Source organism: Poeciliopsis prolifica, unplaced genomic scaffold (genome assembly GCF_027474105.1).
Source record: "Poeciliopsis prolifica strain line A6 unplaced genomic scaffold, Auburn_PproV2 SCAFFOLD049, whole genome shotgun sequence".
Taxonomy (NCBI): Eukaryota; Metazoa; Chordata; class Actinopteri; order Cyprinodontiformes; family Poeciliidae; genus Poeciliopsis; species Poeciliopsis prolifica.
This window is the reverse complement of record NW_026562424.1, coordinates 544,524-600,592: the sequence shown is the minus strand read 5'-3', so window position 1 is coordinate 600,592 and position 56,069 is coordinate 544,524. Positions and strand designations below refer to the sequence as shown.

General features: G+C 42.7%; 7 protein-coding genes across 10 annotated transcripts in view; 4 read left to right on the top strand and 3 right to left on the bottom strand.

The window, feature by feature from the left end:
• Nucleotides 1-1,983: 1,983 nt before the first annotated feature.
• meiob (meiosis specific with OB-fold) lies at nucleotides 1,984-6,512 on the top strand. Its single transcript, XM_055057851.1, has 14 exons — nucleotides 1,984-2,063; nucleotides 2,317-2,383; nucleotides 2,852-2,909; nucleotides 3,054-3,185; nucleotides 3,710-3,782; nucleotides 3,889-4,084; nucleotides 4,736-4,836; nucleotides 4,906-4,958; nucleotides 5,031-5,126; nucleotides 5,219-5,311; nucleotides 5,684-5,828; nucleotides 5,908-6,094; nucleotides 6,167-6,253; nucleotides 6,324-6,512. The coding sequence occupies exons 2-14, from the start codon at nucleotides 2,327-2,329 to the stop codon at nucleotides 6,435-6,437; spliced, it is 1,392 nt and encodes a 463-aa protein (XP_054913826.1). The 5' UTR covers nucleotides 1,984-2,063; nucleotides 2,317-2,326; the 3' UTR covers nucleotides 6,438-6,512.
• Nucleotides 6,513-8,510: 1,998 nt separating this feature from the next.
• mlst8 (MTOR associated protein, LST8 homolog (S. cerevisiae)) lies at nucleotides 8,511-16,987 on the top strand. 2 transcript variants are annotated; one of them, XM_055057856.1, is made up of 9 exons: nucleotides 8,511-8,609; nucleotides 8,784-8,936; nucleotides 12,022-12,073; nucleotides 12,358-12,520; nucleotides 12,589-12,664; nucleotides 13,228-13,380; nucleotides 14,369-14,493; nucleotides 14,577-14,740; nucleotides 16,262-16,987. In XM_055057856.1, exons 2-9 carry the CDS (start codon nucleotides 8,808-8,810, stop codon nucleotides 16,378-16,380), a joined length of 981 nt encoding a protein of 326 aa, XP_054913831.1. In that variant the 5' UTR covers nucleotides 8,511-8,609; nucleotides 8,784-8,807; the 3' UTR covers nucleotides 16,381-16,987. The 2 variants fall into 2 exon arrangements, with proteins under 2 accessions (XP_054913831.1, XP_054913830.1); XM_055057855.1 differs by having other exon boundaries at nucleotides 8,569-8,936.
• A 60-nt stretch (nucleotides 16,988-17,047) lies between these two features.
• On the bottom strand, nucleotides 17,048-25,218 carry bricd5 (BRICHOS domain containing 5). 3 transcript variants are annotated; one of them, XM_055057868.1, is made up of 6 exons: nucleotides 25,120-25,218; nucleotides 24,404-24,526; nucleotides 24,182-24,331; nucleotides 20,717-20,824; nucleotides 20,005-20,183; nucleotides 17,048-17,347 (listed from the first exon to the last, which is right to left on the bottom strand). In XM_055057868.1, exons 1-6 carry the CDS (start codon nucleotides 25,156-25,158, stop codon nucleotides 17,311-17,313), a joined length of 636 nt encoding a protein of 211 aa, XP_054913843.1. In that variant the 5' UTR covers nucleotides 25,159-25,218; the 3' UTR covers nucleotides 17,048-17,310. The 3 variants fall into 3 exon arrangements, with proteins under 3 accessions (XP_054913843.1, XP_054913842.1, XP_054913844.1); XM_055057867.1 differs by having other exon boundaries at nucleotides 20,033-20,183; XM_055057869.1 differs by lacking the exon at nucleotides 17,048-17,347 and adding an exon at nucleotides 19,306-19,855.
• Nucleotides 25,219-26,135: 917 nt separating this feature from the next.
• LOC129377734 (uncharacterized) lies at nucleotides 26,136-28,675 on the top strand. The gene is made up of 9 exons (XM_055057865.1): nucleotides 26,136-26,214; nucleotides 26,428-26,562; nucleotides 26,646-26,779; nucleotides 26,909-27,045; nucleotides 27,127-27,220; nucleotides 27,322-27,477; nucleotides 27,583-27,737; nucleotides 27,833-27,945; nucleotides 28,129-28,675. The coding sequence occupies exons 1-7, from the start codon at nucleotides 26,139-26,141 to the stop codon at nucleotides 27,583-27,585; spliced, it is 735 nt and encodes a 244-aa protein (XP_054913840.1). The 5' UTR covers nucleotides 26,136-26,138; the 3' UTR covers nucleotides 27,586-27,737; nucleotides 27,833-27,945; nucleotides 28,129-28,675.
• Nucleotides 28,676-29,229: 554 nt separating this feature from the next.
• pgp (phosphoglycolate phosphatase) lies at nucleotides 29,230-34,085 on the bottom strand. The gene is made up of 2 exons (XM_055057859.1): nucleotides 33,341-34,085; nucleotides 29,230-30,656 (listed from the first exon to the last, which is right to left on the bottom strand). Exons 1-2 carry the CDS (start codon nucleotides 33,933-33,935, stop codon nucleotides 30,313-30,315), a joined length of 939 nt encoding a protein of 312 aa, XP_054913834.1. The 5' UTR covers nucleotides 33,936-34,085; the 3' UTR covers nucleotides 29,230-30,312.
• Nucleotides 34,086-34,444: 359 nt separating this feature from the next.
• zdhhc4 (zinc finger DHHC-type palmitoyltransferase 4) lies at nucleotides 34,445-40,365 on the bottom strand. The gene is made up of 7 exons (XM_055057854.1): nucleotides 40,276-40,365; nucleotides 39,212-39,341; nucleotides 39,054-39,127; nucleotides 36,280-36,458; nucleotides 36,021-36,146; nucleotides 35,039-35,283; nucleotides 34,445-34,949 (listed from the first exon to the last, which is right to left on the bottom strand). Exons 2-7 carry the CDS (start codon nucleotides 39,332-39,334, stop codon nucleotides 34,650-34,652), a joined length of 1,047 nt encoding a protein of 348 aa, XP_054913829.1. The 5' UTR covers nucleotides 39,335-39,341; nucleotides 40,276-40,365; the 3' UTR covers nucleotides 34,445-34,649.
• Nucleotides 40,366-51,257: 10,892 nt separating this feature from the next.
• The window catches only part of LOC129377716 (delphilin-like), a 23,811-nt gene continuing 18,999 nt past the window's right edge, over nucleotides 51,258-56,069 (top strand). The window contains 2 exon segments of the mRNA XM_055057842.1: nucleotides 51,258-52,017; nucleotides 55,042-55,127. Coding sequence (XP_054913817.1) covers nucleotides 51,749-52,017; nucleotides 55,042-55,127 — 355 coding nt within the window. The 5' untranslated portion in view covers nucleotides 51,258-51,748.

Below are 56,069 nucleotides of genomic sequence, written 5' to 3'. Positions count from 1 at the left end.
GAAGAAAGAAATCACCTTATTTTGATCATGTGTAAAGTTCTGATTTAATTAATCACATGAATAAAGTTTCTTTGGTTGAATCTGGGCACCAATTCCAGCATCTCTGCAATCTGAAGTTAAACTGATCAGGAATTCATTGTAAAGTTGAGGCATTGATAAATGTTTGTGGCGCTGATCATTGCCGGGTGGAGACTTTCTTCTGCATCTCTAATTTATTAACACTGAAAACAAACTAGATTTAAGTTTTTATTTTAAAATTTATGACAGGAAAACAGCTGCATAACAACTTTAAAATCTTTTTTTGTAACCAGCTGCAATTGCAAAAGTTTAGTTTTACCAGAGGAGTGACCTTTTGGCAAACTGAAGAACACAGCGATTAGTGGTGAAAAGAAGTCAAACATCAACAACTGTTTCTATATTTAATCTTCTATTCATCGCTGCATAATAGTTGTGGATCACATGCACAGAGAGAACATGCAAACTCCATGCAGAGTCCCCAGCCTGGGATTCAAACCGACAACCTTCTGTCTGGAAGGCAACTGGCTGCTCTACCCAGCAGCCCTCACTGCCTTTAACAGGATATGCAAAAATCACCAAAAATGCTTTTGTGAAACATCTTAATTTACACAGTTTAAGGAACTAAGACCTTGTTGTTGGTGTCTGCGGCCCACTGAGGCCCTGATCCCACCGATTGGAGCGTCTGGCTTGAACATGACCAGAAACATCTTTCACATGTCAAAGACTTTCATGCTGAAAGCATAAACCCTTCTCCAGTCTTTGGTGGAAAATGTGTCGCCTCTTGTCATGATTTGCAGTTGCTGAGGTTCTGACCCAAAAGCAGAGAGGAGAGGCAGTAACTGAGTTATTTAATGAGGATCTTCAGAGAGAACAAAAGAGCAATGAAACTAAAACTCAAACTCAGGTAGACACCGACCCAAAGGAAGCTGGGACAGACTGGCACCTGTCCAGGTGACCCCGCCTCTCACCCAGATGCAGTGGCGGAGCTAAACTTTTTTCCAAGGGGGGCCAAAGGGTGAGCAAGGCTTTATCAGAGGGTCCATATACAAATGGACCATTCCATGGAACGAAAGGAAAAAATATTTGTTTTCTTTCATTCAAAATTAATTAATATAACTAGTGAGGTTATAATTCAAAGCTTTAATATGACATAGCCTACTTACATTTCAGTCATTATAAAACTTAATGGTTTTTCTCATATTCTTACCACACATTTCAAGCAAGAGCTGGGAGATATAAAACATTAGAGGGCAGCATGTCACTAAAACATATGTTAAAGAATCTGTCTAAAACACGATCTATCAGCCCTAGCATGGCTAATATAATAAACGAGGCACTATGCAGCGGTACACAACCATTTGTTTTCTTTTTAGAAATGTATGACAAGAGCCGCCTCTCATTAGGAAGGTAACAGCGGTTACTGCTGAGCGTAAAATGTTGGAAATACCTGCAGAACTCCTGACGGTGTAACTCTAAAGCCGTTGATGTGTTTTGGATCAAGCAGGAACCAACATGTCAGTTTAACCAATGAACAGCGTCGGGCATCGGGCTGCCTTCAGGGACAGCCGGAAATTACAGTTTTCCTGGCAAATCTTTCCCGATCTCATAAGTATTATATTTTAAAATGACCATTTCCAGTGGGGTGGCACTAGGGGTGGCCAGGGGTCTGTTGGGGGTGGCAAGTGCCACCCCGGCCACCCCTCTGGCTCCGCCACTGCCCAGATGGCCCCGCCTCTCGTCCAGGTGACCCCGCCTCTCAACCAGATGACCCCGCCTCTCGTCCAGGTGATCCCGCCTCTCACCCAGATGACCCCTCCTCTCGTCCAGGTGAACCCGCCTCTGTGAAATGCTTGTATTGCAAGAAAATTAGTCAATTTTTACATGCATAATATCAGATTAATTAAACGCACCCTTTAGAACAAACAACAATGACACTCTTGTTTCCGACAACATTGAACGCAGCATCTGAGTTCAGTCGCGTGCGCCAATGTTCGCAACGGCGCGAAAAGTAAAACTAAACTTTCTGATAAAAACGACGTCGGCAGGTGAAAAACAACGATTTATAATACCAGAATAATTTTAAATGACTGTTTAATATCCATAGGAGTCTTTGACTGAAGTTAGCTGAAAATAATTGATGAATGTTTTTGTTTGCTAGGCTAGCTTTAGCTACGTTAGGTAAAGCTAACGTGTTAGATTCAGCTTTATTTTCAAATCTTACACAAAAATAAATGCGTATTATACATATATTGTGCGCTTTATCCGATTCTGACTGTACAATTATGTTTTTCCATATAGTAGCGACCAAATGGCTTCTGAGAGCCACATTTCCCTCTCCGAGCTTCACCCAAACCTCCCGCATCCGGTTAGCTAACAGCTTAATAATTAGCTAGAAATACTGTTTATACTATTACTGTTTATATTATCACTGTTTATATTATTAATGCTTATATTATCACTGTTTATATTATTAATGTTTATATTATTAATGTTTATATTATCACTGTTTATATTATTAATGTTTATATTATTAATGTTTAGATTATCACTGTTTATATTAATGTTTATATTATTAATGTTTATATTATCACTGTTTATATTATTAATGTTTATATTATCACTGTTTATATTATTAATGTTTATATTATTAATGTTTAGATTATCACTGTTTATATTATTAATGTTTATATTATCACTATTTATATTATTACTCTTTGTATTATTACTGAACGCTGTGTACTTTCAGACGTACTTATTGAGTAATTTGGGCTTAATTGTTTAAATTCCCACAGATTTTTCCCACTTTCTGTTTCTCTATGCTAATGTTTTCCAGAAAGTCTTTGGGGTCATCATTGGAAAAACGGATGTGAGAAGTTTCCCCGACAGAAAAAGTCAGTATAAGTCTTTTTTTTTAACTCCTGAGCCTGACCTGCTTTTCACCAGACTGTGTTGAACACCAGCGCCCTCTGCTGGTCATCCCTGTATCATTTATAAACCTAGTGCACAAATCAAATCTGTTTCTCCTCTGGTTACAGATATTGAGATTGAACGATTCACCTTTGGCTTCACCATAAGAGACTCTGCAGAGTTCTTCATCAACGTGTCGGCCTGGGGCGGCGAGGCGTTCGTCAGCGGACTGGCTGACAGCTTCGGCATCGGAGACTGCGGTGAGGACGACCGGCTGGCTCCTTTGCCAGGATCCTCGGTTAAATACATGTAACGTAGAAATATTACAAACCAAATATTTCTGTTGAAAGTGTAATGATGGGCTGTTTTTATAAACAAGGTTTTGTTTTATTATTTTTGGAAAATATGAAAAACCTACTCAATTGTATTTTTATGTCTAAAATTGTTATGATGAAAGAAAATGTGTTTATATAGTGTTTTTATTTCTTTTTTACATTCCATCTTTCCGTTCTTCTATATGTTTTCTTTCTTCTTCCTGGAATTTTTTTTTTTGTAACTATTTAAACTGATAACTGTCTTTGGTGAATTCTTGGTAATAGTTTATATGATGAATTAAACAACACATTAAGAACTTTACAAACATTTATGTCTGGAAAAGTGTCAAATTTGAACATAAAATCTGTAGGAACTGTGATTTAAACCAACCCCTAAAAATAAACGTTAATGCAATAGTAAATTATTTGAATGTCTTTTCTAACAGTTTTGTTATTTGCTTGTTTCTTAGTGATCATTGAAAATCCTTTAGTTTCCACCAAAGACCTGGAGAAAGGAGACAAGTTCTGCCCGGCAACGCCGAGGTAAGCGGGTCAAGTTGTGGTAAATCTGACTCAGAGACATTTGGTGACCTTAAACTCCTGTGATATGTCATAACACATGATGTAAGCAGGGTTTGTGCTGCTGCAGCCACTACAGGTTGCTGCTGACGGAGACCCACTCCCAGGTGAGTGTATGTGTCGACAGCGCCAGCGTGGATCAGCTGCTGCCGCTGCTCCACCTGCCAGTGAAGGACAGCAGAGACTTCTACTCTCTGGCCGACATCGTGGCCAACGGCCAGCAGCTGGACGGCACCGTCATCAACATCCTGGCAGCCGTCAAACTGGTACGGGGCACCGCCTTCCGGATTCAGCTGTTTGCCAAACCAGGGTGTCCAAGCTGCGGCTCGGGGGCCGTCTGTGGCCCTCAGCTGCATTGCAGGACAGGTGGTGGATGCAGAGGGAAACTTTTTCTCGATAATCGGTAAAATCATCACTGACATCTTACAACAGTAAATGTTAAATACAACAGAGTATTTATCTTTTTATAATCAAGATTTTATGAGCTGAAACAATTAATCAGATAAATCAATTATTGAAATAATCAATCCATTGTCTTCCACGCTTTTCCCCGGTGGGTCGGGAGGGATGCTGGTGCTGCTCGCCAGAGGTCAACCGCCAAGAGGCAGGGTCACCTGGACAGATCACAGATCACACGGCCTATTGAAATAATCCCCAACTAATTTAGTTATCAATTAATCATTAATTGGAGTGTAGACACTCTAAAAAGAACTACAACCTCAGATCTGTAATTTCAGATTTTCTTATGTTGATTGTTAGCTACAGATGATCAAATTGTTTTTTTGTATTTTTTAATGTGTACACTCAGACAGGTTGCAGTGCATTTTTGGTTAAACCTGCAGGATATTAAAGCTGACAGTGAAACCAGTAAGGATGGAAGCAGCTGTGATCTGACGCGTTCTGTTTCCTCTGGTCAGATTGGAGAAACGAAGCAGTTTGTCACCTCAGACGGACGCAGAGGCCAGAGGCTGGAGCTGAAGCTGTTTGATGACTCCGTCTCATCGTTTCCTCTCATTAGGTTTGTTTGGGAGCGCCACGTTTCCTCCTGATCAGGGATTTATGATCATTTATCTCTGTTTGTCTCCAGCTGGGACCGGGAGGCCATTCAGCTTCTGCAGAACCTGGTACCCAGAGAAACCGGTAACAGCTGCTTCTCGGCTCAGCTGCTGGGTTCTCTGCCTCTCCATTCGCTGAATTGGTTTTATTTTCCAGTTCTCTTTGTTGCCGATGCAAAGATGAGCTTTGACAGCTTCCGCGGCAGCATGGTGGCGACGGTGAGCTCCAAAACCATCATTACCGTCAACCCTGGTGAGAAAACACAACCACACAGTCTGAGTGATCAGAACCAGACCCAGTCATATCAGGTTTTAAAGGGTCTAACTGTGGTTTTTGGTCCTCAGACACGAGAGAAGCCAGCTTGTTGTTCAGCTATGTGAAAGAACTGTCAGAGTCTGGAGCTCTGGATCAAGACGAGGCTGTGGAGGATCCACCTGGTGGGTTTCAGGAGCAATTACATTCCTTATTTAATTGATATGAATTTGTCATCATCTGGAACCTCATGAGTCATCATTTGCAGTTTTATTCATTAGAATGGAATCATACAGGTGAAGGCAGTCCCAGTCTGACGCTGCTCATTGACACAATTTATCAGATTTATTTTACATATAAAAGTCCAAAACTGGAACCTTTCCCTCCACGTGTTTGTGGTACGCCTGTTAATCTGACGCACAGATTAACTACATCCGCGAACAGAGGCGACAACAAAGAGCCTTCCCTGGTCCACCCTGTTATGTTTTGTTGCACTGTCTTATCGCATTCATAGCTATTTTGTGCAATGTTGAAGTAACTGCGGCGTCTTGTTGCAGTGTCGTCCATCACGGCCATGTTCACGGTGAAGCAGCTGAAGGAGAAGGCCAGGGAAAACGCCGAGCCGTTTTTCTGCCTCACCTACGGCTTCGTCTCCAAGCTGGACCTGGACTCATCCGTGTCCAAAGTGGTCAGGACGCGCTGGTACTCCAACTTGCTGTCCCAGACGGCCCCTGAATGCACCACTCTGCTGGCGACTGTGCTGACCCGCTCTGCCTCTTAGTGCCAGGTGCCGCTTCCTGGTGCAGCAGCAGCTGCAGCGCTGCAGCAACCCGCTGTGTCCGGGCGGGGAGCGGCCGCTGGCGGCCTGCACCGCTTTCGACCTGCTGGTGGACGTCACTGACCACACCGGCACCCTGCAGGCCTGCGGCTTGCGCGGCGCTGTGGCACAGCAGACCCTCGGCTGCACGGTGCGTTCACCTCACTGACGCTTCTGGGGTCAAAGTTCGCCAGTAGACCAACCATCCCTTCCTGTGTTACAGACAGAAGAGTTTGTCGGTTTGAGCGACGGTCAGCGGACGGCGCTGAAGTGGAGGTTTCTGCTGGAACGGTGCAAAATCTACATGAAGGTAGCGCTGGCATGGCTTGGTGTTGCTATGGAGACCGGTCAGGTGTTTAACGGCAGGTGATGTGTTGCAGATCTTCCCCTCTGCCAGGATGAAGAGCGGGGTGAGGGGTTCGGTCCTGGGCTGTTCGCTGGCTGACCCCGGAGAGGTGAAGCAGTGCATGTCTGCCCTGCTGCAGGAGCAGTGATGCAGCTGCAACTAATTAGAAAAATCACAGATAATATTTATTTAACTTATTCATCTAAATCTATTTATTCTGTTAGCATGGACAGCTTGTTAGATTATTAAATATTCCTTAAATAAATGATTTATTTAAAAGCATCCATAGCTATTTTGTGAAATGTTTCAATATTTATTGTATTTATTAAGTGTCCAATATTGAACTCAATATTCGACTGCAGTTTGAAAAAGTATTTCCATGTCAAAATAAAGAAAAATACAAGAATATTTATGTTTGCAGACCTGTATTTATTTAAAATTTTACTTATAAAATATGGAGGTCAAATCCTGCCAAAATTGATAATAAATACTAAAGTTAATAAATTGCTTGACGAAGTAATTTGTGAAATATTACATCAACAAAATGACAACTTTGCCTACTTGTTTAATTATAGCGTGTCAAATTAATATTTTATCATCCACATCAGTAATTTAATAACTTTTTATTCCTCTTCAGAAAGTATAATAAACTGTTGTATGATAAAGTGAGTAAATTTAAAAATAATAAATACAGAAATTATAGAAAAAGATGATCAAATAAAAATGGGACAAGGAATAGAAATTAATACAGAACATAATAAATAATGAAACAAGAAAAAAAAACTCACTGAGCAATAAGCATAGAAATAAAATGGAACATTAAAGGATTTAAATAATATGAACTACATAAAAGTTTTTATTTTTCAGTTTTTGGACGCACTCAATACTTTAGCAGGTCTTTTATTTATCTCTATATTTTAATGTAAAATGTTGTCAGTATTTGTCCTCCATAGTAAAAATGTTGAAAGTGAAGAAAAATATCTTCCATTCAGGAAAAAGTTGTTAAAAGCTGTTCAGGTATATAACTTTGGAAATGACGTCGCTGCGTGTGACGTTTACGTCTCGCTCAGTCGCTCGGCGCCATCTTTAAAGGCCACAGACACATCCATCCAGCACCTCCAGACTCCTGACGGGGTCTGGAGGTGCTAACGGGGTCTGCGTTAGCACCCCTAACGGCGTGCTAACGACCAGTTAACCTGGTTAACTGGTCGTGCTAACTATTCTTGAAGTAAATTGAGTAAGTTCATCTCCATTGTAAACTGGTGAGTAAAAACATTGTAACATCCCTTTACAGTCATGCAGCCTCTAACGGGAGGCGCCTCCAGACGCCTCTCCAGCTGCGTTCCGGGCGTGAGGCGGGGTCACCTGGACAGGTCGCCAGTCTGTCGCAAGGCAACACAAAGACAAACAACCATGCACAAACACACACACACACACACACACACCTAAAGACCAGTTAACCTGACAGTCATGTTTTTGGACTGTGGGAGGAAGCCGGAGAACCCGGAGCAAACTCCGTGCAGAAAGACCCCGGGCCGGGAGTCAAACCCAGGACACTTCTTACTGCGCCACTGTGCATCCCGACCACAGACCCAAACAAACTGTATTCAGGTGTATTCATTGCTACGTACCGCAGTGACGTTTTCAAGTTGGATGTTGGATATCCGCGCTCCGGAGAGTCAGGGCCGTTTAGCTCGAGGTTGATCCGATTTATGGACGCTGATTCCGGCCAGCTGTTCTCCCTCCTCAGCGCTGGAGGTTCAATTAGGGTCCATTTCCCAACCAAACAGTTAGTGATGGGTAAATGAGGCGTCATGAAGCGTTTTAACCCAAAGCAAACTGTATTGATACTGAATTGATACTGTATTGATACTGTGTCACTGAATACTGACTCCTGCTGGACAATAAAAATCCCTACAGGCAAAGGAGTTGACAGAATGTTTTCATGACCGAAAACAGTAAGATTTAAGTCTTTGTATTTTATTGTATATTACATATTGTATTATGTTATATCTTCAGTTATATATTTGTTATTCTTAGATACAGTCAGTAAATAATGTGAACATGGACCATAAAGTGAATTTAAGTCACCGTGTTTGTTTTCACAAATTTCCATTCAGTAGTTTTGCCCGGTAATGTTTGTGACGGTGAAGATGGCGCTCATACCCCTCCGTCTGTGACGTCACATTCTATCATGTAATGCACCAGCAGGTGGCAGTCGTGTCCCTTCGTTTTATCCAGGCGGAACTTTTCAGGCCCAGTTTCAGGTTTCTGACGGACATTTAACGGAGCCGTGCCAGCCCAGGAGCGAGAACAGAAGGTAATGTAAACAAAATACACTTTATTGATCAGAAACTGTTTTAGTTCCAGCAGAGCTACAGTTATTTATTTTACTTATTTTCTAGAAGCTAAGCTGGCTAGGATCAAACGTGGTGACGTCATAGTGTTTTTCTGACGCCGGTGACGGGAATGTTTCCTGTCTGAGCTTTTGCAGAGTTCACCTTCCAGCTGCAGAAGCATGAATGTGAACCAAGGGACGGTGGGCAGCGACCCGGTGATCCTGGCTACGGCCGGGTACGACCACACGGTCCGGTTCTGGCAGGCCCACAGCGGGATCTGCACCCGGACGGTCCAGCACCAGGACTCCGTATCCTGACCTGCTGACAGCCTTCGCGCCCGGCCTGGCCGAACCACAGCGGCGTTATGGTTTACAGACCTCTCTGTTCCAGTTTCTCTATTACAGACCTCTTTATTACAGATTTCTCTATTACAGACCTCTCTGTTACATCTCTATTACAGACCTCTCTGTTACATACATCTCTATTACAGACCTCTCTGTTACACACTTCTCTATTACAGACCTCTCTGTTACATACTTCTCTATTACAGACCTCTCTGTTACATACTTCTCTATTACAGACCTCTCTGTTACATACTTCTCTATTACAGACCTCTCTGTTACATACTTCTCTATTACAGACCTCTCTGTTACATCTCTATTACAGACCTCTCTGTTCCAACCTCTCTGTTACACACTTCTCTATTACAGACCTCTCTATTCCAGACCTCTCTGTTACATACTTCTCTATTACAGACCTCTCTGTTACATACTTCTCTATTACAGACCTCTCTGTTACATACTTCTCTATTACAGACCTCTCTGTTCCAACCTCTCTGTTACACACTTCTCTATTACAGACCTCTCTATTCCAGACCTCTCTGTTACATACTTCTCTATTACAGACCTCTCTGTTACATACTTCTCTATTACAGACCTCTCTGTTACATCTCTATTACAGACCTCTCTGTTACATACTTCTCTATTACAGACCTCTCTGTTACACACTTCTCTATTACAGACCTCTCTGTTACATACTTCTCTATTACAGACCTCTCTGTTACATACTTCTCTATTACAGACCTCTCTGTTACATACTTCTCTATTACAGACCTCTCTGTTACATACTTCTCTATTACAGACCTCTCTGTTACATCTCTATTACAGACCTCTCTGTTCCAACCTCTCTGTTACACACTTCTCTATTACAGACCTCTCTATTCCAGACCTCTCTGTTACATACTTCTCTATTACAGACCTCTCTGTTACATACTTCTCTATTACAGACCTCTCTGTTACATACTTCTCTATTACAGACCTCTCTGTTACATACTTCTCTATTACATACCTCTCTGTTACATACTTCTCTATTACAGACCTCTCTATTCCAGACCTCTCTGTTACATCTCTATTACAGACCTCTCTGTTCCAACCTCTCTATTCCAGACCTCTCTGTTACAGACTTCTCTATTACAGACTTCTCTATTACAGACCTCTCTGTTACACACTTCTCTATTACACACTTCTCTATTACAGACCTCTCTGTTACAAACCTCTCTGTTACACACTTCTCTATTACAGACCTCTCTATTCCAGACCTCTCTGTTACACACTTCTCTATTACAGACCTCTCTATTCCAGACCTCTCTGTTACACACTTCTCTATTACAGACCTCTCTGTTACAGACTTCTCTATTACAGACTTCTCTATTACAGACCTCTCTGTTACACACTTCTCTATTACAGACCTCTCTATTCCAGACCTCTCTGTTACACACTTCTCTATTCCAGACCTCTCTATTCCAGACCTCTCTATTCCAGACTTCTCTGTTACATACTTCTCTATTACAGACCTCTCTGTTACAGACTTCTCTGTTACATACTTCTCTATTACAGACCTCTCTATTCCAGACCTCTCTATTCCAGACTTCTCTGTTACATACTTCTCTATTACAGACCTCTCTGTTACAGACCTCTCTGTTACATACTTCTCTATTACAGACCTCTCTATTCCAGACCTCTCTATTCCAGACTTCTCTGTTACATACTTCTCTATTCCAGACCTCTCTATTCCAGACTTCTCTGTTACATACTTCTCTATTACAGACCTCTCTGTTACAGACTTCTCTATTCCAGACCTCTCTGTTCCAGTTTCTCTATTACAGACCTCTTTGTTACAGACTTCTCTATTACAGACCTATCTGTTACATACTTCTCTATTACAGACCTCTCTATTCCAGACCTCTCTGTTACAGACTTCTCTATTACAGACCTCTCTGTTACAGACCTCTCTGTTACAGACTTCTCTATTACAGACCTCTCTGTTACAGACCTCTCTGTTACATACTTCTCTATTACAGACCTCTCTATTCCAGACCTCTCTGTTACATACTTCTCTATTACAGACCTCTCTATTACAGACCTCTCTGTTCCAGACTTCTCTATTACAGACCTCTCTGTTCCAGACTTCTCTATTACAGACCTCTCTGTTCCAGTTTCTCTATTACAGACCTCTTTGTTACAGACCTATCTGTTACAGACTTCTCTGTTGCAGACCTCTCTATTAGACCTTTCTGTTCTAGTTTCTCTATTACAGACCTATTTGTCCCAGCAGACAATATTCTGACTTCATTTATTACAGTTCACTGACAGTAGCGTGTCACAAACATTGATTTTCTCTCGAATGTTTTGGCTGGTGAATGTTGAAGGGCTTTAATATTAGGGAGACATTTACAATATCAGGGCTTCAAGCCATTATTTTAAGAAATAACTTATTTGACTAAAGTTTTCAAATAACAAAAACAAAGTTGTAACTTTACAATAAACTTGAAAGGAGAATAAAGTTCTAACTTTATTGCAAAAGTTACCGTAAAAACAGAAGTAACTACGTCTTCTGTGGTTTTATTGTGGTTTCTGGCCTGCAAAAGGTCCAATGGAAATAAAGTTCATTACTTATGATTTGGTAATGTTGCCTCTGAGCTGAATGACTTAAGGTTCTGGTTTCCTTCCAGAAGCTTCTCTCCATAGTTTTCAGGAGTTCTGGTCCATTCCTGACAGAACCAGCAGAATCGGGTCAGGATTGTAGTCTGACTGGATGTGGAGGGACATCTGGGCCCATTTGGACCTATTTGGACTTGAACTCCTGGCTGACGTCTATCCATGTCTTGCATCTTTTTTCATCGGTTCCTCCTGCAGCAAAACAGTCCCGCAGCATGATGCTGCCACCCCCACAAGGACTTTGGTTTTGGTTCAGGGGTTTTGGATCAGAACCCGTCCATGAGATCATCATCTGGGCTTTCCCTCATTACTTAAAGAGACATTAAGACAATTTAACATTTTCAGTGGTTTAATAATCTGCCCGGTAACAGGTGACTTCCTTAACTCCTCCCTGCAGCAGGTGAATTCTCTGGAGGTCACACCTGACCGCAGCATGATAGCTGCTGCAGGTCAGTTCAACACTTCATCAACTGTTTTACATGTTCTATGTCACCTGTTTCAATAAAGCATGTGGAAGAATAACGATTTTTCAAAATCTTTATGACTAAAAATCTGAAAAGTGTGGTGGGTGTTTCTATGTGTTCATTTGGACCACATCTCGCTGCAGTCTATGGTTCTATCAGTTTTGAGCGTCTGCAGACTAGAATTGTTTCTCATTCTTGTTTGCTTCAACTGCATAAGGAAGCTATTTATATCCGCTTCTGCTTGTTGTGTCTGAATCTGTGATTTCCAGGCTATCAGCACATCCGCATGTATGATCTGAACTCCAATAATCCGAACCCGGTCATCAACTACGACGGTGTCAGCAAGAACATCACGTCTGTGGGTTTCCATGAGGACGGGCGCTGGATGTACACAGGAGGAGAGGACTGCATGGCTCGCATCTGGGACCTCAGGTACCTCCGGCGTTAGCTCGCCGTTAGCTCGCCGTGCAGCAGGCTGAGCTGCTGCTGTCCTTGTTCAGGTCCAGGAACCTGCAGTGCCAGAGGATTTTCCAGGTCAACGCTCCCATTAACTGTGTGTGTCTACATCCCAACCAGGTGAGTGCTGGCTCCAGAGTAACTAGTTACGTTTACCTGAGGAAGTTTTTGGGAAAAAATATACTTTTACTATGCTGTAAAATGATTTTACTTGAATAATTTTATTATGAAGTATTGCTACTCTTACTTGAATAAAGTGTATTAACTTATTTTAACCAAAACGTCACCAGACACAGACCTGCAGTTTTTATTATTTGGAAAAATGTTTCTTTAGCCTGATTTTAATTTACAGTTCTGGTATTTATATCAATTATTTTCATTTGGAAATATTTAAATTTCCACATAACTTTATGTTTTGGTCCGTCTGATGATGTAATTTTTAAATATTAAATGATTGATCATTTTATCAGTTACTCAGTACCTGAGTGGATGTTTTGCCAAATACTTTTTACTTTTACTTGAGTAAAACATGTTGAAGTGGTTCTGCTCTTGCTTCGTACAGTTTGTGGCCCCCTGCCCTCGTCTCACACCCCAGATTGGGAAACGGTTTGCCTCCAGATAAGCTGACGCTGCAGTTCGTGTTGGAGTCACGCAGCGTTTGCTTCATGGTCTGTGTTTTCCAGGCTGAGCTGATAGTGGGAGACCAGAGCGGCGTCATTCACGTTTGGGACCTGAAAACGGATCACAATGAGCAGCTAATTCCAGAACCCGAGGTTTCCGTCAACTCGGTCCACATCGACCCAGACGCCAGCTACATGGCTGCAGTCAACAGCTCGGTCAGTCAGGCTCCACTGGACGCGACCCAGCAGGGCCGTCAATGGTTTTTAAGGACGAGGGGGGCTTAGGCCCCAACAGCTAGTGTAGCGGGCAAGGACAGAATGGCTCAAACTGCAACAAAACAGAAAGATGCTTTCCATTTTAAAATAGAAAACTCTTCCACTACAAATTATAACTGTAAACAGATCATGAAAATAATTTTCTAGCAAACATTGCTACGATAATAATAATTCTCTGCAGATAAAAATATTAGTTTCCTTTAGAAAAACTTCAGTGCAAACTTTCATGCCTGTGTCATCTTCTGAGCAGTTAGTCAGTTAGTAATTCTGACAAATTTTATTTAAGTTCAGTGTATTTAATAGGGACAGACACACACTGACAGACAAACAACAGCAGTCCCATGTTCACATTATAATGCTAATATATTGGGCCTCTGTCTCTTTAAGAACTCCTGCTCTTCGTGAAGCTCCGCCTCCAGGAAGTCATCCCAACATGGCTCCTCTATTAACCCTTTAATGTTTTTACCAGCACTATTCTGAGCAAAAACTGCTATAATAAGCTCAGCTGGTTGCTAATTGCTGGTGGCTAGTCTGAAGGAGCGCCTCAGAGGTGGGGCTTGGTCCACCCAGGCATTGAACAGCTGAATTGCTGCCATTCAGCTGTTCAATGCTGAAAGGCATTGAACAGCCATTCAGCTGTATGAGAAATCATACTAAATGATTTCTCAAGCATGAAAGAATCAAAGCAACACTGCAGGGAAAACATGATGCAGATCAAAAGAGTTGATTTTAGACAAGATTGCCGCTTTAAAAATGATACTTTATGTGATTATTTATTTAAACTGAATGCCTTGGATGTTTTTTATAACAAGAAAACTCAAAAAGACCACGTGGTGTCCTGGGAGACGCCCCTTTGGGGCTGCGGCCCCCCTGAGGCTGCGGCCCTGGAGACGCCCCTGTGGGTTAACCCACCCCGGTTCCTCTGCAGGGAAACTGCTACGTGTGGAACCTGGCAGGAGGAATGGGAGACGAAGTCACCCAGCTGATTCCCAAGACCAAGATCCCGGCACACAAACGCTACTCCCTGCGCTGCAAGTTCAGCCCAGACTCCACGTGAGCGACCTTTGACCTGCATGCTCTCCTCCAGATGCAGTTTGTCTGTTTTTCTCAGTCAATAAGTTGTTTGTCCCCTCCAGCCTGCTGGCCACTTGCTCAGCAGACCAGACCTGTAAAATCTGGAGGACGTCGAATTTCTCCCTCATGACGGAGCTCAGCATCAAGAGCAACAACCCTGGAGAGACCTCTAGAGGCTGGATGTGGGACTGCGCTTTCTCTGGGGACTCCCAGTACATCGTAACTGGTCTGTATACGAGCCCTAGAGAACAGGAAATCTCTGACCTGTTCATGATTCATTTGAACAGTTCTTTTTATCAGGCTCAGATCTTTACATACACCAGTAATATGTGTGCTTGTCCAGTGTCTGTTGTTTCAGACTCAGGTTTAATTATTATTTCATCCTCTTTAACCTGACAGCTCAATAAACCCGCAACATAATGCTGCAGCAGTGGCAACATAATGCTGCAGCAGTGGCAACATAATGCTGCAGCAGTGGCAGCGTAATGCTGCAGCAGTGGCAGCGTAATGCTGCAGCAGTGGCAACATAATGCTGCAGCAGTGGCAGCGTAATGCTGCAGCAGTGGCAGCGTAATGCTGCAGCAGTGGCAGCGTAATGCTGCAGCAGTGGCAGCGTAATGCTGCAGCAGTGGTGGCAGCATAATGCTGCAGCAGTGGCAACATAATGCTGCAGCAGTGGCAACATAATGCTGCAGCAGTGGCAGCGTAATGCTGCAGCAGTGGCAACATAATGCTGCAGCAGTGGCAGCGTAATGCTGCAGCAGTGGCAGCGTAATGCTGCAGCAGTGGCAGCGTAATGCTGCAGCAGTGGCAACATAATGCTGCAGCAGTGGCAGCGTAATGCTGCAGCAGTGGCAGCGTAATGCTGCAGCAGTGGTGGCAGCATAATGCTGCAGCAGTGGCAACATAATGCTGCAGCAGTGGCAGCGTAATGCTGCAGCAGTGACAGCACTATGCTGCAGCAGTAACAGCACTATGCTGCAGCAGTGACAGCACTATGCTGCAGCAGTGACAGCACTATGCTGCAGCAGTGGCAGCACTATGCTGCAGCAGTGGCAGCACTATGCTGCAGCAGTGGCAGCACTATGCTGCAGCAGTGACAGCACTATGCTGCAGCAGTGACAGCACTATGCTGCAGCAGTGGCAGCACTATGCTGCAGCAGTGACAGCACTATGCTGCAGCAGTGGCAGCACTATGCTGCAGCAGTGGCAGCACTATGCTGCGGGTTTGTTCCTGCCAGTGAACAGGAAACTCCAGTCATCTGGTTGTTCAGTAATTATTAAATCTATTTTTTGAAAATAGTATTTTCTGATGAATATTTATTACTTAATCCATGTGAACATGATCACAATTCTTTGACCGTTTTGAACCGAGAAATGAGCCAAAGTATGAAATCTAAAACCACCCATCCATTTTGTGACCCCTTCACCCCAGTGGGGGCGGCAGCTGCTGCCTCTCCAGCAACGTTCTGGGCGAGAGGCGGGGTCACCTGGACAGGTGGCCAGTCTGTCACTGGAAATCTAAAACTATAATTGATTAAAACTAAACAATATTAAACCAATAATAACTAAACACGCTTATTAAACGAATTGAATCAGACAAAAGTCACAAGTAAACTGAAGTATTCTAACCCTGGGCAGTGCTCTGCCTTTAAAGGCTCGAAATGATGTTGGCTAGTGTATGTAAACTTCTGGCCTTCACTTTAAGTAGATTTCTTTAGTCCTTGATGAGTTTTTTCTTCCACAGCGTCTTCAGACAACCTGGCCCGGCTGTGGTGCGTGGAGACGGGGGAGATCAAGCGGGAGTACAGCGGCCACCAGAAGGCCGTCGTCTGCCTGGCCTTCAACGACAGCGTGCTCGGCTGAGGAAGACGAGGAGGACGGCGAAGACGCCACCTATCTTCACAGTGGAGGAGAGCTAAAGGTTTCCCTGCAGCATCATGGCCGCCTCAGGCTTTACGGGACAGACTTTATCAGGCAGGAGGAGGAGAAGCAGAAGGTAAACCTCACATTGCAACATGATTCTGTGTTTATTCACCACAACTGGACATTCAGCTGAGCTCCAGAAGGGCTCACATTGTGTCACGCTGCAGCAAACCTCAGAGCTCCTGACTGGGACTTTAGATGAAAAAATACTCAGAATTATTGTGAAGAGGATGCAGAAAAATAAAAAAGTAATCGCTTTCATATTAACCCCAAAATAAACAAAAGTTTGTAGAATTACCCAGGTTTTTTCTGTACGTCTCATTTAAAGAATCAAATTTTTCCATCTGCTGTAAAAAGTTTGAACAGAAATGCACGCCACACTTTTCAGATTTTTGTTTCACTTCAAAATGATGAGTTCATTGGTTGCATAAAATCCCAGTAAAATTTCTAAAAGCTTGTGGCTGTGATGCGTCTGTGATGCTCTCTATGTTCAGGTGTGTTTCTCTGTGCCTGGTGGGTCAACTGGGAATAAACCAAGTTCAAATTATTTAACTTTCAGTTTTAGTCTCTTCAGTGAGATACAACGAACCTCCGGCATCAACAGAAATACCAACAGTATGTGTTTTATTAGGCAGTTAAAAACATAATTACACTCCAGTCTAAACAAAAACAAAGATTCTGTCTGGAACCTCCAGATGGCGCCACCAGGGGGCGCATTGCTTCACCACCAGGTGTTTTCTGCCTCTGGAAGCTGGAAATGAGCTGGCTGGCAGCTGCTCTGCTACAGGCTGCAGGCTGCAGGCTGACCTCCGTCACTCAGGCAGGTAGTAGAAACACACTGACACACAGATGTTGCTGGGGAAGCAGATGTCAATGCAGAAGTAGACCAGCCGCTGTTTGCCTGGGCCTGGGGCAGTTAGAGACACCATGGGGTTAGAAACAGAACAGGCTGCTGATGAGCGCTTACATGGACTGACGTTTTCCACACTCAGCTGAAAATCTGATTAAAACTTGTTGGGTTTTTATAGGACACCGTTTGAAAAGTTACAGTCCATTAAATAATTTGGGTGATTTAGCCTGACAGAAAACAGTTGGCCACATTTTATTTTTATTTATAAATACCACAGATTCAAACAAAAAATTTAGATACAAATAAGATTGTTAGCTAATAAATAGTAATACTACTTACTTTTAGCAGTAGGTGGTTTTGGGTACTGGGAGACGTGTCAGCTTTCAATTTAGCTTGTAAGCTAAATATTTAAAGGGCAAACTGGCTTTCTAACTACTTAGCTTCAAGCTAACTAGATATTTTACAAGTTACCTTGCTATATAGCTGTTTAGTTGGCCATTAGCTAATATTCAGCTTGCCAACTAAACACAATATATTTACTTAGCAAGCTAGTTTGCCAAGTAGATATTTAGTTTGGGTCATAACCTTATCCAGGCCATTGAAGATGACTGCTAATGTTAGCTAGAAGATGACTGGCTAATGTTAGCTAGAAGTTGACTGCTAATGTCAGCTAGAAGATGACTGGCTAATGTCAGCTAGAAGATGACTGGCTAATGTCAGCTAGAAGATGACTGGCTAATGTTAGCTAGAAGATGACTGGCTAATGTTAGCTAGAAGATGACTGGCTAATGTCAGCTAGAAGATGACTGGCTAATGTTAGCTAGAAGATGACTGGCTAATGTCAGCTAGAAGATGACTGGCTAATGTTAGCTAGAAGATGACTGGCTAATGTTAGCTAGAAGATGACTGGCTAATGTCAGCTAGAAGATGACTGGCTAATATTAGCTAGAAGATGACTGCCTAATGTCAGCTAGAAGATGACTGGCTAATATCAGCTAGAAGATGACTGGCTAATGTTAGCCAGAAGATGACTGGCTAATGTCAGCTAGAAAATGACTGGCTAATGTTAGCTAGAAGATGACTGGCTAATGTTAGCTAGAAGATGACTGGCTAATGTTAGCTAGAAGATGACTGGCTAATGTCAACTAGAAGATGACTGGCTAATATTAGCTAGAAGATGACTGGCTAATGTCAGCTAGAAGATGACTGGCTAATGTCAGCTAGAAGATGACTGGCTAATGTCAGCTAGAAGATGATTGGCTAATGTCAGCTAGAAGATGACTGGCTAATGTCAGCTAGAAGATGACTGGCTAAAGTCAGCTAGAAGATGACTGGCTAATGTTAGCTAGAAGATGACTGGCTAATGTCAGCTAGAAGATGACTGGCTAATGTCAGCTAGAAGATGACTGGCTAATGTCAGCTAGAAGATGACTGGCTAATGTTAGCTAGAAGATGACTGGCTAATGTCAGCGAGAAGATGACTGGCTAATGTTAGCTAGAAGATGACTGGCTAATGTTAGCTAGAAGATGACTGGCCAATGTTAGCTAGAAGATGACTGGCTAATGTCATCTAGAAGATGACTGGGCTAATGTTAGCTAGAAGATGACTGGCTAATGTTAGCTAGAAGATGACTGGCTAATGTCAGCTGGAAGATGACTGGCTAATGTTAGCTAGAAGATGACTGGCTAATGTTAGCTAGAAGATGACTGGCTAATGTCAGCTAGAAGATGACTGGCTAATGTCAGCTAGAAGATGACTGGCTAATGTTAGCTAGAAGATGACTGGCTAATGTCAGCTAGAAGATGACTGGCTAATGTCAGCTAGAAGATGACTGGCTAATGTCAGCTAGAAGATGACTGGCTAATGTCAGCTAGAAGATGACTGGCTAATGTTAGCTAGAAGATGACTGGCTAATGTTAGCTAGAAGATGACTGGCTAATGTTAGCTAGAAGATGACTGGCTAATGTTAGCTAGAGGATGACTGGCTAATGTTAGCTAGAAGATGACTGGCTAATGTTAGCTAGAAGATGACTGGCTAATGTTAGCTAGAAGATGACTGGCTAATGTTAGCTAGAGGATGACTGGCTAATGTTAGCTAGAAGATGACTGGCTAACACCAGTACAGCACCTTAAGCCTGTTAAACATTTAGACTACTGGTGTTGGTAGTTCTTCTTACATTCACTTGAGGAACATTTTTGGAAACGTATTTACTGCACTGCACCTTTTTCTTTTCCTTGAGTCATATTGTTATTGCTACGTAGGTTCATGTTGCCGATAAGCCGATGCCCGCCCTGTTAAGGGTCTGGAGACGGGGCTGGTCTTACCTGAACTAAATATTGAAACTGACATTTATAAATGAATAAAATGGTAAAAATTTGACTGAAAAACCAAACATGAATCTCCCTTCAGGCTAAATGTTAGTTTTTGGCAGTAGGTTTAGAAACGGCAGCAGCATGTTGGTCTCTGGTGACTGAGCGTTCAGGGACACAACGACCTTTCAGTCAGTTGAAAGGTCAGAGTTCGTCTCATGTTTCAGCTGGTTTGAGTCCTTCCTTCTCCCAGACTGCGTGACGCAAACAGATGCAGTTTGATGGGTTATTGATTGGGATTAAGACTGATCATATTTTATTTTTATGTATTAGCAGCAGTTAGCAGCCTGAGAGTTATTGCTGTGTGTATGAGTGGAGAGTTGAGTGGAAGGAAAACTTTTACCTCAACAGTGGCATGTTTCTGCTCTCACCGTCGGTCCTGCGGGTCCGGTGGACGGTTCTGTCCCGACACAGCGTCCGGAGCGGCTCGTCCAGCGTGGCCACACCCACCTGATCGCCCGCCATCACGCCCAGGAACTGCGTCCGCCTCTGCGTCTCGTTCCCAGACAGCTGGACGTCTCCCTGCAAGGACAGGGTCACCGTTCAGATGTCCACAGCAACAAAGGCCGACAGAACCGGAACCGGAACCACCAGGAATCCTGTTGAGCCTAAAGAGCTGCTGATGACTGACGACAACCAGAGGCTGCGATAGTAAAGTCCTCCAGCAGCAGAATCCTTTCTGGCACGTTAAATTACTCTGCAGCTGCCCAGACAGGAACAGAACCGGCTCCGTTCAAAATCAGATTATTGTTAGAAATCAGATAATCCAGCAGAAATTATACCTGGCCTGGAACCGGACTCCGCCACTAAAATGATCAGCAGGAACAGTCGGCGCTTTGAGAGGCTTCGCACAGAGAGACCATTGTGTCCCAGACGGGTCGCTGCTGAAAGCGGATCCGCCCGGATCGGATCACCGATTCAGCCTGGAGGCCACGCAGGGAGAGCTGCAGCCGCTGAGCCCGACAGAACCGAACTGAACCGCCGCTGAGCCCGACAGAACCGAACCGCCGCTGAGCCCGACAGAACCGAACCGAACCGCCGCTGAGCCCGTTCACCTGGTTCTGCTGTCCGCTGAGCAGGGAGCCCACATGGTCGTAGTCGGGCCGCTCCATGGTCTGGAGGAAGCAGCGCTGCTGGTCTGCAGGCTGGTAGCAGATCAGGCCCTGCAGCAACAGACTCATCATCATCATCATCATCATCATCATCATCATCATCCAATGACGCAGAATATTCCTGATTTGCGGCCGAACCGAAACAATAGACTGATTTCTGCTCAGGTCCGTCTGGATCTGTTTCCTTTTTACCCGTTAAGAAAATAAAAGTAATTGATTAATCATCAACTGGAGTGTAGAAATTCTCAAATAAAAAGCTTTTCAGTCTGTAAATCTGTTCTACCAGAACTTTTACAGATCAGTCTCTGCTTCACATTCTGGAAATAAATCTGAAACACCTTTTAAAGCCAATTATCAATGGACGATCTGCAGATCAGACCCGCTCTGGGTTGCTGTTCAGCTTTTCTATCTGCAGATTAATCATTAAGATAATCTATTAATCATTAAGATAATCGATTAATCATTAAGGTAATCTATTAATTATTAAGATAATCGATTAATCACTAAGGTAATCGATTAATCATTAAGAATCGATTAATCATTAAGGTAATCTATTAATTATTAAGATAATCAATTAATCATTAAGGTAATCGATTAATCATTAAGGTAATCGATTAATCATTAAGGTAATCTATTAATCATTAAGATAATCGATTAATCATTAAGGTAATCTATTAATCATTAAGATAATCGATTAATCATTAAGGTAATCTATTAATTATTAAGATAATCGATTAATCATTAAGGTAATCTATTAATTATTAAGATAATCGATTAATCATTAAGGTAATCTATTAATCATTAAGGTAATCTATTAATTATTAAGGTAATCTATTAATCATTAAGGTAATCTATTAATTATTAAGGTAATCGATTAATCATTAAGGTAATCTATTAATTATTAAGATAATCGATTAATCACTAAGGTAATCGATTAATCATTAAGATAATCGATTAATCATTAAGGTAATCTATTAATTATTAAGATAATCAATTAATCATTAAGGTAATCTATTAATTATTAAGATAATCGATTAATCATTAAGGTAATCGATTAATCATTAAGATAATCGATTAATCATTAAGGTAATCTATTAATCATTAAGGTAATCTATTAATTATTAAGATAATCGATTAATCATTAAGGTAATCTATTAATCATTAAGGTAATCTATTAATTATTAAGGTAATCTATTAATTATTAAGGTAATCTATTAATTATTAAGATAATCGATTAATCATTAAGGTAATCTATTAATCATTAAGGTAATCTATTAATTATTAAGGTAATCTATTAATCATTAAGGTAATCTATTAATTATTAAGGTAATCTATTAATCATTAAGGTAATCTATTAATTATTAAGATAATCGATTAATTATTAAGGTAATCTATTAATTATTAAGATAATCAATTAATCATTAAGGTAATCTATTAATTATTAAGATAATCGATTAATCATTAAGGTAATCGATTAATCATTAAGATAATCGATTAATCATTAAGGTAATCTATTAATCATTAAGGTAATCTATTAATTATTAAGATAATCGATTAATCATTAAGGTAATCTATTAATCATTAAGGTAATCTATTAATTATTAAGGTAATCTATTAATTATTAAGGTAATCTATTAATTATTAAGATAATCGATTAATCATTAAGGTAATCTATTAATCATTAAGGTAATCTATTAATTATTAAGGTAATCTATTAATCATTAAGGTAATCTATTAATTATTAAGGTAATCTATTAATCATTAAGGTAATCTATTAATTATTAAGATAATCGATTAATTATTAAGGTAATCTATTAATTATTAAGATAATCGATTAATCATTAAGGTAATCTATTAATCATTAAGGTAATCTATTAATTATTAAGGTAATCTATTAATTATTAAGGTAATCTATTAATCATTAAGGTAATCTATTAATCATTAAGGTAATCTATTAATCATTAAGGTAATCTATTAATTATTAAGGTAATCTATTAATCATTAAGGTAATCTATTAATTATTAAGGTAATCTATTAATCATTAAGGTAATCTATTAATTATTAAGATAATCGATTAATTATTAAGGTAATCTATTAATTATTAAGATAATCGATTAATCATTAAGGTAATCTATTAATCATTAAGGTAATCTATTAATCATTAAGGTAATCTATTAATCATTAAGGTAATCTATTAATTATTAAGGTAATCTATTAATTATTAAGATAATCGATTAATCATTAAGGTAATCTATTAATTATTAAGATAATCGATTAATCATTAAGGTAATCTATTAATCATTAAGGTAATCTATTAATTATTAAGGTAATCTATTAATCATTAAGGTAATCTATTAATTATTAAGGTAATCTATTAATCATTAAGGTAATCTATTAATTATTAAGATAATCGATTAATTATTAAGGTAATCTATTAATTATTAAGATAATCGATTAATCATTAAGGTAATCTATTAATCATTAAGGTAATCTATTAATTATTAAGGTAATCTATTAATCATTAAGGTAATCTATTAATCATTAAGGTAATCTATTAATTATTAAGGTAATCTATTAATCATTAAGGTAATCTATTAATTATTAAGATAATCTATTAATCATTAAGGTAATCTATTAATCATTAAGGTAATCGATTAATCATTAAGGTAATCGATTAATCATTAAGGTAATCTATTAATTATTAAGGTAATCTATTAATTATTAAGGTAATCTATTAATCATTAAGGTAATCTATTAATTATTAAGGTAATCTATTAATCATTAAGGTAATCTATTAATCATTAAGGTAATCTATTAATCATTAAGGTAATCTATTAATCATTAAGGTAATCTATTAATTATTAAGATAATCGATTAATCATTAAGGTAATCTATTAATCATTAAGGTAATCTATTAATCATTAAGGTAATCGATTAATCATTAAGGTAATCGATTAATCATTAAGGTAATCGATTAATCATTAAGGTAATCTATTAATTATTAAGGTAATCTATTAATTATTAAGGTAATCTATTAATCATTAAGGTAATCTATTAATTATTAAGGTAATCTATTAATCATTAAGGTAATCTATTAATCATTAAGGTAATCTATTAATCATTAAGGTAATCTATTAATCATTAAGGTAATCTATTAATTATTAAGATAATCGATTAATCATTAAGGTAATCTATTAATCATTAAGGTAATCTATTAATTATTAAGGTAATCTATTAATCATTAAGGTAATCTATTAATTATTAAGGTAATCTATTAATCATTAAGATAATCGATTAATCATTAAGGTAATCTATTAATTATTAAGGTAATCGATTAATCATTAAGGTAATCGATTAATCGTCAGAATAACCAGCCCTGGATAAACGGTGTAAATCTCTTGGACGTACGTGTCTGACGTCGAACAGAACCGTGGACGTCTGGTTTCCTGCCGCTGTGACGAAAAGCGTCACCAGGTGGTTCTGCGGGTCCAAAACAGCCGTCTGGTTGAGCAGAACCCCCGTCTGGTCCGGCGCCGTCAGCCGCACCGTCTGCAGGGCCTGAAGTGACGGAAACGGATCCGTTTAGACGGCGGCTCACAGGAGAAACGCGGCGCGATCCGGACGTGGTACCGTGGAGCCCGGCCGGGTCAGCGCGAGGGTCAGTCCCATTGCCATGGCCACCAGGAGCAGCAGCGTGGACAGGCAGATCCAGAACGCCTTGGCTGGGAAGTGGGCCGAGTCAGAACCTTCACCCTGAGGACACGACATCAACGTCAATAAAGACGTCGGCAGCGAAAAGTATTCACGCCAATCTGAAAAGTGTGGAGAGCGACCAGGACGGCTTTGACCAGAGATGCTCTGGAGGAGCTGCAGAGATCCACAGCTCAGGTCTGAGTGTCAACAGGAAGAGCTGCAAGAATAAAGGCGGCTGTTCCGCCTTCAGCATGTGGTGTTGGCAGCGTCATGCTGCGGGAAGATGGCTGGCGCTGAATCAAGACGAAAACCTGAGACTGGATGGAGGTTCGGCTCCCAGCAGGACGACGGTTTACATCAGAGCTGCCTCGTGGCCTAGTCAAAGTCCATACCTGAATCCAACTGAGATTCTGTGGATGTCTTGAAGGCTGTTGGGAACAAACGGCGGTCTCTGGGATTGACTTGGGGCCGAATAGAAATGCACGCCGCACTTTTCAGATTGGGATGTGGATCCGTGAAATTCTGCTGCTGAAGTTTAAAGAAAACTTTTCAAATCCCGGATCAGGTGGATCAGGTCCGACCTTATCGCCTCCGTCTCTACATTAACGTTCGTGATTTTTCCGGGTTTTCCTGCCGCCGGAACCCGAACTTACCGCGGTTCGGCCTCCTGAACGCGTCCAGCACGTCACCATCCTGGTTCCTCTGGCGGCTCGTCACGCAGCTCGTCACGCAGCGGCCCGCATCAGTCTGCAGTCATGACCCACTGCGGCCGCCTCACCTGGGCACGCGCTTTTTACCCGCCCCGCCCCGCAGGCAGCACACCTGAGCAGCGAGCCCCGAACTCAGAGCCTCCAGCGGCCGTCAGCGGCCCGGAGCGATAGGAGCCGGAACCGCTGACAGAACCGCTGACAGAACCGGGGTCACTTTCATCCGGATCACTGAGGATCACTGAGGTGAGGCTGAGCTGGGAGAACTGGCTTTGACTGGGAACTTTCCAGTACAGAACCAGACACACAAGGTTCCTACACAGCAAAAACTGGGGTGTTAAAATTTCAGGGTTAAACGTGTCAGAGTTAATTTTAACTCAGTAATGTATTTTTAACATTTAGCGATTTAAATGATGCCCAGTGTTGGAATTATTTCGCAGAGTTGATTGCGTTGGTGTTGAATTAACTCTGCTGGGAGATAAATAAGCTCCTCCCCTCAGCTTCAGTTTGATTTCAATCTGAACACGGCTCCGTTTTCTTCATCTCTTGTTCTACACGGTAAGTGTCCAACTTACTAAATATTTTGTCCAGCACTATTACACTGACAGAGTGAGTGATTTGACTATTTCTACTAATTACCACATAATGAAAAGCAGCTGAATATGTTCATTTTGCAAGTTTTACACAACATGTTAGCTGGTAGCTAGTAGCACTTACACCTGATATTATTATAATGGTAATTCTTACAAAACATATTTTGTCGGACCATACACTCGTAAAAAATATACTTCTACGTTTTTGCCGTTTAAAATGATAATTTTGGCCTTGAATGTAAGCTAACGACTATTAGCTTCTGCGGAGCGTCAACGAGCCGAAGTCACGTGACACCAATAGCAGAGTTACAGTGAGGTGAACTCTTGACCTTTACCTTATTTTGCTTTGTCTAGGTTATCCCATGAAATAAAATGCTGATCCATGTAAAGTATGTGAAGTTGGAGGAAGTCAAAGGGCCGTTTGACTTTAATCAGTTTCATGAGAAAGGTTTGTTATTTATTCATCATCTGTTTGGGTCATGGGCATTATTCTTTTCAATGTATGTCTATTTAACACATATTTTACACATTTGTGGTAAGTAAAAATTGTATTTTCATTAATATGTTTTATGCTAATCCCATGATCAATATCAAGTAACTGTTAGTTTAAAAATCCAGCTAATTACAGAATTAGGCTCTAAATCTTTCCTTGTTTTTTCAGTCATTGAACAATTTTGCCTGCCACCTGATACCAAAGTTACATACAAAGATACAACAGATACTGAAGTTGACGAAGAAATATTCAGTGACCTCCTTAGACAAGGCAATGTGGTACAGACAGTTTTCTGCTATGATGGTGAGATACCAAAGCAAATTAAATCAACTGTCATACAGATTTTATCAAAGAATGTAACTGATGTCTATTGCCTCTTTCTTCAGAGTTCTCAGAATGGTCATCTGCTTCTGACTCAAGCTTCAACTCAAATGCATCAACATCAACAATACTAATGGATGAGATGCCATGCAAGAAGCAAAAAACTGAGAATCCTGATAACTCAGTGTCTGCTAAAAATGTAACAATATTTTTTGTCTGCCTCTAAATTCTGTTTTGTATGCCCAGACATGTTTTGTCGTATTTTGGTCATCTGCATATTGCATATTTCCTTTTTTTTTTCTTTCTTTTTTTATTGTTCATTTTATAGCTGGTTGAAGGTGTCCTACAAAGCAAGTCTGGTGGTGAAGAAATTCTGCAGGAGGATGAAACTACAGAAACCCTAACTGATGCCACAAGAAGACAAATGGTGAACATACTGGTGGCTCACATGATTGATGAACAAGGGTATGTTTGTTTTTACACTATTTAATTTATGTATAATAATTGAAAAAAAGGTTTAATCACCAATTTACAATCTGCTGTTAGGCACCTCCCCACAAAAGCAATCAGAGAGAAGTATGCCTTTGGAATAGTGACACTCTTCGCATCCCTCAAGGATCCATACACCAAAAAAGGCAATGTAATGTTTTTTTGTTTGTTTGTTTGTTTTTTTCTACAATCAATTTTATTTTGTGACTCAAAACTGTAATTTTGCAGTTAATTTTTGTTCTTTTTTTTTAGGAGGCCATATCTCTGCTTAACCACACCACAGACAGGTCTGTGAACTTTCAGAAGATGAGAGAGACTTTTGAGCACCATCACAAGCTTATTAAAGATGCCAGTGGAAGAAATGATATCCTGACCACATTCCCGGGGTTCCTGGACACAAAAGGATTGGTAAGTGTTCAACTGAAGTCTTTAAATGTGGATTTTTACATTGTTATAATGGTTTGATTTCTACATGCTATTAAAGATTGATCAAGACTTCTGTCTCCTATTCAGTGAAGAAACCTCATCCAGACTGCTGCAGAAGTAGGATGTGTTCTTCAAACCAAATGTCATCAAGGAGGCTAAGCGTCTCACTTCTCCACCTGAGTTGAGAAGTTTGGTGCAGTCAGCGGAAAGTCTTCAAAGCGATGACCTCGCTAACACATCTAGTAAGTACCTAGATATATCTGAAGATAGTTGACTATTCAGAGTATTCATAAAGTTCTGATATTATAGCTGAAAACTTTTATAAATTTGTCCTCAGGCTATGACCAAGAAATGGCCTCGCTGTTACTTCTTCCACCGCAACCAGGAGGACAAAAGTCTCCAAAAATCAGTGCAAGTGATGCAGATGAGACACTTGTTGTCTTTCATAAGGTAATTGAAATTTAAAATATGCAAAATTATTTGTCTATTTCCTTTTATAGACATGCATAAATACAGATGTTTGAATGACAGCTTTGAAGATGTCTGGGCATACTTAAATTAATTTTTATGTCACATGTATCGTAAAGCTGTATGTTTTGTTTCTAATGTTTGGTGTATATCTTTTAATTTTAGTCATGCTGCAGTTTAGAGGAGCATCATCGGGGTCAACGGGGTCTGCAGCCATACCTCCTTGCTGTTGGGCGTCAGAAAAGCAAGATTGACAGCTTCTACATCGTCATGGATAAGTGCCTCATCCCATGCCAGACAAAAACAGTTCTCTTGGAACATTTGATGAGCTATTCAAAGCACATTTTGTGTTTAAATTCTCTTATGATGCTGCATTGATGAATTTCTACACATTTCTGCAGACAACAGTGTATAACATTGACGTGGGCAAAATGAAGGAATCGCCCAGAGTTCGGGACGTGAGAGCAAGGCTGCTAAACCGGTCCGTTGAGCTCTGTTGTGAGAAAGTCAGGCTAAAAAATGTTGACCTGTTTTTATGTGTCAAAAACTGTATCCAAGCGGAAACATTTGATCATCATCATGCTTTCAAAATTGTTCAAAGTGAAGAAAGGCATTTAGTAAAAATCCCTGAACTTAAATTTCTTTTGATATTCAAAACTCTTATGGCATTTCTAATGAATGTTTGATCGTTGTACCACAATTTAAAATGTTGGAAACACAGCTGCAAAAATAAAGTGTTCAAAATGTATGTACTTGTGTCAAGTTTTTTTTTTCTTAATAATTATTATAATTAATCATAATCATAAAGTAACTTTTTTTGGAATAAATAACACTTGAAAGTGTTAAATCAACACTAATAAAGTGGTACATTTTTGTTCCTGGATCAGTGTTATCCAGTATATCCCACAGTGTTAAATTAACCCTGTTTTGTGAGTTAAATAAGTAACTCTGATAAAGTGTTAAAATTTTAACTATATTGAAAGTGTTAATTTAACTCTTGATGAGAGTGGACTATATAAGCACTGAAAAAGTGTTAAAATCAACTCTGTGGGAGTTAAATTAACACTGGACTTTTTGCTGTGTACAAAACTTCACAATTTCTGCATTTAAAAAGTTAAAATGCTTCAGTTTTTCATTTTTAGAAACATTTGAGATTAATCTGAAATTTGCATTTTTTCCCCAGAAAATATTAAACTTAAACTCTGTTTAACTTTTCAAACTCATAAAATGTCTTTTCTGAAAACCTTTGAAAAAAATCAAAATGAGTGTTTTTATCAGAAAATAAGGTTTTATTGTGTTGATAATGAAACAGTAATAAACTGAAGGCTCCAAACTGAGGAACTAAAATCTGAGCCTTTAATCCACTGAACAACAAACCGCTGGATTAAATCAGTCAAATGTTCAACTGGAAAATGTGGAAATAGTCGTCGATCTAAACAGGTTCACCTCGAAATTTGAGAATTTATGAGCAGAAAAATATTTTTGTGAATTTAATTGAAAAGTAAAAACAAGTTTAATGAAGTGATCAGAAGCAGCTCTTATGATCTGGGATCAATATTTTCTATTGTAAGATTTCAATGTGGCTGTAATAATTTTGCCCCAATTTTTAATAAAAACAAAATCCTCCATCTGCACCGACCACCTTTTATCTCTAATTAGAGTCGTGGCCACAAAAACAATCAGTCCAGGGCCGTAAATGGCCCCCGCGCCGCCCTTTGGACACCCCTGTTTCAGAACCAACAGCTGCAGGCTGAACATGGCGATGCTCAACAGGAAATGACATCACAGACAGGATGCAGACAAAGCGCTTCCTTAAAGCTGCATGAACTGAAACAGAAACAATCCCATCATAGCAATGGCCTAGTCAAAGCATTAAGAACAGCCTGAATTTATTCTTCCTGCAGCTGTGGCTCCATTTAAAGCTGCAGTAAGTTTTACATGTTAGGAAAACTGTCAGCATCAGTTTAATGAGGCAGATGGTCAGTGGACAGACGGATCTCCAGCTGCTCTGAAGAAATGAACCAACAACCACCAATCAGAGGCAGGGGGCGGGGCTTAGCGCTGTCAATCATCCTCATGTACTGCTGCCAAATACAGAAAAACTGTTTATGCACTGTTATCCTAACCCTAACCTTTCTCCCTAGTTAGAATGCTAACCAGCCTTAGCATTCTGTGCTAGTATAACAGAGAAAAGGTCATGATTGACTGCGCTAAGCCCCACCCCCTGCCTCTGATTGGTTGTTTGTTAGCACAGGGAGAAAGCAGAGGAGCTGTCCCAACATGGCAATAAACATTCATCTTTATTAACGTTTCATCTGCAGCTTTAGGCCAAGTGATCAGATCTTCCCTTCAGAGCGACGGCTCGTCTTCTCCCTGCAGCGCCGGCAGCAGGTCGGCGATGCTCTCCACGTAATAGTCGGGCACCATGGCGCGGCGCTCGGCGCTGCCGCTGTCGCGGTGGGCGGCGGCCTCGGCGACAGTGTTGACCCCGGTCAGGGTCAGCAGCGTCTTCAGGCCGCAGGCGGAGCCCAGCAGGATGTCAGTGTCCAGCCGGTCGCCGACCATCAGGCAGCGCTCCGGCCGCACGCCGAACCGCCGCGCCACGCACTCGAACATGAAGCGGCTGGGTTTGCCCACCGTCTGGGCCTGGCGCTGGGCGGCCGTTTCCACGGCCTGCAGCAGGCAGCCCGTACCTGGAGAGGAGGAGGAAATGATGTCACTTCCTACTGATGCAAACACACATCACCTTTGAGCTAAAAAACCCTGAAGATAAAACTGAAGACCGTCTGGTTCTGACCCAGAAGCTTCACCGCCGGCTGGGGTTCAACGTGCGGCCCAGGGGCCATCAGTGGCCCTCTGAAGGATTTTAGGCGGCCCTGCAGCATCGATTCTAGAAATCATCAAAACTTTTAGGGAAACATTTTTAGCTTTTGGGTTTTTTGGGGGTTTTTTACAGATAAACCAGAGTTGCAAAAAATAACTCCATTTACTAAAGTTCTGGTGTTCGTCTAAATTAATCTTAGAATAACTAGAGTCATTATTACTGACCTGCTTTTACCCACCAGAAAATAATGGAGCTGAAATAATAAAACATTTTATAAAACTCAACCCAGAAAATGTAGAAACTGGTCTTGTCTTGTACTGCAAAAACATTTTTATGTTAAAAATGATTTACTGTTTTGTTCACTAAAAAAAATCTGACTTTTTCAGATTCTTTAATTAGTTTGTAATTGAGCAGACATATTTGTTGAAAAAGCACAAAAAGTTTGATTTAGAGCTGTAATAAAAACATGGTTGTTGGACTAGAGCAGGATGGCCAACATACAGTCGCTATAATATCCAAGTTTCACTTCGCTTGAGTTCAACACGCTATTTTCATCAAATGTGCGCAGTTTTTCAGTGAGAGTAAAATCATTTGAGTAAACCTTTCGAGCTCAAAATGGCAGGAAAAAATGCACAGAAAAACAAAAATATGAAGATGAACAGAGGACGTTTTTGACAGGGTGGGAGAATTGATATTTTTTGGTTGAACGTAGTGGAAAGCCATTCTGCCTTATGTGTCAGGTGTCTGTCGCCACTTCAGCTCACTCCATTAAATAACATGTAATGCACATAATAAAAGGAAAAATGTATTGTAAATTGTTCTATTATTGTTTGTTCGGTTAAACAGTTTGTTTGCATGAGAAAGTGCTCATTGTTGAAAATGTCTGGCTTGTGGACTTTGTCGTGTTCAAATAGTGTGTGAAAATAATAAATCTGGCTGAGCAGATTTATTATTTTCATGTGAGTATGAGGAAGGGATGGGTTGATGTGCCCATGCATATGATGCGGCTCTTTACGGTAACTTGGTAAGAAACTTGGTCTTCGTCTGGTTGGACACCCCGGGACGAGAGCAGGGCTGTCAAACTCCAGTCCTGGAGCTGCTGTCCTGCAACTTTTAGATGAGCCTCTGCTGCACCTGAATACAATAATTAGGTGATGATGATGATGATGATGGAGGAAGAGGAGGAGGAGGAAGAGGAGGAGAAGGGAGGAGGACGAGGAAATGAAGCCATTTCATTCCTGTGTTTTGTACCTGTGGCACATCAAAAAGCTGCAGGACACCTGGAGGACTGGAGTTTGACTCCCCTGGACTACAAGGTCTCAGAAAGTGAAAGGGCCTGATTGCCTCAAACCGCTGCACTGTACGTCGCCCCCTACTGGACGGCCAGTGGAGGCGCAGGAGTCCCTGTTGGATGGTGAACATGAAGTAGGACTGATTTAATATTTCAAAGAATGAACATTATGTGGGGAGCTGACATTAATATGTTGCAGTTAGTAACTACTTACTTTGACAAGAGAAACTTTTTAAAGTACTTTAGAGTTTCCTCCACTGTCCTACAGGACATTTTATTTATTAATAATTATTGTCATAACTTTGATGATAAAATCATCTTAGATTAAATTTGTGATCTTGTGCTTGTTTATTTTTTCAAGTCTACCAGAATTTGAACACTGTGACATTTTTGTGATGTTTTGAACTGTTAGGAACTCGCGTGGCATTTCAAGAGAACGACTCCAACTGAAGCTGCTTTTCTTCGTCTCTCAGGACTTTTGGCTCGATGCTGAGTATAAACCATAAAACCAGTATAACCAGAATATCCATCCACACAGACCGCCTTAGAAAAGCACTGTGGATGTAAGATGGTTAGAATTCCCTTGTCCTAATAATATTATACAGCATATTTAATAAGAATCAGATGAGAACCAATTAGTGAAATCTTAACTTCAGCATAACAGTTTCTATGTTTCAAAAAGGCTAAAGACAGAAAACCTGGATTATCTTCATGTCTAAATATTGACTGATCCAAACTGGGATCATCATCATGATGTGGATTTTAAAAAATTATATTTTAAATATTAAATAAAAATTATTATACGAGGAAAAAAATTAATAACTCAAACACTCTAAAATAAGATTGTTTTTTATTAATATTTAAAAATATTACAAAATAAGTTATGACAGCTATATTACATAAAAGAAAAAATACATCAAACTTTAGGAAGTTATTTTTTATTTTATGTATATAAATTAGAAAGTTGAATTATATTTTATTGTGCAAATAAAACATAAAATATATGAAGTCCTTTATTATTATACAGCTAAAATAATAAAACTTATGATGAAATTCTTATATAAATTTAGGTCTAAATAAAAACTTCAAGCTGCCTTTCATTGCATATAATAATAATAATAATAATAACAATAATAATGATGATAATAATAAAGGCCTCCAGCGGTTCGGCCTCCAGCGGTTCGGCCCCCAGCGGTTCGGCCTCCAGCGGTTCGGCCTCCAGCGGTTCGGCCTCCAGCGGTTCGGCCCCCAGCGGTTCCTACCTGGTACCGCCTTCCCGCCCTCCAGAGGCAGCCTGGTGTCCCGGTTGGTTCCGACAAACAGGCAGTCCTTCTGGGTCAGGTACTGCATGGCTCGGTTCAGCTTCATGTAGCTGAAGTGTTCGTCGAACCCGACCACCACCGCCTGGACCTCCGGGTCCAGAGGCACGCCGGCCCAGTCCAGCTGCTTCCCGCACACCGGGTCCGGCCCCACGCCTTCCGCCCGGATGCCCACGGCCTCCAGCTCCTGCCGCATGGCGTCGCTGCCCACCAGGTAGACCTTCCCCCGCAGGCCGCACTCCGACCGCAGGTAGGCGGCGCAGCAGAACGCGGTTCCGAACACCTCGTCCGGCGCGGCGTCGAAGCCCAGCGAGGCCAGCTTGGCGGCGTACATGTCGCGGGTCTTGGTGCTGTTGTTGGTGACGAAGAAGACCTTCTTTCCGCGCTGCTTGAGCAGGCTGATGACCCGCGCGGCCCCGGGCACGGCCTGGTCCCCGCGCCAGATCACCCCGTCGCAGTCGAACAGCAGGCTGTCCACGGAGTCCAGCAGCTGGCGGACCAGCGGCCCGGCGAGCCGCTCGCACTGGGGCCCGGACATGGAGGCGCTCCGGCCGCTACAGACCGCCCGACCTTCCGCCGCGATGCAGAGACCTGCCGACCGCTTCCGCACCGGCTTAAAGGGGAAGCAGCTTAAAGAGCTACAAGACCCGCCTACTTCCGGAAGAAACAACGGTCATTTCCGGCGAGAAGCAAGTGCAGCTGGAGGTGAGCTTGTCTGCAGATACATTTAGATATAAACATCTACAATACTGAAGCTCTGCCTCTAATAAATGAAACTTTGCGTCATCATATTCAATATAATGTGTGTGAATATTTTATGCAGAAATTTAAAGTGATGACCTCATGATGCCTCCATCATTAAAACATTTCATTTGCATAAAAAGCTGAACTTTGAACATTTTGCTCTAAAAATCTTTTCATTTCTGACTGAAATCCATATTTTGCCTCATTTCGTCGATGTGTTAATGTTCCTTTAATGTGAGTGTATTTAAAGACTTTGAATTTAAAAAGAAAAACTTTACGTCTAAAAAAATGTGCAATCAGAAATCTTAGGGGTCGCGACCCCCATGTGGAAGACCTCTTTATTTGGTAACTAGAAAACGACTATAAAACAGAAGTGAAATAAATCAGACCCATAAAAGCGACTTTCTGTCGTTTGGGTTTTTGCCGGGTCCTCGGTGAGGCCCAGTAAAGCTGTATCCACAGCGCCGGTCCGTTCTGGCTGCGCTGACGAAGGCTGGATGAGTCTTCCTCAGTTGCCTTTCTTCTGGCCGCCGTTCGGAGGGAAGAAGATCTCCCACAGGTTTCCCAGCAGCCCCCGGCTATAGCAGTAGCGCTCTGAGCGGTCAGGGGCGGGGCCGCAGAGACCGTCTGCCTGCGGCGCCGGGCGGCAGCGGCGACACGCTAAGCCTCGGCTTTTGAACCATTCGTTGGACGTCTGGTTGACCAGAGCCAGGAAGCAGTGGAACATCGTATAACCGGCGAGGAGGAAGAAGACAAAGACCACAAAGCCCAGCATGAAGACGATCCGTGGAAACGTCAGGAACAGATGCTGGGAGACGCAGAGGGAGAAACATGGAGACGGTCAAGGTCGTTGGCTCCATGAACCCAGTTTGGTTCTGATGCGGAGGACGTTGGTACCTGAACGATGAACAGCGGCCCGGCCGGCTGCTGCTGGCCGCGCTCGTCGACGTAGCTGGCTCTGAGCAGCCCTGAACGCAGCACGGCATGGAGCAACATGTCCGCCGTCAGCAGGCCGATGGCCAGCGCCATGCCGCACACGCTCAGTAGGTACAGCAGGAAGTAGCGCGTGTTCCTGGCGCCGACACAGTTGTTGACCCAGACACAGTGGTGGTCGAAGCGATGGACGCACCTGTTGCAGACTCCTGAGGTTCAGATGGGAAAAGCTGCAGTCAAATGTCTCCCAGGAGCAGGTTCCTGCTAAAAGCATGCATGACCTTTGACCTCTAGCACATTCTGACTCAAGGCAGCTGCAAACATCAATGCATTTCATCAACCAAAACAAAATAGGTAAACTCCTAAAAGTAAGAAACTGACACAAAGTTTTAAATCATTTTTGCAGATACAAATCTTAAAAGTGTGGCATGCATTTGTATTTAGCTCCCTTTGATCAGAATAAAATCTAGTTCAGCAAATCGACTCGAGAAGTTCCCTATTCAGTCACCAGAGTCCTGCTGGGCTACCGGCAACCATCCTTAAGATGAAACACGGTGATGGCAGCATCATGCTGTGGGAATGCTTTGGATACAGCTAAATAAAAGGAGGCTGGGGGAGAACCTGCCTGAACATGCAGACATAGTATGGGATGCTTTAAAGATGGCTCATGTGTTAGAATTGCCTAGTTAAAGTCCAGACATAAATACAATTGAGATCCAGTTGTAGCGAGACCTCCACGCGTTCTGACTGAGCTTCAACTATTTTACTATGACAAAGAGATAAATGTTTCCTCACTTTTCGGATTTTTATTTGGAAAACATTTTTGAAATCACGTTTCTTTTGGTTCACATCATAATTACGATTTGCTCTGTGAACGTCCCAACCAAACACAGAAACTTTTGTGGCTGGAACTTTGCAGAATGTTGTGAGCAGAGTGTGAACTCACTGCAGTGTTTGGAGCGTGCCGGTTTGATAAGTTGACACGTTTCACAGAAAACTCCAGGGTGGAACAGCCGTCTGTCGTACGGATAGATGGGAATCAGGCGGGAGGCGTTCTGCTTTGTGACTGTTCCTGGTGAGACGCAACACGGCACAAAATAATCTGAAAAACTACATTTATGTCATTTTTTTCTATTAATCAAGAAAAATAACCCGCCTCTGTTCTGGCTTTAGGACAGAGACTGAGGGGGGGAGAGGAAGGCAACCTGGGTCTGTCTTGATGCAGAGGTAGAAGAAGAAGGTCTTGATGGCCAGCAGGACGTACGGAACCGACAGGCTGGTCAGGCTGCTGTCCATCTCCCTGCAGAAACCAAACACCTCCAAGCTGAACTCGGCGAACACGGCGCCTTCCAGCACGATGTGCAGGTAAATGAACAAGCTGCTCCTGCAAAGAAACACAGAAGTAACATTTACACACAGAGGAAATTACAACAGAGTGATGCAGCAAGGCTCGGAGAAATAAAGACGTCAATACTATGTGAAAAATAAACTCATAATATTGAAAGAAAAAAGTCATACAAGAACTAAGCCGCAAAATAAAATATTATAAGAAAGTAAATTATTCAGGAATGAACTCATATTACCAGAATAAAGTCTTAATAGTCTGAGAAAAAATACATATGAAAATACATTTTTAAGATCAGAAAAGCTGTAAGAAGACAAAAATAATGTCTTACAACATAAAGCCATAACATTATGAGAATAGAGTCTTAATATTAACAGAAAAAAGTAATGACATTAGTTTAATGAAATAATTTTATGATAACTCTTAGACTGAAAAAAAGTTAAACTGAGGAATGTTGAGCATGTTTACAATCCTTCATCTTTGACAATCTTTGATTCCTGAAACAATCGTGAAATCGACTGAATCTGGTTAGAAGAAGAACCAGACACGCTGCTCACGCTAAACCTTGATAACTTTGTTGAAGCTTTTTTCTTATTAAAACAACTTTTATCTCATAATTTTTCCTTTTTTTTTTGATTATATAGAATATTCTAATGACTTTATTCAAAAAAATCTATTATTCTGTCCCTAATAGTCAACTTTTTTTTTTTTGAAAACTTTGTTTATTTGGTTTTTAACAGGAATTGCATAGCCATACATTTACAATGTGATACATATAAAACAAACCATACAATTCCCTTAAGTTATAAAAACAAAACAAAAAACACAAAACATAACGACCTCCAATCACTCCCAGGCAATAAGAAAAAGTCATAAGGAAAAAAACAAAATAAATAAATGTTTAGAAATAACTAAAATCAAGATGCATTCTGCCATACCTAAAAAAGTACAGTTTGTGCCCAGGAAAGTAAATATGGAACTATAAGAAAGGGAAAATCCGAGGGAAAGGATACAGGATGAGCAGACAAATACATACACAAAGGATTAGACTGGGACAGAATGAAAATTAACTCGATCGACCAATTGCAGTAATCGCTGCCAGATTTCTGCAAATTTGTCAGAGGAAGCCCGAAGAGACATTCTAATTTTCTCAAGTTTAAGAAAATAAACAATGTCCCTTAACCAATGTACAAAAGAAGGAGGTTGTGGTGATTTCCATTTAAGAAGAATTATCCTCCTTGCAATAATAGTCATAAAGGACAAAGAATTTTCTTGGGAAGAGGACAAAGAAAATGGCCCCGAAAACACCCCAAACAAAGCACTCTGGGGGGATCAATCTTTCTGCCAACCACGTCTGATATAGCAACAAATATCTCTGTCCAAAAACTCTTGAGCTGGGGGCACAACCAAAACATGTGTATAAGGTTTGCAGGAGACTGTTGGCACCTATCACAGACTGGGGAAACAGTGCTATAAAATTTAGACAAACGAGCCCTGGTATAGTAAACGCGGTGAACAAGCTTACATTGGAGAAGACAGTGCCTAGCACATATAGAAGACTTATGTACCCGTATTAAGACACGTGACCAAAGCTCGTCAGGGATAGCCTCTCCTATATCCTCCTCCCAGAGGGCCTTGATTGAGCTTAAAGACTTGGAGCGGATCGAAGCTATGCGGGTATAAAGAATTGAAATAGAGCCTTTCAGCCTAGGAATGGGCAAAAGCAAGGAGTCAAGGTCAGAGTCCTCAGGCAGCCTAGGAAAAGTGGGAAAATTACTATGAACAAAGCTGCGCACCTGTAAAAATCTGAAAAAATCTCGAGATGGAAGAGTAAATTTGGCAGAGAGTTGTTGAAAGGTAGCAAAGACACCATCAATAAATAAATCCCTAAAGGTCTGAATGCCAAGGTGTGACCAAATCATAAAAGTTTTGTCTATGAGAGAGGGAGAAAAGACATGATGGTTTGCGATAGGAGCATATGGAGAAAGGAGTTGCAGACCAAAATAACGCCGAAATTGAGTCCAAATCTTAAGAGAGGTTTTAACTACGCTATTCTTCGTATAAGCAACAGTTGAAGATTTTATTGGTGAATACAATAGAGCTGCAAGAGAGACAGGTTTTGCCGAATTTGTCTCCATTACAAGCCAGTCAGGAGAGGATGGGCCACACCGAAGCCAGGCTGTCAAAACCCCAATATTGGAGGCCCAATAGTAGTACCTGAAGTTCGGTAAGGCCATCCCCCCAAGTGGCTTGGGTCTCTGTAAATATTGTCTAGACAATCTAGGGACCCTCCCCTCCCAGAGAAAATCTGAAACAAGAGAATCTACCCGACCAAAAAAGGAGTTGGTTAAAAAAATTGGGATACATTGAAAAAGATACAAAAAACGGGGAGAACATTCATTTTGATACAGTTAATTCGAGCTACCAGAGACAGTTTAAGTAAGGACCAGCGTTCAAAGTCTTCTTTATAGTCAACATTTTTAATTGTAAGGAGCTTAATTGGGGTCATAATGTTTAGAAAAAAAACACAAAGGGAAATAAAATAAAAACAATTTTAAACTGAAAAGAAAATATATTTGAAACTGAACAGTTCCAAACTCGATTTAATATTCAGTGTCTTAATTAAAAACAAACCTCTGATGGAAGAGTCTATGGAAGATCCAGTGTGAAAACCTCTGCAGCCACCGAGGAGTAAACGGTGCGACCACCTGGACAGGAAACGCACCTGTATGAGCCTCAACAGCGCCACTCAGCGGTGGTTTGAAGGAAAGACAGAATTAAAAAAAACTTACCTTTGTGACATAACTGAGCAGAGTATTAAAGGGGTTGTGCTGCTGGCCGGAGTATTTACAAACTAGGAACATAGAGGTTAGCACTACCGCCACGTAGATCCCAAACAAGGTGAGGAAGTCCATGTTTCACCTGGCAGGGGCGTACATGTGTGTTAACCTGTCCTCCCTGCTTCAGGTACGCTTTGTTACTGTTAGCTCGGTCTATTCAGTGCTCATGTAAACAGGTAGAACACCAAAACTACAACATGAAGATCCGGTTCTCTGAAAGTCCGCCAACCCTAATCACAGCGGTCCCGTTGCTAGCCCCGCTGCTAGCACGCTAACCCTAATCACAGCGGTCCCGCTGCTAGCTCGCTGCTAGCACGCTAACCCTAATCACAGCGGTCCCGCTGCTAGCCCCGCTGCTAGCACTCTAACTCTAATCACAGCGGTCCCGTTGCTAGCCCCGCTGCTAGCACGCTAACCCTAATCACAGCGGTCCCGTTGCTAGCCCCGCTGCTAGCACGCTAACCCTAATCACAGCGGTCCCGTTGCTAGCCCCGCTGCTAGCACTCTAACTCTAATCACAGCGGTCCGTTGCTAGCCCCGCTGCTAGCACGTTAACCCTAATCACAGCGGTCCCGTTGCTAGCCCCGCTGCTAGCACGCTAACCCTAATCACAGCGGTCCCGCTGCTAGCCCCGCTGCTAGCACGCTAACCCTAATCACAGCGGTCCCGCTGCTAGCACGTTAACCCTAATCACAGCGGTCCCGTTGCTAGCCCCGCTGCTAGCACTCTAACTCTAATCACAGCGGTCCCGTTGCTAGCCCCGCTGCTAGCACGCTAACCCTAATCACAGCGGTCCCGCTGCTAGCCCCGCTGCTAGCACGCTAACCCTAATCACAGCGGTCCTGCTGCTAGCCCCGCTGTTAGCACTCTAACTCTAATCACAGCGGTCCCGCTGCTAGCCCCGCTGTTAGCATGCTAACCCTAATCACAGCGGCCTACTCCCAAGAGTCAGATGTTGCTTCCTCTTGTACGCTCTTCAGCTCTTCTCTCACTTCAACATAACCGGCCGGATTTACCTGCTGAACGCCATGTTCACTTTGCCTCCCAACTTCTGCTGAATGCTGTTACTTCCGTAGCCTGAAGCTAACATGATCACGTGGTTCTTGATGAGCTTTTGCGGGTCAAATAGATATAACTCCATAAAAGTATCTATTTCAATATAGTTTTACTCGATTGGATTAAAGATTTTTAAACTATGGGATCTTACAGATAAAAAAATATGAAGGAATCTTGTTATTATAAAGAGTAAATATAATTGTAGAAAAATCACATAAATAAACATAATACCAGGTTCAGGCAGAAGAAACACTTTTCCACTAATGAGCCTTCCTTGTTAGACTCACAGGGAGGCACTTTTTGCATTAAAAAAGTTCTGTTTTCATAATAAAAAATATAAAATAAAGTAGAAGAAATTATGCTGTGTTCTTGGCCCAGTCATTCTTCTCTTCCATGCTGATATTTCATGGCCCCAGTCATAATTCAAGAATAAAATAGGACAAAAATACAACTTTAATCTATTTACAAAAATGTTAGATGCAACACAACGTGATCATTTTTTCCTCGGTTTCCATCTGTTGCCATGGTAACTATGACACATCTACTCATGTACATATATTAAGAGTTAGACCTTAAATCATCCAGATCTGCTTTTATTAAAACTTCACTGAATGCAGGAAGTGTTTTCAAACGAAGGCTGACCCAGCAGACAAATTATTTTTTAGTTTTCTTTAAGCTAAAATAATGAACAACTGGATGCCTCTCACCTAACAAGGAAACATGTAAGTGTACAATCCTGTCTCTCTGCAGGTATTTGAACCTTTTCTCCCGTCCAGGCCCGCTCCCCGCGCCTCGATGCATGATGGGATACCTCCTGGGTCTTTGCGGACGTGGCCGGCGTGCAGCTCAGGTTTCGTCCCTCCGGTCCGGCAGGACCACATCACTGTGGAGCGCTGAGCTCACCTGTGGCTACGCTATAAAAAGGTACTGGTTGTGTCCAGGTTAGACTGGGGAAAATTCCTGCCTGGTGATTTTTCCATCTAAATTCTGCGATTGTTTTAGATTTGGCAGCCAAAGCGGTAAATGTTTCTGTCTGGATCAGTTTGTTCCCTGTTTGGGAGACGCTGGCATTGTTGAATTATTCAGGTCTAACGTCCTGCCTGTTTACAGTGTGCTCACTGCCACTAATAACCCAGGACTTTCTCTGGACCTGGAAGAATTGTTTGACATGATTTACTTAATATGATGTCTTGCAATAGGATTAAATTATGTGTATTAGAAAAATGTCCATGATCAGTTTCATGTGAACTGTTAACATCAGGCTGGATTTAAATATCTAACATTTTCAACACATTTTGTAAAATATCACAAACAAACTGGAACTTATATTGAATCATGTTCTAATCAGTTACTCAGAGCTGAAATTGTCTTTTTATAAAATATCTTTTCACTCTTTCCGGGGAAGTTTTCTGGATGGCTACTTTGATTTTACTTCAATAAAGTCTTAGGAATATATTGAAAGCTGATAAACAAGTCATTCCATTCCTTTTTTAAAAGAAACATAAATATTCATCATTCGAAAACGATAAATCTGCAGCTCAGAAAGCTGAGCATCCGGGCGGTGAATGGATGATATGCAGATTATTATTGATTAATGTTTGGGTAGCAAAATGTGCTAAATAGATATATTTTTCCAGAATGTATTTTTCCAGGTGAAGCTAAAACTGATCTAGAGGAGTTTGGTAGAACAGGTTTACAGATGAAGAAGGTTTTTTATTTTAAATGTTTGTAGATTTTGTTATTTTGTTTTGACTTTTGCTCAGATTGTGTTGCTTTTTCACTAAATGGTTTTTCTAGAGTCTTTATTCTCAGTTAACGATGAATTCATTACTAAACTAGTTGACGATTATTCCAATAATTGTGATTGATCTCAGACTTCATAAGTTATTGTCGTCCATCTTGGTTGATAAAACGCTTTCAGTATCAGGCCTGAGGAGGTTTAGAGGGGTGCTCCAGTATTGGTGACGGGATGGAGGAGGACTGAAGGTCCATCTGATAATCCTAATCCTGTGGGCTGAAGGATTAAGTTGCCCCCAGTCCTGCACAGACCCGCAGACTTCCAGTTAGCTCCAGTTGGCCTCCGTCAGGCTTCGTCAGCGCGGCGCAGAGTGATTCTGGGCCAGCAGCGGCCCTGGGAGAGCTACCTCGCCCAGAGAGGAGCAGGAGAAGACACGGCGGTGTATTTATAGCTAAATGAGGCCTCACATCGGCCTGTTTTGGACAGAATTATTAAGGAAGTGAGGTGCGCGGTGCAGGCGTCCCAGTTTTCTGATTACCAGTGTGCAAGCTGGCTAGCCTGAGGATGAATCAGGGACTAACTCTCTGACACACTCACAGAGAGACTCACTGCACACTCACCCTCTGCTCATGACGAAGCGGCTGCACTCTTAGGGTGGAGGAGCATCTCCAGCCGCTGACCTGCTGCGCCTGACTCCGGCCTCCTGGGACGCTTCACAGCTGGACCGACTGACTGACTGACCGGCCGGCCGGCAGGATGAAGAAGTTCCTGCAGAATAAAAAGGGCAGATACTCGTTCCGGCAAAGCAAACGTGGCCCTCGGTGTCCATCTAAAGATTTCTGTAAGCTTTTACTCTCAGCTCTTACTCTTTGGAGGAATCATTCGCAGCTTAAGTTTAGCAATTATTTCTGAGGCTGTTTTGTTTTCAGGGTTTTGTGTTTAGAAGCTGAAAGTTTGATAGTTACGTCCAACAGAACCGAGCTGCTCCACTTTCCTTGCTCCATAATTACCACTTAATGGAAATGTCTCATTTCTGCACAACGTTTGTCTTTCGAGCTAATTAAGGTCACAGTCTGTGTCATGCCTCTGTGTGATTGGCTGCCGTGGCTTTTAGAAGCGGGTCGGGTTCGGTTCGGCTCGGGGTGAAGGCATCTGCAGCTCTCAGTTCAGCCGCAGGCTCAGTGCAGGAGGAGGCAGATTAACGCAGATTAACTCAGATTAGACACTTTGCAGGTAAATCAATGGAGCTGGAGGTTTGGGCTGCGGTGGGTAAGTGGAGGATCTGATGGTGGGAAGAAATGAGACGCTTTCATCTTCACCTTCATCCTCTCCCCGTCCAGTCCTCAGCATGCCGGCGTCCAACCAGGGCTGGCCGGAGGACTTCGGCTTCCAGCTGGGCGGAAGCGGACCCAGCTACATCCTGTGGGTGGAGGAGGGCAGCAGCGCCCACCTGGCCGGGCTGCAGGCGGGCGACCAGGTCCTGGAGATCGAGGGCCACAACGTGTCCACGCTGCCCCCGCAGGCCGTCATCGCCATCGCGCACACGCAGAAGAACATCCCGCCCAGCATCGGCGTGGTGTCGCGCATCCAGCAGGTCCGGTCCAGCGCTGCTCATGTGTTCATCTGCTCATGTGTTCATCATCTGCTCATGTGTTCATCATCTGTTCATGTGTTCATCTGTTCATCTGCTCATGTGTTCATCATCTGTTCATGTGTTCATCTGTTCATCTGCTCATGTGTTCATCTGTTCATCTGTTCATCTGATCATGTGTTCATCATCTGTTCATGTGTTTCTGCTCATGTGTTCATCTGTTCATGTTCATCTGTTCATGTGGTCTTCTGTTCATTTGTTCATCTGCTCATGTGTTCATCTGCTCATGTGTTCTTCTGTTCATGTTCTTCTGTTCATGTGTTCATCTGCTCATGTGTTCATCTGCTCATGTGTTCTTCTGTTCATGTGTTCATCTGCTCATGTGTTCATGTGTTCATCTGCTCATGTGTTCATTATCTGTTCATGTGTTCATCATCTGTTCATTTGTTCATCATCTGCTTATGTGTTCATCTGTTCATGTGTTCATCTGCTCATGTGTTCATCATCTGTTCATGTGTTCATCATTGCTCATGTGTTCATCTGTTCATGTGTTCATCATCTGTTCATGTGTTCATCATCTGCTCATGTGTTCATCATCTGTTCATGTGTTCATCATCTGTTCATGTGTTCATCATCTGCTCATGTGTTCATCTGCTCATGTGTTCATCTGTTCATGTGTTCATCATCTGCTCATGTGTTCATCATCGGTTCATGTGTTCATCTGCTCATCTGTTCTTCTGTTCATGTGTTCATCTGTTCATGTGTTCATCTGCTCATGTGTTCATCATCTGTTCATTTGTTCATCATCTGCTCATGTGTTCATCTGTTCATGTGTTCATCATCTGCTCATGTGTTCATCATCTGCTTATGTGTTCATCTGTTCATGTGTTCATCTGCTCATGTGTTCATCATCTGTTCATGTGTTCATCTGTTCATGTGTTCATCTGCTCATGTGTTCATCATCTGTTCATTTGTTCATCATCTGCTCATGTGTTCATCTGTTCATGTGTTCATCATCTGCTCATGTGTTCATCATCTGCTTATGTGTTCATCTGTTCATGTGTTCATCTGCTCATGTGTTCATCATCTGTTCATGTGTTCATCATTGCTCATGTGTTCATCATCTGTTCATGTGTTCATCTGCTCATGTGTTCATCATCTGTTCATGTGTTCATCATTGCTCATGTGTTCATCTGTTCATGTGTTCATCTGCTCATGTGTTCATCATCTGTTCATGTGTTCATCTGCTCATGTGTTCATCATCTGTTCATGTGTTCATCTGCTCATGTGTTCATCATCTGTTCATGTGTTCATCTGTTCATGTGGTCTTCTGTTCATTTGTTCATCTGTTCATGTGTTCATCTGCTCATGTGTTCATCTGCTCATGTGTCTTCTGTTCATGTGTTCTTCTGTTCATGTGTTCATCTGCTCATGTGTTCATCTGCTCATGTGTTCTTCTGTTCATGTGTTCTTCTGTTCATGTGTTCATCTGCTCATGTGTTCATCTGCTCATGTGTTCATCTGTTCATGTGTTCATCATTGCTCATGTGTTCTTCTGTTCATGTGTTCATCTGTTCATGTGTTCATCTGCTCATGTGTTCATCATCTGTTCATTTGTTCATCATCTGCTCATGTGTTCATCTGTTCATGTGTTCATCATCTGCTCATGTGTTCATCATCTGCTTATGTGTTCATCTGTTCATGTGTTCATCTGCTCATGTGTTCATCATCTGTTCATGTGTTCATCATTGCTCATGTGTTCATCTGTTCATGTGTTCATCTGCTCATGTGTTCATCATCTGCTCATGTGTTCATCATCTGTTCATGTGTTCATCTGCTCATGTGTTCATCATCTGTTCATGTGTTCATCTGCTCATGTGTTCATCATCTGTTCATGTGTTCATCTGCTCATGTGTTCATCATCTGTTCATGTGTTCATCATTGCTCATGTGTTCATCATCTGTTCATGTGTTCATCTGCTCATGTGTTCATCATCTGTTCATGTGTTTCATCTGCTCATGTGTTCATCATCTGTTCATGTGTTCATCTGCTCATGTTCATCATCTGTTCATGTGTTCATCTGTTCATGTGTTCTTCTGTTCATTTGTTCATCTGTTCATGTGTTCATCTGCTCATGTGTTCATCTGCTCATGTGTTCTTCTGTTCATGTGTTCATCTGTTCATGTGTTCATCTGCTCATGTGTTCATCTGCTCATGTGTTCTTCTGTTCATGTGTTCATCTGCTCATGTGTTCATCTGCTCATGTGTTCTTCTGTTCATGTGTTCATCTGCTCATGTTCATTTGTTCATCTGCTCATGTGTTCATTATCTGTTCATGTGTTCATCATCTGTTCATTTGTTCATCATCTGCTTATGTGTTCATCTGTTCATGTGTTCATCTGCTCATGTGTTCATCATCTGTTCATGTGTTCATCATTGCTCATGTGTTCATCTGTTCATGTGTTCATCATCTGCTCATGTGTTCATCATCTGCTCATGTGTTCATCATCTGTTCATGTGTTCATCATCTGTTCATGTGTTCATCATCTGTTCATGTGTTCATCATTGCTCATGTGTTCATCTGTTCATGTGTTCATCATCTGCTCATGTGTTCATCATCTGCTCATGTGTTCATCATCTGTTCATGTGTTCATCATCTGTTCATGTGTTCATCATCTGTTCATGTGTTCATCATCTGCTCATGTGTTCATCTGCTCATGTGTTCATCATCTGTTCATTTGTTCATCATCTGCTCATGTGTTCATCTGTTCATGTTTTCATCATCTGCTCATGTGTTCTTCTGTTCATGTGTTCATCTGTTCATGTGTTCATCTGCTCATGTGTTCATCATCTGTTCATTTGTTCATCATCTGCTCATGTTCATCTGTTCATGTGTTCATCATCTGCTCATGTGTTCATCTGCTTATGTGTTCATCTGTTCATGTGTTCATCTGCTCATGTGTTCATCATCTGTTCATGTGTTCATCATTGCTCATGTGTTCATCTGTTCATGTGTTCATCATCTGCTCATGTGTTCATCATCTGCTCATGTGTTCATCATCTGTTCATGTGTTCATCTGCTCATGTGTTCATCATCTGTTCATGTGTTCACTGCTCATGTGTTCATCATCTGTTCATGTGTTCATCTGCTCATGTTCATCATCTGTTCATGTGTTCATCTGTTCATGTGGTCTTCTGTTCATTTGTTCATCTGTTCATGTGTTCATCTGCTCATGTGTTCATCTGCTCATGTGTTCTTCTGTTCATGTGTTCATCTGTTCATGTGTTCATCTGCTCATGTGTTCATCTGCTCATGTGTTCTTCTGTTCATGTTCATCTGCTCATGTGTTCATGTGTTCATCTGCTCATGTGTTCATTATCTGTTCATGTGTTCATCATCTGTTCATTTGTTCATCATCTGCTTATGTGTTCATCTGTTCATGTGTTCATCTGCTCATGTGTTCATCATCTGTTCATGTGTTCATCATTGCTCATGTGTTCATCTGTTCATGTGTTCATCATCTGCTCATGTGTTCATCATCTGCTCATGTGTTCATCATCTGTTCATTTGTTCATCATCTGCTTATGTGTTCATCTGTTCATGTGTTCATCTGCTCATGTGTTCATCATCTGTTCATGTGTTCATCATTGCTCATGTGTTCATCTGTTCATGTGTTCATCATCTGCTCATGTGTTCATCATCTGCTCATGTGTTCATCATCTGTTCATGTGTTCATCATCTGTTCATGTGTTCATCATCTGTTCATGTGTTCATCATCTGCTCATGTGTTCATCTGCTCATGTGTTCATCTGTTCATGTGTTCATCATCTGCTCATGTGTTCATCATCTGTTCATGTGTTCATCTGCTCATGTGTTCTTCTGTTCATGTGTTCATCTGTTCATGTGTTCATCTGCTCATGTGTTCATCATCTGTTCATTTGTTCATCATCTGCTCATGTGTTCATCTGTTCATGTGTTCATCATCTGCTCATGTGTTCATCATCTGCTTATGTGTTCATCTGTTCATGTGTTCATCTGCTCATGTGTTCATCATCTGTTCATGTGTTCATCATTGCTCATATGTTCATCTGTTCATGTGTTCATCATCTGCTCATGTGTTCATCATCTGCTCATGTGTCATCATCTGTTCATGTGTTCATCATCTGTTCATGTGTTCATCATTGCTCATGTGTTCATCTGTTCATGTGTTCATCATCTGCTCATGTGTTCATCATCTGTTCATGTGTTCATCATCTGCTCATGTGTTCATCATCTGTTCATGTGTTCATCTGCTCATGTGTTCATCTGTTCATGTGTTCATCATCTGCTCATGTGTTCATCATCTGTTCATGTGTTCATCATCTGCTCATGTGTTCATCATCTGTTCATGTGTTCATCATCTGTTCATGTGTTCATCATCTGTTCATGTGTTCATCATCTGCTCATGTGTTCATCATCTGTTCATGTGTTCATCTGATCATGTGTTCATCTGTTCATGGGTTCATCATCTGCTCATCTATGTCAGGTATAATGTGAATTTCATTATCCATTTTGAAGTTCCATTGAAACCAGTAAGAAGTTTAACAACCTTCTTACTGGTTGCTGAACCAGTAACAAGGTTTGTTTGTTTCCTTTATTTTTGGTAAACACTTATTGTAAATAACATTTTAAAGACCAGGGTATTCCATGCTTCCATCCCATCCGGGTCGGGACGGTGCCAGCTGGCGACAGGCGGGGTCGCCGGGTCGCCGTCCATCGGAGAGACCGGGATAATCGATATTTTATTTTGGCGGCAGTGTGACTTCTTGCGATGTTTTGTCTTGAAGCTAGCGTCAGGTTTCCGTGGTTTCACCGTTGTTCCTGTGTCTGGTCCAGATGGACATCGTTCCGGGCCCGGACAGTCGTTTTGGCTTCACCATCGTGGGAGACTGCCCCCTGCTGGTGGAGGACTGCTCCCCCTGCTCCCCGGCCGGCCGGGCCGGGCTGCGGGCCGGCGACTTTGTCATGGAGGTGAACGGCATCCCGGTCAGGCACCACGAGATGGCCGCCGCGCTCATCAAGGCGTCGCAGGGCCGGACGCTGCGCCTGGGCGTGCTGAGCCTGGGGCCCCGGCACAAACGCAGCACCAGCCTGGAGGACGGCCCGCCGGGCGGCGAGTGGGCCCGGCTGGACCGCAAGCACAAGGCTCTGGAGTTCAACATGAAGGTACGGCAGGCAGACAGGAAGCGGCTCAGTCCAGGTCTGTTCCAGCAGGAAGAGGAACCGCACCACTTCCTGCTTCAGCGTCCTCACTCTGGTTCTGTTCTCCCTTAAAACACAGAGCTGGATAATGACACCACCGGGTCGGTTCTGACCGGGTTTACACTGAAACTGTATCTTAGGACACTTAGAATTGGACAAGACTAACTTACAAGTAACTTTGATCAAATGTTGGAGCTTGTTTTAACTCAATAATTCGTTAATATTGATGAAAACATTCTGGTGCCAGTGGCAGAACATCTGAAGCTCCGCCCCTTTTCTGAAGCTCCGCCCTTGTTTCTTTAGCTCCTCCCAAAAGAAACATGAGCTTAAAGTTTATCAGCCAATCAGGATCTCCCTGGCACAGAAACATCAGAAATATTCTTAACTTCTTTCCATCCAAAATGAGAAGGGGTGGAGGCCCCGCCCCTTCATGTGAGGGGCGGGGCTTCAACTTCCCAAGCCCCGCCCCTCACATGACGCTCCGCACCATTCCTGCAGGTGGAGCAGCTGCTGGGCGAGGCCCCGGAGGTGAAGGAGAAGCTGTTCTCGGTGCTGAAGCAGTACGCAGCGGAGAAGAAGGTGGACTGGCTGGCCTCGGTGCTGCCGGAGGTCCTCACCACCGCAGAGCAGCGGCAGCTCATCTCCAGCATCAGGTAGGGATCGGAGCGCCTCCGTCAGGACGGGCGGAGTGGCTCCGGGCATCCTGTCAGTGGTTCCCAGTGTTCCCAGTCAGTCAGATCTGGAAGAATCAACATTGAGGTCCGTTTGAGTCTTCCTCCTGAAACATTTAGGGAAAGTTTGAGTTTAAACAGTGATCGGGAGCTTTAAAGGAACAAACCGATCCGAGCTCAGCAGTGAGTGGGCCACTGCTGCAGAACATCTATTTATATCCCAGCAGGCAGCTTCCTGCAGCCAGCAGGGGGCGCTGACAGCAGCAGGCATTCATCCTGATTGGTTCCAGGAAAACACCAAACATGCATCTGTGAAACAGACGACGGCTCCTCTAACGGCCGACAGGCCCCAGAATCACAGTGATTTAAAGGAACAGCGCGTATTTATTTATGTCTGGACTGTTGGCAGAAACACCGAGTCCTTCTGGAGCGACGCCTCTGGAAACTAGAGTTCATGTTGCATCTTATTCCGGGTCAAAGCTGGAAATGTACAAACATCCCCAACACTCTCTGATTCACCGGTGCCAGGTCCAGTCCGGTCTGGTGCCAGGTTTGGTGCCAGGTCCAGTCCGGTCCGGTGCCAGGTTTGGTGCCAGGTCCAGTCCGGTCCGGTGCCAGGTTTGGTGCCAGGTCCAGTCCGGTCTGGTGCCAGGTTTGGTGCCAGGTTTGGTGCCAGGTCCAGTCCGGTCCGGTGCCAGGTTTGGTGCCAGGTCCAGTCCGGTCCGGTGCCAGGTCTGGTGCCAGGTCCAGGTCGGTCCGGTGCCAGGTTTGGTGCCAGGTCCAGTCCGGTCTGGTGCCAGGTTTGGTGCCAGGTCCAGTCCGGTCTGGTGCCAGGTCCAGTCTTGTCCGGTGCCAGGTTTGGTGCCAGGTCCAGTCCGGTCCGGTTCCAGGTCTGGTGCCAGGTCCAGTCCGGTCCGGTGCCAGGTTTGGTGCCAGGTCCAGTCCGGTCCGGTTCCAGGTCTGGTGCCAGGTCCAGTCCGGTCCGGTGCCAAGTCTGGTGCCAGATCCGGACTGTTGCTCGGTGCAGTCGACCCGGTTGCCCTATTGTTTTGCTGATAAAAATCTAGAAATTTTTGTTGAATTTCACAGATTTATTGTGGTTCTGGTTCTGGTTCTGACCCTAAAATATTCTAAATATTCAGACTTTTATTGTGCAACTGCTGAATCATAAAATTTCTTAGCAATTTAAATAAAAATAATCTCTCAAAAGTGTTATAATTTAAATGTAGTTTTATTTAAGTGCAACACCAACAGAGCTGCAGCCATAGTCTATAATCTGAGATTAGACAGTGACTAGATTTATTTGGATTATGAAACGTTTTCCTACAGCAGGCAGGTGTGGGCGGAGCCTGCTGTCGCTCAGCTCTCACGCTCACCTGCAGAATGAAACTGATGCACAGTTGAAACTGGACGATGAGGTTTTGCCATTTTTGCCATATGAGAAGTTATCAGCTGTTTTTTCGGCAGAGGAAAATTGTTTCCATAACTCATCATCAGTTTTCTATTGATAATATCTGTTATTGATTCATTTTATCCGCTGTTTTCCAGCCTGGAGTCGTTATGTAACTGCAGCAAATTTAAGAATTTGAACCAAATAAGGATTTTCTCTAATTTATACGGATATTTACATTCAGGCTGCTGAATGGGACGGTAATTAGCATGTTAGCATGTAGCAGAGAAGACACAGCAGGTGCGGCTGTCCGTTTATCTGTCCATCTATCGTCATGAAGTTTCGTCGCCGTGTTTTTCCTCCGACTCTCTCAGCTCTGTTGTCTGGCCGACGGATGCAGGGAGGTGAGATGCTGGCGGAAGCGGAGGAGAGAGGAGGATGGAGAGAGAGAGGAATCCCTCCTCGCTCTCTCACTCCCACACCTTTTCTGTCCCGCTGTATCGATGCGCCGCCGTTTCTCTCTGCAGCAGTTCTGATCAGCAGGCAGAGTTTCAGATGTAGATCTGATCTCTGTTCGGTTTTCTGCCTCCAGACTCGTTGGAGTTCCTCCTCTCTCCCTCTGGGAATCGGTTTCTTCACTCCTCTGGTTCAGACTTGAAGGGAATCCTGTTGAGTTAGTTCCAGCTGAGCTCTGAGTTTCTGTCTCCACCATGGACTGAACCGGACCTGAACCGGACCTGAACCGGACCTGAACTCTGAAGATAGTCTTCTAACGTGTCTCCGTCTTCCTCGCATGCCGCCATGTTTTCCAGGATCTTCGTCCCCAAGAAGCACCGGCAGCGTTTCGACGAGGCCGTCTCCCAGAACGTCATCAACCGGCTCTGCCGCTCCAAGAGCATCAGCGAGCCGCAGGGCCGCATGCGCCGCAGCCGCAGCGAGGACCAGTCCGACCGCCGCCACGGCTCCAAGCGGGCCAGCTCCGTGCCCAGGGACGGCGGAGAACCGGAGAGGGAGCGGGGCGCCCGGAAGGCCGGGGGCCCCGCTCACCCCCCGCTGGGGCCCAAACAGAGGTAAGCAGTAGAAACGTAGAGAAGAAGAGGAGCTCAGACATTTTATGGTTAAAATGAGATTTGATGCAAGTTCTCAGATTTTAATGTTACCATAATCCCTGTGATGTTTGAAGGTCCAGCATTTGCTGCATCATTTATTGTTTATCTGCATAAAAAGTATCAAAAATCAAATATCATTGTATTTAATTACAATGATTTTTAAAGTCACAGCAGCTGTTAGATGGTGTCATGTCATACAGACAAATAATCTACAGTAATTACAGGAAAAACACACACAACTTTTAAATTTACTGAGAAAAAGAGGAATCTTAAAGTCCACTGGTAGACAATGATTAACCAGCAAGTATTGATATTTACAAACCAATAATCAATTAAACCTGCAGATTGATCAACTTTCATCCCAGTGAGATTTTTAACCTCAGCAGTTTGAAAACAGAGGAGCATTCACAACTGATAAACACGCCGAGCCACAGTGGGTTAGCACAGTGGGAAAGCACAGTGGGTTAGCGCAGTGGGTTAGCACAGTGGGTTAGCACAGTGGGTTAGCACAGTGAGTTAGCACAGTGAGTTAGCGCAGTGGGTTAGCACAGTGGGAAAGCACAGTGGGTTAGCGCAGTGGGTTAGCGCAGTGGGTTAGCACAGTGGGTTAGCACAGTGGGTTAGCACAGTGAGTTAGCGCAGTGGGTTAGCGCAGTGGGTTAGCACAGTGGGAAAGCACAGTGAGTTAGCGCAGTGGGTTAGCGCAGTGGGTTAGCACAGTGAGTTAGCTCAGTGAGTTAGCACAGTGAGTTAGCGCAGTGGATTAGCACAGTGGGTTAGCACAGTGGGTTAGTGCAGTGGGTTAGTGCAGTGGGTTAGCACAGTGGGTTAGTGCAGTGGGTTAGCGCAGTGGGTTAGCACAGTGGGTTAGTGCAGTGGGTTAGCGCAGTGGGTTAGCACAGTGGGTTAGCACAAAGGGTTAGCGCAGTGGGTTAGCACAGCGAGCGCGGCGCTTCATAAAGGAGAGACGCCGATGCTGCGTATGATCTGGGCTGGCCGGAGTAATGCTGCAGATCATCCCGGTGCCATCGGACCGGGCCAGAAATATTTCTTTTAAGTTTTAATTCTTAGGAAATTGGGGTTTCGCTCTTTGGGTTTCCATAGTTCAGAGTGATGTCATCGCAGTCAGAGCGGCCATCTTGGTAGGCAGCTTTAGTTCATCAGGAGTTTGAGTTCAGGTGGATTCTGATGGAGTATTAGAATCAGGCTAAGAGTTTTATTCTTTTAAATTAAATCAAGATGTAATTTTAGGAGAAAGCCAATAAAATATGAAACTGAGGATTATTGAGCATCTTGTTATACTTTGGCCTCAGATTCATAGACGAAGGAAATCTTCCATCTTTAACACATCAGCATCAAATCATTACCTTCAGATGAACTTTGAACCAGCCAGATGAGCTGAGCTGCTCATCAACTCAACTTTTTGTCTTTAAAACATTTTCTGGTAGAATTACAAATTTATTCTTTAAATATGTCAGGGTGGCCATCATCTGATTCCCAGAAGGACGGTTGGAATAAAAACATTTTTGAAAATATTTTCTGTTGTAGGAAAAGAAACTGATAAAATTTGATATGAAATGAATCAGAGTGAGTTTTCCCCTGCGGCTGCTCTCATCCCGCCTTACATAAGACTCCCCAGTTTTCCTCTGCAGTTGCCTCTGCAGTTGCCTCTGCAGTTGCCTCTGCAGTTGCCTCTGCAGTTGCCTCTGCAGTTGCCTCTGCAGTTGCCTTTTTAGGTTTCCGTCTCTCAGAGACGCCCGGCTGCGTTGCCTCCAGCCGTTTCCATGGCAACGGGCTCTGGGCATTCAGCGGGCCTCCGCCGCCGATGCTGACGAAGCCGACAGAAGCACCGCCGCGATCGAAATGTCACGGCTGTTATCTGCGACGAAAATGTCACGATCTGGTTTTATTTTGGACCAGAACCGACCCGACAGAACCGCACAGGGAGGGGGCAGAACCGCAGAGAGAGGGAACAGAGCGTCATGCCTCCATTTGCTCTGACTCCCACTGACAGGAAGTGACGCACGAAAACAAAGAACAGGCTGGCGAACAGCAGCGGACCGGACCGCCGCGTCACAAGGTTCTGCTGAGGCTACATCATCACAAAATAAACATCATTTCATAATTGATCCCAATAATCTGGTAGAACTTGAAGCTGTTTCTCAAACGGTGGGGCGAGGACCCTCGGTGGTACCTGGGCTGCCTGTACTCGATCCTGAACGCTGTTACTCAGATGGAAAATATGAACCAGTCAGCAGCTGAGGAGCACCAGGAGAGGCCATGCTAATGTCCAATCACCTTCATCAGAAGCTCCATAATAAAGAACGTTAGAAATCGAGCCGGGAGCCGATCGCTCCAGTTCGGTCCGCTCTGGTTCGGTCAGCTCCGGTTCGGTCCGTTCCGGTTTGGTCCGTTCCGGTTCCGCTCTGGTTCGGTGCACTCCGGTCTGCTCCGGTTCCGTTCCGGTTCCATTCCACTCCGGTCCGCTCCGGTTCCGCTCTGGTTCGGTCCACTCCAGTCCGTTCCGGTTCGGTCCGCTCCGGTTCCACTTCTTTTCTTTATGTAACAATAAGTAAAAGACATCAGCATTGTAGCTGCATTTGTTAAATTTTTTTGTCATTCTAGATGATTCGGATCTTATTCTATATTTGTGTCAAAATGTTTGTACTAAAGTACGTTAAGGATGCAAATAAACAAATAATCCTTTTTAAATGAGAAAATGAACCAACTCAAGCAGCAGCGTAGACTAAACTAAACTAGAAAACTAAACAAAAATTTTTGGAAAAGACAATTTTCATCTTTTATTTTGTGACATTTCTGATTGTCCTCTTTTAGTCTGTAAATCCAGGTAATGATTAATCTGTTACTGGATCAACTGGTGATTATTCCAGTAAGGGGTTAATGGTTCCAGGCCCGGCTGCGAGCCGGCACCAGCGGCCGGTTCTGATCCGCTCCGCTGGTACCGGCTGATGTCTCCGTCTTCAGGGTGATCCGAGTCTACAGAGGGAAGAAGAGCTTCGGCTTCACGCTGCGAGGCCACGCCCCCGTCTGCATCGACGCCGTCATCCCAGGTACCACTTCCAGAACAGAACCCGGGCGGTTTGGACCGGGTTGGTTCTGACAGGGTCCGATCAGAACCCGGGTCGGGCCGCGCCACAGCTCCCATCAGATGCTGGACGCCACACAGGTGCATGATGGGGACCTGCCTTAATGGTTGGTGCTTTAATGTGAAGACCAACAGGAAGTGGAGCCCTGTCTTCCTGGAATATAATCTGAGTTTTAATCTGCGGTTTGTAACTTTTATCAAATATTTTTACTTATTTAATAAACTGTCTTCATGTTTTTGAGACAGATAATCTGTGAACACCTGGGTCTCCTCCAGATCGTCCCTGATCTGCTACTGTCTGAAGAAATGCACCAAAAGCAGTCAATCCGAGCTAGAGGCGGGGCTTAGCGCTGTCAATCAGGTTGCAGACTCGCTGCTAAATGTTGTAAAGAGACAACTTACTATTACAAGAAAACCATTTATTCACCGTTGTCTGTGTCTATGCTAACTAGCCTTTGCATTCACGATATGCTATGCTAGCTGAGCGTACAAGATTGTGATTGTCTGCGCTAAGCCCCGCCCCTGGCTCTGATTGGTTGTTTCCAGTTAGCACTGGTAGAAGGCAGAGGAGATCGATCTTTTCACAGATTATCTGTCTCATAACAAACTGTCCCAACATGGAGGCAGTTTGAATAAATATGTAAAAACATTTATTTTTTTGAAAGTTACTGCAGTTTACCTCCAGGATCACTTCGTTTGGAGCGAGGCGAACAAAACAAAACGCTGAGCGATGGCAAGCCGTCAGTCAGCTGTAATCTGAACACAAGGAGCAACACGGTGGTGGCAGCATCATGCTGGGAGCTGAATCAGGAAAATCCTGGGGGAAACTTGTGAGAGGCTGAAGAAGAGCTGAGACAATCAGCCTGACTTGATGGGTTAGAGTGGCCTAGTACAAGTCCAGACTTAA

Coding starts and splice junctions, on each gene's coding strand:
- meiob (XM_055057851.1), top strand. CDS start 2,327: ATGGCTTCTGAGAGCCACATTTCCCTCTCCGAGCTTCACCCAAACCTC. Junction 2,384..2,851: donor ACCCAAACCTCCCGCATCCG/GTTAGCTAACAG, acceptor AATGTTTTCCAG/AAAGTCTTTGGGGTCATCAT. Junction 3,186..3,709: donor CTTCGGCATCGGAGACTGCG/GTGAGGACGACC, acceptor CTTGTTTCTTAG/TGATCATTGAAAATCCTTTA.
- mlst8 (XM_055057856.1), top strand. CDS start 8,808: ATGAATGTGAACCAAGGGACGGTGGGCAGCGACCCGGTGATCCTGGCT. Junction 8,937..12,021: donor CGGTCCAGCACCAGGACTCC/GTATCCTGACCT, acceptor TCCTCCCTGCAG/CAGGTGAATTCTCTGGAGGT. Junction 12,521..12,588: donor GCTCGCATCTGGGACCTCAG/GTACCTCCGGCG, acceptor GTCCTTGTTCAG/GTCCAGGAACCTGCAGTGCC.
- bricd5 (XM_055057867.1), bottom strand. CDS start 25,158: ATGGTGACGTGCTGGACGCGTTCAGGAGGCCGAACCGCG. Junction 20,825..24,181: donor TTCTGTTCGACGTCAGACAC/GTACGTCCAAGA, acceptor CTGTTGCTGCAG/GGCCTGATCTGCTACCAGCC. Junction 20,184..20,716: donor TCAGCGGACAGCAGAACCAG/GTGAACGGGCTC, acceptor CTGTCCTTGCAG/GGAGACGTCCAGCTGTCTGG.
- LOC129377734 (XM_055057865.1), top strand. CDS start 26,139: ATGCTGATCCATGTAAAGTATGTGAAGTTGGAGGAAGTCAAAGGGCCG. Junction 27,046..27,126: donor CACATGATTGATGAACAAGG/GTATGTTTGTTT, acceptor ATCTGCTGTTAG/GCACCTCCCCACAAAAGCAA. Junction 27,221..27,321: donor CATACACCAAAAAAGGCAAT/GTAATGTTTTTT, acceptor CTTTTTTTTTAG/GAGGCCATATCTCTGCTTAA.
- pgp (XM_055057859.1), bottom strand. CDS start 33,935: ATGTCCGGGCCCCAGTGCGAGCGGCTCGCCGGGCCGCTGGTCCGCCAG. Junction 30,657..33,340: donor GGGCGGGAAGGCGGTACCAG/GTAGGAACCGCT, acceptor CCTCCTCTCCAG/GTACGGGCTGCCTGCTGCAG.
- zdhhc4 (XM_055057854.1), bottom strand. CDS start 39,334: ATGGACTTCCTCACCTTGTTTGGGATCTACGTGGCGGTAGTGCTAACC. Junction 39,128..39,211: donor TGCTCAGTTATGTCACAAAG/GTAAGTTTTTTT, acceptor TTTCCTGTCCAG/GTGGTCGCACCGTTTACTCC. Junction 36,147..36,279: donor CTGCATCAAGACAGACCCAG/GTTGCCTTCCTC, acceptor GCGTCTCACCAG/GAACAGTCACAAAGCAGAAC.